The 72089-nt window shown below is 44.0% G+C and overlaps 1 pseudogene; it reads left to right on the top strand.

Annotated features, from left to right (window-relative positions):
• Positions 1 to 30876: 30876 nt before the first annotated feature.
• Positions 30877 to 41888, top strand: LOC123116395 (L-type lectin-domain containing receptor kinase IX.1-like; annotated as a pseudogene).
• The last annotated feature ends 30201 nt before the right edge of the window (positions 41889 to 72089 follow it).

Below are 72089 nucleotides of genomic sequence, written 5' to 3'. Positions count from 1 at the left end.
ATGGCCTCTAGCCATTTTGCGGAATCTGGGCTCATCATCGCTTCCTCATAGTTCGTAGGTTCATCATGGTCAAGTAACATGACTTCCAGAATAGGATTACCGTACCACTCTGGTGCGGATCTTACTCTGGTAGACCTACGAGGTTCAGTAGAAACTTGATCTGAAGTTTCATGATCAATATCATTAGCTTCCTCACTAGTTGGTGTAGTTGTCACAGGAACCGGTTCTTGTGATGAACTACTTTCCAACAAGGGAGTAGATACAGATACAGTTATCTCATCAAGTTCTACTTTCCTCCCACTCACTTCTTTCGAGAGAAACTCCTTCTCTAGAAAGGATCCGATTTTAGCAACGAAAATCTTGCCCTCAGATATGTGATAGAAGGTGTACCCAATAGTCTCTTTTGGGTATCCTATGAAGACACATTTCTCCGATTTGGGTTCGAGCTTATCTGGTTGAAGTTTCTTCACATAAGCATCGCAGCCCCAAACTTTAAGAAACGACAACTTTGGTTTCTTGCCAAACCACAGTTCATAAGGCGTCGTCTCAACGGATTTTGATGGTGCCCTATTTAACGTGAATGCGGCCGTCTCTAAAGCATAACCCCAAAACGATAGCGGTAAATCAGTAAGAGACATCATGGATCGTACCATATCTAGTAAAGTACGATTACAACATTCAGACACACCATTTCGTTGTGGTGTTCCGGGTGGCGTGAGTTGCGAAACTATTCCGCATTGTTTCAAGTGTAGACCAAACTCGTAACTCAAATATTCTCCTCCACGATCAGATCGTAGAAACTTTATTTTCTTGTTACGATGATTTTCCACTTCACTCTGAAATTCTTTGAACTTTTCAAATGTTTCAGACTTGTGTTTCATTAAGTAGATATACCCATATCTGCTCAAATCATCTGTGAAGGTGAGAAAATAACGATACCCGCCGCGAGCCTCAACATTCATTGGACCACAAACATCAGTATGTATGATCTCCAACAAATCAGTTGCTCGCTCCATAGTTCCGGAGAACGGCGTTTTAGTCATCTTGCCCATGAGGCACGGTTCGCAAGTACCAAGTGATTCATAATCAAGTGATTCCAAAAGCCCATCAGTATGGAGTTTCTTCATGCGCTTTACACCGATATGACCTAAACGACAGTGCCACAAATAAGTTGCACTATCGTTATCAACTCTGCATCTTTTGGTTTCAACACTATGAATATGTGTATCACTACTATCGAGATTCAATAAAAATAGACCACTCTTCAAGGGTGCATGACCATAAAAGATATTACTCATATAAATAGAACAACCATTATTCTCTGATTTAAATGAATAACCGTCTCGCATTAAACAAGATCCAGATATAATGTTCATGCTCAACGCTGGCACCAAATAACAATTATTTAGGTCTAAAACTAATCCCGATGGTAGATGTAGAGGTAGCGTGCCGACCGCGATCACATCGACTTTGGAACCATTTCCCACGCGCATCGTCACCTCGTCCTTAGCCAATCTTCGCTTAATTCGTAGTCCCTGTTTCGAGTTGCAAATATTAGCAACAGAACCAGTATCAAATACCCAGGTGCTACTGCGAGCATTAGTAAGGTACACATCAATAACATGTATATCACATATACCTTTGTTCACTTTGCCATCCTTCTTATCCGCCAAATACTTGGGGCAGTTCCGCTTCCAGTGTCCAGTCTGCTTGCAGTAGAAGCACTCAGTTTCAGGCTTAGGTCCAGACTTGGGTTTCTTCTCTTGAGCAGCAACTTGCTTGCCGTTCTTTTTAAAGTTCCCCTTCTTCTTCCCTTTGCCCTTTTTCTTGAAACTGGTGGTCTTGTTAACCATCAACACTTGATGCTCCTTTTTGATTTCTACCTCCGCAGCCTTTAGCATTGCGAAGAGCTCGGGAATAGTCTTGTTCATCCCTTGCATATTATAGTTCATCACAAAGCTCTTGTAGCTTGGTGGCAGTGATTGGAGAATTCTGTCAATGACACTATCATCAGGAAGATTAACTCCCAGTTGAATCAAGTGATTATTATACCCAGACATTTTGAGTATGTGTTCACTGACAGAACTATTCTCCTCCATCTTGCAGCTATAGAACTTATTGGAGACTTCATATCTCTCAATCCGGGCATTTGCTTGAAATATTAACTTCAACTCCTGAAACATCTCATATGCTCCATGACGTTCAAAACGTCGTTGAAGACCCGGTTCTAAGCCGTAAAGCATGGCACACTGAACTATCGAGTAGTCATCAGCTTTGCTCTGCCAGACGTTCTTAACGTCGTCAGTTGCATCAGCAGCAGGCCTGGCACCCAGCGGTGCTTCCAGGACGTAACTTTTCTGTGCAGCAATGAGGATAATCCTCAGGTTACGGACCCAGTCCGTGTAATTGCTACCATCATCTTTCAACTTTGCTTTCTCAAGGAACGCATTAAAATTTAACGGAACAACAGCACGAGCCATCTATCTACAAACAAACATAGACAAGCAAAATACTATCAGGTACTAAGTTCATGATAAATTTAAGTTCAATTAATCATATTACTTAAGAACTCCCACTTAGACAGACATCTCTCTAGTCATCTAAGTGATCACGTGATCCAAATCAACTAAACCATGTCCGATCATCACGTGAGATGGAGTAGTTTCAATGGTGAACATCACTATGTTGATCATATCTACTATATGATTCACGTTCGACCTTTCGGTCTCCGTGTTCCGAGGCCATATCTGTATCTGCTAGGCTCGTCAAGTATGACCTGAGTATTCCGCGTGTGCAACTGTTTTGCACCCGTTGTATTTGAACGTAGAGCCTATCACACCCGATCATCACGTGGTGTCTCAGCACGAAGAACTTTCACAACGGTGCATACTCAGGGAGAACACTTCTTGATTATTAAGTGAGAGATCATCTTAAAATGCTACCGTCAATCAAAGCAAGATAAGATGCATAAAGGATAAACATCACATGCAATCAATATAAGTGATATGATATGGCCATCATCATCTTGTGCTTGTGATCTCCATCTTCGAAGCACCGTCGTGATCACCATCGTCACCGGCGCGACACCTTGATCTCCATCGTAGCATCGTTGTCGTTATGCCATCTATTGCTTCTACGACTATCGCTACCTCTTAGTGATAAAGTAAAGCAATTACAGGGCGTTTGCATTTCATACAATAAAGCGACAACCATATGGCTCCTGCCAGTTGCTGATAACTTCGGGTACAAAACACGATCATCTCATACAATAAAATATAGCATCACGTCTTGACCATATCACATCACAACATGCCCTGCAAAAACAAGTTAGACGTCCTCTACTTTGTTGTTGCAAATTTTACGTGGCTGCTACGGGCTTAGCAAGAACCGTTCTTACCTACACATCAAAACCACAACGATAGTTTGTCAAGTTGGTGCTGTTTTAACCTTCGCAAGGACCGGGCGTAGCCACACTCGGTTCAACTAAAGTGAGAGAGACAGACACCCGCAGGTCACCTTTAAGCAATGAGTGCTCGTAGCGGTGAAAGCAGTCTCGCGTAAGCGTACGCGTAATGTCGGTCCGGGCCGCTTCATCTCACAATGCCGCTGAACCAAAGTATGACATACTGGTAAGCAGTATGACTTATATCGCCCACAACTCACTTGTGTTCTACTCGTGCATATAACATCAACGCATAAAACCTAGGCTCGGATGCCACTGTTGGGGAACGTAGTAATTACAAAAAATTTCCTACGTACACGCAAGATCATGGTGATGGCATAGCAACGAGAGGGGAGAGTGTTGTCCACGTACCCTCGTAGACGTAAGCGGAAGCGTTATGACAACGCGGTTGATGTAGTCGTACGTCTTCACGATCCGACCGATCCAAGCACCGAACGTACGGCACCTCCGAGTTCAGCACACGTTCAGCTCGATGACGATCCCCGGGCTCCGATCCAGCAAAGCTTCGGGGATGAGTTCCGTCAGCACGACGGCGTGGTGACGATGATGATGCTCTACCGGCGCAGGGCTTCGCCTAAACTCCGCGACGATATGACCGAGGTGGAATATGGTGGAGGGGGGCACCGCACACGGCTAAGGAACGATCCGTAGATCAACTTGTGTGTCTATGGGGTGCCCCCTGCCCCCGTATATAAAGGAGGGAGGGGGGAGGCCGGCCGGCCCTTGTTGGGCGCGCCAGGAGGAGGAGTCCTCCTCCTAGTAGGAGTAGGACTCCTCCTTTCCTACTCCTACTAGGAGGGGAAGGAAGGGGGAGAGGAGGGGAAGGAAAGAGGGGGCGCCCCCCCCTCCTAGTCCAATTCGGACCAGAGGGAGAGGGGGCGCGCGGCCCTTCCTGGCCGCCCCTCTCTCTTCCCACCAAGGCCCATGTGGCCCATTAACTCTCCGGGGGGGGGGGTTCCGGTAACCCTCCGGCACTCCGGTTTTCTCCGAAATCACCCGGAACACTTCCGGTGTCCGAATATAGTCGTCCAATATATCAATCTTTATGTCTCGACTATTTCGAGACTCCTCGTCATGTCCGTGATCACATCCGGGACTCCGAACAAACTTCGGTACATCAAAACTTATAAACTCATAATAAAACTGTCATCGTAACGTTAAGCGTGCGGACCCTACGGGTTCGAGAACTATGTAGACATGACCTAGAACCATTCTCGGTCAATAACCAATAGCGGGACCTGGATGCCCATACTGGTTCCTACATATTCTACGAAGATCTTTATCGGTCAAACCGCATAACAACATACGTTGTTCCCTTTGTCATCGGTATGTTACTTGCCCGAGATTTGATCGTCGGTATCCAATACCCAGTTCAATCTCGTTACCGGCAAGTCTCTTTACTCGTTCCGTAATGCATCATCCCGTAACCAACTCATTTCGTCACATTGCTTGCAAGGCTTATAATGATGTGCATTACCGAGAGGGCCCAGAGATACCTCTCCGACAATCGGAGTGACAAAACCTAATCTCGAAATACGCCAACTCAACATGTACCTTTGGAGACACCTGTAGTACTCCTTTATAATCACCCAGTTACGTTGTGACGTTTGGTAGTACCCAAAGTGTTCCTCCGGTAAACGGGAGTTGCATATTTCTCATAGTTACAGGAACATGTATAAGTCATGAAGAAAGCAATAGCAGCATACTAAACGATCAAGTGCTAGGCTAACGAAATGGGTCATGTCAATCACATCATTCTTCTAATGATGTGATCCCATTAATCAAATGACAACACATGTCTATGGTTAGGAAACATAACCATCTTTGATTAATGAGCTAGTCAAGTAGAGGCATACTAGTGACTATATGTTTGTCTATGTATTCACACATGTATCATGTTTCCGGTTAATACAATTCTAGCATGAATAATAAACATTTATCATGATATGAGGAAATAAATAATAACTTTATTATTGCCTCTAGGGCATATTTCCTTCACTACCGTGGCTGACCATAGTACTACCGCGACAGCAACACAGGCCGGAACTAGCCTGATAAGGGGGCAGTACTACCGCTCGCGCGGTACTACCGCACACACCTGCGGTACTACCGCACGGCAGGAAAGTCACGGCCTGGGAAGGGCGCGGATGAAATAAATTATGTCCGTGCCTACTTCCGCTGAACCGGAGGAGGTGCAAAAATCCGATGCGGTACTACCGCCGGCGAGGCGCGGTACTACCGTGCGGGCGCGGATGTAAAAAATTACATCCGCACCTACTACCACGACACTGCGGCACTAGGTAGGAGGACCAAGGTACTACGACTCCTAGGGAGCAGTACTACCGTGGGCCTCCATGGTACTACCGCGCTGGACGAGCGGTACTAACGTGGAGGGCGTGGATGTAAAAAATTACATCCGCCCCTACTACCGCACCGGAGCGGCACAAGGCCAGGGAGCCGCGGTACTACCGCTCCAGAAGGGTGGTACTACCGTGACACCCAGCGGTACTACCGCGTGTGCTTGCGGTACTACCGCAAGCACAACAGTAGTCGTCAGATTTCTGTACAACCAAGATAACGAAGGGAAGCTCCAAAGTGCAGGGAAAGGAGGAACAAGTGTATGTGTTGATTCCACCCAAACCTTTCCGACGCGGACCCCCTCTTAATAGTACGGCTCTCCTACGACTCAAATCCACCGAAGAGAAACGTAGAACGACGCCGACTTCAATAGTCTCCGAGGGGCACCGAATCGTCTCATGCCTAGATATGAATAACCTGAGAAACTCAAGGCACACGATTAGTCCGCAAAAGCATTGTCATCAATCACCAAAACACCTGAGGGAAGAATATGCCCTTACAGGGTTTACTAGAGTCAATAATCTAGTTCACATCGCTTATGTGATTAACACCCAAAGAGTACTAAGGTGTGATGCTGTTTTGCTCGTGAGAGAAGCTTAGTCAACGGGTCTGTCAACATTCAGAGCCGTATGTATTTTGCAAATATTCTGTGTCTACAATGCTCTGTACGGAGCTACCCTGGCTAATTGCTCCCACTTTCAATATGTATCCAGATTGAGACTTAGAGTCATCTGGATCGGTGTAAAAGCTTGCACTGATGTAACTCTTTACGATGGGTTCTTTTATCACCTCCATAATTGAGAAATATTTCCTTAGTCCTCACTAAGGATATTCTTGACCAATGTTCAGTGATCTACTCCTAGATCACTATTGTACCCCCTTGCCAAATTCAGAGCAAGGTATACAATAGGTCTGGTACATAGCATAACATACTTTATAGAACCTATGACTGAGCATAGGGAATGCCTTTCATTAACTTTTCTATTTTCTGCGTGGTCGGGACTTGAGTCTTACTCAATTTCACACCTTTGCAACACAGGCAAGAACTCTTTCTTTGACTGTTCCATTTTGAACTACTTCAAAAACTTGACAAGGTGTGTACTTATTGAAAAACTTATCAAGCGTCTTGATCTATCTCAATAGATCTTGATGCTCAATATGTAAGTAGCTTTACTGAGATCTTTCTTTTAAAAAACTCCTTTCAAATACTCCTTTATGCTTTCCAGAAAAATTCTACATCATTTCTGATCAACAATATGTTACTCACATATATTTATCAGAAAGGCGGTAGTGCTCCCACTCACTTTATTGTAAATACAGGCTTCACCGCAAGTCTGTATAAAACTATATGCTTTGATCAACTTATCAAAGCGTATATTCCAACTCTGAGATGCTTGCACCAGTCCATAGATGGATTGCTGGAGCTTGCACATTTTGTTAGCACCTTTAGGATTGACAAAACCTTCTGGTTGCATCATATACAACTCTTCTTTAAGAAAACCATTAAGGAATGCAGTTTTGACATCCATTTGCCAGATTTCATAAAATGTGGCAATTGCTAACATGATTCGGACAGATTTAAGCATCGCTATAGTTGAGAAAATCTCATTGTAGTCAACACCTTGAACTTGTCGAAAACCTTTTTGCGACAAGTCGAGCGTTGTAGATAGTAACACCACTATCATCGTATGTCTTCCTCTTGAAGATCCATTTATACAATATGGCTTGCCGATCATTGGGCAACTCCACCAAAGTCCACACTTTGTTCTCATACATGGATCCCATCTCAGATTTCATGGCCTCAAGCCATTTCACAGAATCTGGGCTCATCATCGCTTCCTCATAGTTCGTAGGCTCATCATGGTCTAGTAATATGACTTCCAGAATAGGATCACCATACCACTCTGGTGCGGACTGTACTTTGGAAGACCTACGAGGTTTTGTAGTAACTTAATCTGAAGTTTCATGATCATCATTAGCTTCCTCACTAATTGGTGTAGGAATCACTGGAACTGATTTCTGTGATGAACTACTTTCCAATTCGGGAGAAGGTACAAATTACCTTATCAAGCTCTACTTTCCTCCCACTCACTTCTTTCGAGAGAAACTCCTTCTCTAGAAAGGATCCATTCTTAGCAACGAATGTTTTGCCTTCGGATCTGTGATAGAAGGTGTACCCTACAGTTTCCTTTGGGTATTCTATGAAGACGCACTTCTCCGATTTGGGTTCGAGCTTATCAGGTTGAAATCTTTTTCACATAAGCATCGCAACTCCAAACTTTAAGAAACAACAGCTTAGGTTTACTGCTAAACCATAGTTCATACGGTGTCGTCTCAACGGATTTAGATGGTGCCCTATTTAAAGTGAATGTAGCTATCTCTAATGCATAACCCCAAAACGATAGTGGTAAATCGGTAAGATATATCATAGATCGCACCATATCCAATAAAGTGCGGTTACGACGTTCGGACACACCATTACACTGTGGTGTTCCATGTGGCGTGAGCTGTGAAACTATTCCACATTGTTTAAAATGAAGGCCAAACTCGTAGCTCAAATATTCATCTCCACTTCACTCTGAAATTCTTTGAACTTTTAAACTATTTCAGACTTATATTTCATCAAGTAGATATACGCATATCTGCTCAAATCATCTGTGAAGGTCAGAAAATAACGATACCCGCCACAAGTATCAACACTCATTGGACCGCATACATCGGTATGTATTATTTCCAACAAGTTAGTAGCTCGTTCCATTGTTTCGGAGAATGGAGTTTTAGTCATCTTGCCCAAAAGGCACGGTTCGCAAGCATCAAATGATTCATAACCAAGTGATTCCGAAAATCCATCTTTATGGAGTTTCTTCATGCGTTTTACACCAATATTACCCAAATAGCAGTGCCACAAATAAGTTGCACTATCATTATTAACTTTGCATCTTTTGGCATCAACATTATGAATATGTGTATCACTATGATCAAGATTCAATAAACCATCACCATTGGGTGTACGACCATAGAAGGTTTTATTCATGTAAACAGAATAACAATTTATTCTCTATCTTAGATGAATAATCGTATCGCAATAAACATGATCTTATCATATTTATGCTCAACGCAAACACCAAATAACATTTATTTAGGTTTAACACTAATCTCAAAAATATAGGGAGTGTGTGATGATGATCATATCAATCTTGGAACTACTTCCAACACTCAGCGTCACTTCCCCTTCAACTAGTCTCTGTTTATTCTGTAACTCCTGTTTCGAGTTACTAATCTTAGCAACCGAACAAGTATCAAATACTTAGGGGCTACTATAAACACTAGTAAGGCACACATCAATAACCTGTATATCAAATATACCCTTGTTCAATTTGCCATCCTTCTTATCCACCAAATATTCAGGGCATTTCCGCTTCCAGTGACCATTTTCTTTGCAGTGTAAGCACTCAGTTTCAAGCTTTGGTCTAGCTTTGGGCTTCTTCGCAGGAGTGACAACTTGCTTGTCATTATACTTGAAGTTCCCTTTCTTTCCCTTTGCCCTTCTCTTGAAACTAGTGGTCTTGTCAATTATCAGCACTTGATGCTCTTTCTTGATTTCTACCTTCGTCGATTTCAACATCACGAAGAGCTCGAGAATCGTTTTCGTCATCCCTTGCATACTATAGTTCATCACGAAGTTCTAGTAACTTGGTGATGGTGACGAGAGAACTCTGTCAATCACTATCTTATCTGGAAGATTAACTCCCACTTGATTCAAGCGATTGTAGTACCCAGACAATCTGAGCACATGCTCACTAGTTGAGCGATTCTCCTCCATCTTTTAGCCATAGAACTTGTTGGAGACTTCATATCTCTCAACTCGGGTATTTGCTTGAAGTATTAACTTCAACTCCTGGAACATTTCATATGGTCCATGACGTTCAAAAACGTCTTTGAAGTCCCGATTCTAAGCCATTAAGCATGGTGCACTAAACTATCAAGTAGTCATCATATTGAGCTAGCCAAACGTTCATAACATCTGCATCTGCTCCTGCAATAGGTCTGTCACCTAGCGGTGCATTAAGGACATAATTCTTCTGTGCAGCAATGAGGATAAACCTCAGATCACGGATCCAATCCGCATCATTGCTACTAACATCTTTCAACACAATTTTCTCTAGGAACATATCAAAATAAATATATGAAAGCAACAACGCGAGCTATTGATCTACAACATAATTTGCAAAATACTACTAGGACTAAGTTCATGATAAATTTAAGTTCAATTAATCATATTACTTAAGAACTCCCACTTAGACAGACATCTCTCTAGTCGTCTAAGTGATCACGTGATCCAAATCAACTAAACCATGTCCGATCATCACGTGAGATGGAGTAGTTTTCAATGGTGAACGTCACTATGTTGATCATATCTACTATATGATTCACGCTCGACCTTTCGGTCTCCGTGTTTCGAGGCCATATCTGTATATGCTAGGCTCATCAAGTTTAACCTGAGTATTCCGCGTGTGCAACTATTTTGCACCCGTTGTATTTGAACGTAGAGCCTATCACACCCGATCATCACGTGGTGTCTCAGCACGAAGAACTTTCACAACGGTGCATACTCAGGGGGAACACTTGATAATTAGTGAGAGATCATCTTATAATGCTATCGTCATTCAAAGCAAAATAAGATGCATAAAGGATAAACATCACATGCAATCAATATAAGTGATATGATATGGCCATCATCATCTCGTGCTTGTGATCTCCATCTCCGAAGCACCGTCGTGATCACCATCGTCACCGGCGCGACACCTTGATCTCCATCGTAGCGTCGTTGTCGTTTACGCCATCTATTGTTTCTACGACTATCGCTACCGCTTAGTGATAAAGTAAAGCAATTATAGGGCGTTTGCATTTCATACAATAAAGCGACAACCATATGGCTCCTGCCAGTTGCCGATAACTTCGGTTACAAAATATGATCATCTCATACAATAAAATATAGCATCACGTCTTGACCATATCACATCACAACATGCCCTGCAAAAACAAGTTAGATGTCCTCTACTTTGTTGTTGCAAATTTTACGTGGCTGCTATAGGCTGAGCAAGAACCATTCTTACCTACGCATCAAAACCACAACGATAGTTCGTCAAGTTAGTGTTGTTTTAACCTTCGCAAGGACCGGGCGTAGCCACACTTGGTTCAACTAAAGTTGGAGAAACAGACACCCGCCAGCCACCTGTGTGCAAAGCACGTCGATAGAACCAGTCTCGCATAAGCGTACGCGTAATGTCGGTCCGGGCCGCTTCATCCAACAATACCGCTGAACCAAAGTATGACATGCTGGTAAGCAGTATGACTTGTATCGCCCACAACTCACTTGTGTTCTACTCGTGCATATGCCATCTACGCATAAAACCTGGCTCGGATGCCACTATTGGGGAACGTAGTAATTTCAAAAAAATTCCTACCCACACGCAAGATCATGGTGATGCATAGCAACGAGAGGGGAGAGTGTTGTCCACATACCCTCATAGACCGAAAGCGGAAGCGTTATAACAACGTGGTTGATGTAGTTGTACGTGAAAGGATCGACAAGAGGTGTCTAGAGGGGGGGGGGTGATTAGACACTAAGTACCAAAAGTTGTAGTTTTTAACTTCTTCAAGTTGGAGTGAGTTTAGGCACAAGTTTAACACTCACAATACATACCAAGCAAGCATGCAAAGAGTATATGAGCAGCGGAAAGTAAAGCATGCAACTTGCAAGAATGTAAAGGGAAGGGATTGGAGGATTCGAACGCAATTGGAGACACAGATGTTTTTGTCGTGGTTTCGATAGGTGGTGCTATCATACATCCACGTTGATGGAGACTTCAACCCACAAAGGGTAACGGTTGCGCAAGTCCACGGAGGGCTCCACCCATGAAGGGTCCACGAAGAAGCAACCTTGTCTATCCCACCATGGTCGTCGCCCACGAAGGACTTGCCTTACTAGCGGTAGATCTTCACGAAGTAGGCGATCTCCTTGCCCTTAAAAACTCCTTGGTTCAACTCCACAATCTTGTTGGAGGCTCCCAAGTGACACCTAGCCAATCTAGGAGACACCACTCTCCAAGAAGTAACAAATGGTGTGTTGATGATGAACTCCTTGCTCATGTGCTTCAAATGATAGTCTCCCCAACACTCAACTCTCTCTCTCACATGATTTGGATTTGGTGGAAAGAAGATTTGAGTGGAAAGCAACTTGGGGAAGGCTAGAGATCAAGATTCATATGGTAGGAATGGAATATCTTGGCCTCAACACATGAGTAGGTGGTTCTCTCTCAGAAACAACAAGTTGGAAGTGTAGGTTTGTTCTGATGGCTCTCTCCACGAATGAAGAGGAGGTGGAGGGGTATATATAGCCTCCACACAAAATCTAACCGTTACACACAACTTGCCAACTCGGTGGGACCAAATTGAGAAACTCGGTCGGACCGATTCAGCAAATCTAGTGACCGTTAGGATTTTCAGTGGGACCGACATGCAACTCGGTAGGACCGATATGATTAGGGTTAGGGCATAATGTAATCTCAGTGAGACCGATTACACAAACTCGGTGGGACCGATTTTGGTAATAAGCTAACCAGAGAGTTGGTCAGGCAAACTCGGTGAGACCGATTACACAAACTCGGTAGGACCGATTTTGGTAATAAGTTAACCAGAAAGTTTGCATTGTAATCTCGATAGTACCGATTACTCAAATTCGGTGAGACCGATTTTGGTAATGGACATACACAGAGAGATTACAATCCCATCACGGTGAGACCGAGATCCCTATCGGTGAGACCGATTTGCCTAGGGTTTGTGGCAGTGGCTAAGACATCTGAACTCGGTGGCGTCGGATAGAAAGAATCGGTAGGGCCGAGTTAGACTTTTGGTTTAGGACATATGTGGATGTGAGAAAGTAGTTGAGGGCTTTGGAGCATATCACTAAGCACTTTGAGCAAGCAAGCCATTAAGCAACACCTCATCCCTCTTGATAGTATTGGCTTTTCCTATAGACTCAATGTGATCTTGGATCACTAAAATAGAATATGTAGAGTCTTGATCTTGGAGCTTGAGCCAATCCTTTATCCTTAGCATCTTGAAGGGGTTCCACATCCTTTAGTCCATGCCACTCCATTGTTGAACTTGTCTGAAATATACTAGGTTAAAGTGTTAGTCCAACAAGAGATATGTTGACATTAATTACCAAAACCACCCAGGGAGCACTTTTGCTTTCAATCTCCCCCTTTTTGGTAATTGATGACAACATACATCAAAGTCTTAGATAAAGATATAAAGTATAACAAGTAAAGCTTTGGAAAGACATGTAACATGCATAGGCTCCCCCTATATGTATGCAATCATGTAAGTATGGAATGTAGAAGCATGTGAATGCATAGACATGACAGAGTAAGCAATGTGTTACATGTATCTTGGCTATATGCATCAGAGCAAATGATGTGAATATGGGAAATATACCTTCATGCTCATGAGTCCTTATTGCAAACAGTATGTACATCAGCAAGAATTCCTCATACACATGACTGTGATGCATATACTTACCTTGTGGTCTTGAGTTGGCTTGGATGGAATGAACCTGTGAAAATAAAGTTAGATAACACAGATACACTTACTGGCCAGAGCAAACAAAAGAAACCACAAGAGTACCAAGACTGAGATGACATGTAGAGAGTGAGTACTAAGTACCACATTTGATTTAGACATGTCCCCAAAGGTAAAGATGTGCAATGAATTTAAAGAATTTCTTTCCCTTAGATGTCTTGCTCCCCCTGAATCTAGCATGGGATACCAAGAGAAGATAGGGAACAGAAAATCAGAGCAAAATGCAAAATCAGAGATAATGCAAATAGGCACATATGAACATGTCTTTCCCCTCAAGAAGACATGTGGCATCTCTCCTCTTGAACACCAAGCATCTGGGATCCTTGAAGATTACTCTCTCCTTGAGTATTCTCCCCCCTAGAGATATCTCTAACCCTTTGTTGAAGTGATAAGCTTTGATGTGTTCTCTCTCTCCCCTTTGACATAAATTTCCAAGAAGGGTCTTCTGGAATTTGTCATGAATGGGTTTGGTCCTTGAGCCACAGCACAAAGCACTAAGGAAAATGTGATGCTTGTAGAGGACAAGATTCATTGAGTGGAGCTGGATCAAGAGTAATGCAGGAATAAATGGCAAAATGTTTTTCCTGTTGTGAAATCGGTGGCACCGAGTTGGATGCTTCGGTTGCACCGAATGATTTCGGTTAGACCGAAAACAAGAAACCAGTGGGACCGAGTTCATCACAGAGAAAACACTTGTCACCTCAGCTCACTAGACAAGTAAGACCTCACAAGGATTTTCAAGGAATTAACAGAAAGATTTGCAATGAATTGGATGCAGGGAATGCAGAACAAATAGAAAAGAAAGAAATCTAGATGAAGTTTTTTTTGAAAGGGGAAATAAATATGCATGAAACAAATGCAAGAGCACAGAAAAGAACATAAGAGAACTTCATCTAGAATTGGTTGGTGACAAAGTCACCTATGTTAGAGTATATTGACATAGGAGTCAAGTGAGATCACTTGATCATAGGTCATACTCATCGTTTAAGCTCAAAATGGGGTTACCATTTTTCGTTTAAGCATCTTGATGTATTCTCATCTTGTCGAGTTGCTTTGACTCATGACTTGGAGTAAAGCTTCTCTAAGATGGAATAACATACCTTGGGTGGTGGTGTTGATCATGTAGTTGAACTTGTGTGGGTTGCTCAAGGTTGATGTAGCTCATCAAAAGTTGGGAGCACCACTTGGAATTTGAGTTCATCTTCCTACATGGGTTAGTTTTTGCAAGGAAGAGCACTTGTGTATCCAAAATGACAATCATGAAGTTTAACATAGAATTTGTCGAAGGATATGTTTGAATGGTTTCGTGCTTCCTTGTCTTCGACCACCATTGTGTAGAGACTTGGTGATGTAGAGATTGCTCAAGATGTGAGTGAGTTGCAATCTCATAGATTTAGATTCATCCAAGTACCTACATGGGTTAGATAACATGCAAGATGCAAATATATCCAAGACATAAGATTATCAATCATAAGAGAAATATCAAGGATTAGTCATAATCTCATGTCTTGCATCTATCCAATGGAGTTCCCACTCCAAGTTTGAAGCATCAATGATGTTCAATTCACCTCTTAGCCTGCAAAACACTTTCTGATCAAGTGGTTTAGTGAATATATCCGCTAATTGCTTTTCGGTGCGAACATGCTTAAGATTAATGTCACCCTTAGCAACATGATCTCGAATGAAATGATGACGAACTTCAATATGCTTAGTTCGAGAGTGTTGCACGGGATTGTGAGCAATCTTGATAGCACTTTCATTGTCACAAAGTAATGGAACATGTTTCACATATATCCCATAATCTTTAAGAGTTTGGGTCATCCAAAGTAATTGAGCACAACATGAACCAGCGGCAATGTATTCCGCTTCGGCGGTGGATAAGGATACCGAGTTTTGTTTCTTGGAAGACCAAGACACAAGAGATCTACCAAGAAATTGACAAGTACCCGAAGTGGACTTTCTATCAACCTTGTCACCGGCATAGTCCGAGTCGGAGTAGCCAACAAGATCGAAAGAGGCCCTCTTAGGATACCAAATGCCAAAATTTGGTGTATGGATTAAGTATCTCACTATCCTTTTCACGGCCTTAAGATGACATTCTTTAGGAGCAGCTTGATATCGTGCACACATGCACACACTTAGCATGATATCGGGACGTGAAGCACATAGATATAACAATGAACCAATCATAGAGCGATAAACCTTTTGATCGACCGGTTCACCATCTTTGGTCAAATCAAGATGTCCACTAGTAGGCATGGGTGTAGTCATACCTTTGCATTCTTGCATATTGAACTTCTTGAATAAGTCCTTGGTGTACTTCGTTTGAGAGACAAAGGTACCTTCCTTAGTTTGCTTGATTTGCAAACCAAGAAAGAATTTGAGTTCACTCATCATAGACATCTCAAACTTCTCCGACATTAGCTTCCCAAACTTTTCACTAAAATGAGGGTTAGTAGAACCAAATATAATATCATCAACATAGATTTGGCATACAAATAGTTCTCCATTGACCCTTTTAGTAAAAAGAGTAGAATCTATTTTTCCAATTTCAAAGCCTTTTTCAATAAGGAACTTGGTCAAGCATTTATACCACGCTCTAGGAGCTTGTTTAAGACCATAAAGAGCTTTGTGAAGTTTGTAAACATGATTAGGTTTCTTAGGATTAACAAAGCCGGGAGGTTGTTTAACATAAACTTCCTCCTCTATTTCACCATTTAGAAAAGCACTTTTAATGTCCATTTGGTACAAGGTGATATCATGGTGATTAGCATAGGCAAGTAAGATGCGAATGGACTCAAGTCTAGCAACGGGAGCATAAGTCTCACCATAGTCCATACCTTCGACTTGTGTGTAGCCTTGGGCGACGAGACGTGCTTTGTTGCGAACTACTTGTCCATCTTCATCTTGCTTGTTGCGAAACACCCATTTGGTACCGATGATGTTGTGGTTGTTGTCGGGCTTCTCAACCAATGTCCAAACTTGATTTCTCTCAAAGTTGTGTAGCTCTTCATGCATGGCATTTATCCAATCCGGATCTTCCAATGCTTCTTCAACCTTCATAGGTTCAATGCTAGAGATGAATGAATAGTGTTCACAAAAGTTAGCTAAACGAGTTTTAGAGCGAGTGATTCTCCCGGTTTGGATATCATTGTAGATTTGCTCGACGGGATGGTCTTTAGCAATTCTTGCTCGAACTCGTGAAAGCTTTTGCTTGGGTCTTGGTTGAACATCTTCTTCATCTTGTTCTTCTTCTTGGCCTTCTTCATTGTTGGCGTTGTCGTTCTCTTGTCGTGGTGGAGAAGGAGGTTGTTGACGTTCGTCTTGGTGCACTTCCTCGTTTTCTTCATCTTGGTGTGTCCCACTTGTGGATGCTTCCATATCAACTCTTGGTTCACCTTGTCGTGAGGTAGAAGCTTCCACTTGGACGGACGAGGTACTCTCCTTCACCTCCGTTGGACGAATCTTGCCAATAGACAAGTCTTGGATTGCTTCCGAGGGATCTTTGTCTCCTACATCAATTGGCAATTGCTCTACCTGCGAGCCGTTAGGTTCATCAAACTTCACATCTACCATTTATTCAACCTTTCGGGTGAAATTGTTGTAGACACGGTATGTGTGAGAGTTTGAGCCATAACCAAGTAGGAAACCTTCATGAGACTTAGGAGCAAATTTAGAACGACGATGCTTATCAAGAATGTAGCACTTTGAGCCGAATACTCGAAAGTATCCAACTTGGGGTTTGTTACCGGTGAGGAGCTCGTATGTTGTCTTGCCGAGTAGCTTGTGAAGATACAAGCGATTTGTTGCATGACAAGCTGTCTCAGCCGCTTCTGCCCAAAAGTGCTTCGGCGTCTTGTACTCATCAAGCATCGTTCTCGCCATTTTGATGAGCGTCCGGTTCTTCCTCTCAGCAACTCCATTTTGTTGAGGTGTGTACGTAGCCGAGAACTCGTGTGAAATCCCTTCTTCATCAAGAAAGGTGTCCACATTTACGTTCTTGTACTCTGTTCCATTGTCGTTGTGAACCTTCTTGATCTTCACTTCAAATTGATTTTGGGCCTTCCTAGCGAAGTTTTTGAAGATCTTTTGAACCTGCGATTTATCATCGAGAAAGAGCACCCATGTAAATCTTGAAAAATCATCAACTATAACTAGACCAAAAGAATTTCCACCGAGACTTTTGTAGGCGTTGGGACCAAAAAGATCCATGTGAAGTAGCTCGAGTGGCCTCCTTGTGGTCATGATGTTCTTCATGGGATGCCTTCCTCCAACCTGTTTACCTGCTTGACAAGCGCTGCAGAGTATATCCTTATCAAATATGACATCGTTAACTCCAAGGATATGATTTCCTTTAATAAGCTTGTCAAGGTTTCGCATACCAACATGACCTAATCGTCTATGCCATAACCAACCTTTAGAGGATTTAGCAATAAAGCAAGTTCTAGGTTGAGCCTTTTTAGTGAAATCAACAATGTATAGATCACCTCTACGTACACCGGTAAAGACCATTTTATGATTATCTCTACGAAACACTTGGCAATCTACTTCAGTAAATAGGACATTGAAACCGAAATCAGCAAGTCTAGATACTGAAAGTAAGTTGTAGCCAAGAGATTCAACGAGCATGACATTTTGTATGGAGCTATCATGTGATATGGCCACCTTACCGAGGCCAACCACCTTACCCTTTGAGTTGTCACCGAAAGTGACATACTTTCGAGGACCATCGTTTTCAGCAAGCTCACGAAACATGTCTTTATCTCCGGTCATGTGATCGGTACATCCACTATCAAGAACCCATTCCTTTCCTCCTGCCATATATCCCCGAAGATTTGCCATAAGACCAAAGTGTCTCATTGCATCATCAAGATCAAAGTCACTATCATCATCCTCATCATAGTATCCATGTTCAACATCGTCATGTGGTGGATCAAATCCTAGAGAGGGTGATTCGTTAGAGTGAGTTTGACAATGATCTTGTTTATGAATTTTATAGCTTCGGAAATAATATCACTAATAATTCCAACATCTCCTTTGGCACGCATAAGGTTTGTAAGCTCAAATAGACAATCACCAAACATAGGATCACTAGAATTCATCTTACTCAAGGCAATAGACTTATGGAGAATTTCATCTAGATTTTTCAAGGAATAATTTGGAAAGCGTTCCTCAAGAAATTTCCATATGGTGTAGGCACACTTAAGAGTAGGCAAACATCCAATCAAGTTTCTAGGCAAGCCTCTAGTGATAAGTTCAACAGTTCTAAGATTGCGAATCATGTCAATTGACTCATCAAGGGTAGGATGCATAGGATCAACATGAGGTGCACAAGGGCTAGCAATGTACTTGTTCAAATGATATTGATTGAAAATCACAAGCATCTCATTTTTCCACTCATGAAAGTACTCTCCATCAAGTATAGGCACTCTATGTCTAAGACTCCCAATAGTAGACTCATCCATCTTCCTCCAATGGTGTTTAAACCAAAGCAATGGAGACCAAAGCTCTGATACCAATTGAAAGGATCGAGAAGAGGTGTCTAGAGGGGGGGTGATTAGACACTAAGTACCAAAAGTTGCAGTTTTTAACTTCTTTAAGTTGAAGTGGAGTTTAGGCACAAGTTTAACACTCACAATACATATCAAGCAAGCATGCAAAGAGTATATGAGCAGCGGAAAGTAAAGCATGCAACTTGCAAGAATGTAAAGGGAAGGGATTGGAGGATTCAAACGCAATTGGAGACACGGATGTTTTTGTCGTGGTTCCGATAGGTGGTGCTATCGTACATCCACGTTGATGGAGACTTCAACCCACGAAGGGTAACGGTTGCGCGAGTCCACGGAGGGCTCCACCCACGAAGGGTCCACGAAGAAGCAACCTTGTCTATCCCACCATGGCCGTCGCCCACGAAGGACTTGCCTCACTAGCGGTAGATCTTCACGAAGTAGGCGATCTCCTTGCCCTTACAAACTCCTTGGTTCAACTCCACAATCTTGTCGGAGGCTCCCAAGTGACACCTAGCCAATCTAGGAGACACCACTCTCCAAGAAGTAACAAATGGTGTGTTGATGATGAACTCCTTGCTCTTGTGCTTCAAATGATAGTCTCCCCAACACTCAACTCTCTCTCACAGGATTTGGATTTGGTGGAAAGAAGATTTGAGTGGAAAGCAACTTGGGGAAGGCTAGAGATCAAGATTCATATGGTAGGAATGGAATATCTTGGCCTCAACACATGAGTAGGTGGTTCTCTCTCAGAAAATGATGCTGGAAGTGTAGGTTCGTTCTGATGGCTCTCTCCACGAATGAAGAGGAGGTGGAGGGGTATATATATCCTCCACACAAAATCTAACCGTTACACACAACTTGCCAAACTCGGTGGGACCAAATTGAGAAACTCGGTCGGACCGATTCAGCAAATCTAGTGACCGTTAGGATTTTCGGTGGGACCGACATGCAACTCGGTAGGACCGATATGATTAGGGTTAGGGCATAACGTAATCTCGGTGAGACCAATTACACAAACTCGGTGGGACCGATTTCGGTAATAAGCTAACCAGAGAGTTGGTCAGGCAAACTCGGTGAGACCGATTACACAAACTCGGTAGGACCGATTTTGGTAATAAGTTAACCAGAAAGTTTGCATTGTAATCTCGGTAGTACCGATTACTCAAACTCGGTGAGACCGATTTTGGTAATGGACATACACAGAGAGATTACAATCCCATCTCGGTGAGACCGAGATCCCTATCGGTGAGACCGATTTGCCTAGGGTTTGTGGTAGTGGCTAAGACATCTGAACTCGGTGGCGCCGGATAGAAAGAATCGGTAGGGCCGAGTTAGACTTTTGGTTTAGGACATATGTAGATGTGAGAAAGTAATTGAGGGCTTTGGAGCATATCGCTAAGCACTATGGAGCAAGAAACTCATTAAGCAACACCTCATCCCTCCTTGATAGTATTGGCTTTTCCTATAGACTCAATGTGATCTTGGATCACTAAAATAGAATATGTAGAGTCTTGATCTTGGAGCTTGAGCCAATCCTTTGTCCTTAGCATCTTGAAGGGGTTCCACATCCTTTAGTCCATGCCACTCCATTGTTGAACTTGTCTGGAACATACTAGGTAAAAGTGTTAGTCCAACAAGAGATATGTTGACACTAATTACCAAAACCACCCAGGGAGCACTTGTGCTTTCAGTACGTCTTCACGGCCCGACCGATCAAGCACCGAAACTAGGGCACCTCCGAGTTCTAGCACACGTTTAGCTCGATGACGTTCCTTGTACTCTAATCGAGCAGAATGTCGGGGGAGAGTTTCGTCAGCACGACGGCGTGGTGACGATCTTGATGTTCTACCGTCGCAGGGCTTCGCCTAAGCACCGCAACAATATTATCGAGGACTATGGTGGAGGGGGGCACCGCACACGGCTAAGATACCAAGAGATCAATTGTTGTGTCTTTGGGGTGACCCCTCCCCCGTATATAAAGGAGTGGAGGAGGGGGGCGGCCAAGGGGGGTGGCGCACCCTAGGGGGGGAGTCCAACCCCAACCGGGAGTAGGACTTCCCCCTTTCCTATTAGGAGAGGGAGAGGGAAGGAAGAGGGGGGAGGGAAGAAGGAAAGGGGGCCCGGCCCCCTTCCCAATTCGGATTGGGCTTGGGAGGGGGCTCCTTTGCTTCTTCTCCCTTCTTTCCACTAAGGCCCAATAAGGCCCATATACCTCTCGAGGGGTTCCGATAACCTCCCGGAGCTCCGGTATTGTCCCAATCTCATCCGGAACCTTTTCGGTGTCCAAATATAGTCGTCCAATATATCGATCTTTATGTCTCGACCATTTCGAGACTCCTCGTCAAGTCCGTAATCACATCCGGAACTCCGAACAACCTTCGGTACATCAAAACTCATAAACTCATAATAAAACTGTCAACGAAACCTTAAGCGTGCGGACCCTACGGGTTCGAGGACTATGTAGACATGACCGAGACTTGTTTCCGGTCAATAACCAATAGCGGAACCTGGATGCTCATATTGGCTCCTACATATTCTACGAAGATCTTTATCGGTCAAACCGCATAATAACATACGTTGTTCCCTTTGTCATCGGTATGTTACTTACCCGAGATTCAATCGTCGGTATCCAATACCTAGTTCAATCTCGTTACCGGCAAGTCTCTTTACTCGTTACGTAATGCATCATTCCATAACTAACTCATTAGCTACATTGCTTGCAAGGCTTGTAGTGATGTGCATTACCGAGAGGGCCCAGAGATACCTCTCCGACAATCGGAGTGACAAAACCTAATCTCGAAATACGCCAACTCAACATGTACCTTTGGAGACACCTGTAGAGCTTCTTTATAATCACCCAGTTACGTTGTGACGTTTGGTAGCACACAAAGTGTTCCTCCGGTAAACGGGAGTTGCATAATCTCATAGTTGTTGGAACGTGTATAAGTCATGAAGAAAGCAATAGCAACATACTAAACGATCAAGTGCTAAGCTAACAGAATGGGTCAAGTCAATCACATCATTCTTCTAATGATGTGACCCCGTTAATAAAATGACAACTCATGCCTATGTCTAGGAAACACAACCATCTTTGATCAATAAGCTAGTCAAGTAGAGGCATACTAGTGACACTATGTTTGTCTATGTATTCACACATGTATTATGTTTCCGATTAATACAATTCTAGTATGAATAATAAACATTTATCATGAAATAAGGAAATAAATAATAACTTTATTATTGCCTCTAGGGCACATTTCCTTCACTATTCACATAGTGGAACAAATGTGCCTGAATTTTTAAAAATCTTCGTGAATTAGGGAAAAATAAGAAGAAAAAGGGACCAAAATAAAACTAAACAAGAAAAATAAATATGAAGAAAATAGGACATGAGAAAATTAAAGAAACCGGGTAGAGCAAAACACAAAAAAGAAAAGAAAAACCCAAGCAGAGCCTTCCCTTTCTTTTGAGTTGAGAGCAGAGCCTTCCCTATTGGAAGAAACACTCGGATATACCGGCCCAGTAGAGTGCGTGGGGTGTGCATTTGATTGATCGTCCCCCAACACGAGTTCAATAGGAAATGCAATCCGTGTATGTGCATTACTACCACATAATATAAGCGTCGAGAAATACAGAATGACTAACTAACGGGGGCACACAATTTTGTTGGGTGTGGGAGTGCTCGAGCGCTCGACGTGGAGCACCCCAGTGCCGCCACGTATTGCATGCGGGGCACTTCTCGCATTAGAACTGCTTTTCCTGGGGGGTTTTTTCCTTGTTTCTGTTTTTTTGGGCTTTTTAGTTTGATTACTCTTTTTTCCCTGCTTTTTGATCAACCCCTTGTGAAGCATAGGTTCTTTCGGAAAGCACAGGTGTGTTCATATCTACTTTCTCGTGGGAGCACAAGTTAGATCACACATAGTGAGGCACATGTTTGTATTCGTTGGGAGCAGATGTTGGAAACATGCATGTTAGTGCTAGTTGGAAGCACAAGTTATGAAGTATAAATTAGTACTAGCCGGGAGCACAAATGTGCCGAAAAAAGTTATTTGAAACATGAGATCAAGTTTCAAAGATCTCAATATAGCGAATGCAACTACGAAAATGTTTCATAGTTTATACGCACAATTCAGGAGATATTTCATTTTGAAAAAGAAAAACCAAAAAAATACAAACAAAACCAATGAAAATCTTTGTTTTATTCTCTATATATACTCAACCTACATTTCATAGGTTATAATAAGTCGCAAATAATACCACATCTTATGAGTCCCAAGCAAATCAACATTCAACAGGTGTCCCCATGCCAAGGGGATGATAGATTAGTATCTTGATAGTATCAAATAGTGTTGTATCTTTTTCCTGAGCAAATCATTCTTATCAACCACGAGTACGATGCAGAATATCGTGTCGAATGTTCCGGTCAATCTCCACCTGGAGCAATAAGATGACAGGGAAAGGTGTCAATAATAAAGGCATTGCTCGGGATGTTCTGCGACTTGCTACTCATCATGCAATTGGTTATGGGTTCATGTCGGTGAAGGTGAGCTACAACGCCCAAACGACCATGCTCTCGGCCACTCTGCGGTTCAACGACTCGCCACGGCAGATCACATACGCGGTCAATGCAAACTAGATCTGCGCAAAGCCGGTCTGCCGCAGGACGCGGCGGTTGGGTTCTCGGTGTCCATCGCAGACTTGATCGAGCAGCATCAGATTCTTTCATGGTCGTTGACACCACCATGTCTGGTAGGTGACTTCGTCCTCTGTTTAGCTATGCTCAACTTTTATTCAAAAAAGGCAGTATCTTCAACTTCTTAACCGACTTGTTCATGTTCATGCTCGGGTACACAACGTCTAATAACACCATCTAATCCTTCTTTATAAAGGTGTGGGTCATCCCAGAAGTAATGTCTTAAATCATAGAAAAACTTTTTCTTTTGCTGGTATGTGAAACTAGGTGCTATGAATTTAGCAACAATGTAATTAGCATAATCGGCATACCAAGGAGCAGTACGAGAAGCATTTATGACAGCTAATTGTTCATCAGGAAAGATATCATTAATAGGTAGTGGGTCATCAAGAACATTTTCTAACCTAGACAAGTTGTCTGCAACGGGGTTCTCAGCTCCCTTTATATCAATAATATGCAAATCAAATTCTTGTAGTAGGAGAGCCCATCTAATAAGTCTAGGTTTAGCATCTTTCTTTTCCATAAGATATTTAATAGCAGCATGATCAGTGTGAACAGTTACTTTAGAATCAACAATATAAGGTCTGAACTTATCACAAGCGAATAGAACTGCTAAGAATTCTTTTCCAGTAGTAGCATAATTTCTCTGGGCAGTGTCTAGAGTTTTACTAGCATATTGAATAACATTTAGTTTCTTATCAACTCTTTGTCCTAGAACAGTACCTACAGCATAATCACTAGCATCACACATAATTTCAAAGGGTAAATTCCAATCAGGTGGTTGAACAATAGGTGCAGAAATCAAAGCTTTCTTAAGTATTTCAAACGCTTCTACACAATCATCATCAAAGACAAAAGGAATATCTTTTTGCAGTAGATTAGTAAGAGCCCTAGAAATTTTAGAAAAGTCCTTAATGAACCTCCTATAAAAACTGGCATGACCAAGGAAACTTCTTATACCTTTAAGCTTGGGACACGACATATTTTCAATAGCATCAACTTTAGCCTTATCAACTTCAATACCTCTTTCATAAATTTTATGCCCCAAGATAATGCCTTCATTAACCATAAAGTGGCACTTTTTCCAATTCAAGACGAGACTAGTATCTTCACATCTCTGCAAAACTCGATCAAAGTTGCTCAAGCAATCATCAAAAGAGGATCCATAAACAGAGAAATCATCCATGAATACCTCACAAATCTTTTCACAAAAGTCAAAGAATATAGCCATCATGCATCTTTGAAAGGTAGAAGGTGCATTACATAAACCAAAAGGCATACATCTATAAGCAAAAGTACCGAAAGGGCAAGTAAAAGTGGTCTTTTCTTGATCCTCTGCTGACACAGGTATTTGAGAGAAACCAGAGTAACCATCTAGAAAGAAAAAATGTGTATGTTTGTATAATCTTTCTAGCATTTGATCAATAAAAGATAAAGGGTAATGGTCTTTTTTAGTAGCTTTATTTAATTTGCGGAAATCAATTACCATCCTATAACCTGTAATAATTATTTGCGGGAACAATTCATCTTTATCATTAGGAACGACAGTAATACCTCCCTTCTTAGGGACACAATGGACATGACTTACCCACTGACTATCAGCAACGGGATAAATTATACCTGCCTCAAGGAGGTTTAGTATTTCCTTTCTTACCACTTCTTTCATCTTAGGATTTAATCGCCGTTGGTGATCAATAACTGGTTTGGCATCTTCTTCCAATTTTATTTTGTGTTGGCATAGAGTGGGACTAATGCCCTTAAGATCATCAAGAGTATATCCAATAGCAGCACGGTGCTTCTTCAGAGTTTTCAATAATCTTTTCTCTTCCTGCTCTGAAAGGCTAGCACTAATAATAATAGGATATATTTTCTTTTCATCAAGGTAAGCATATTTAAGAGTATCAGGTAATGGTTTAAGCTCAAACACGGGATCGCCCTTGGGTGGAGGGGGATCCCCTAGGATTTCAACATGCAAGTTGTGTTTCAATATAGGTCCCTGCTTAAAGAATACTTCATCTATTTCCCTTCTTTCATTCATAAACATATCATTTTCATGGTCTAGCAAATATTGTTCTAAAGGATCATTAGGAGGCACAACAATAGAAGCAAGACCAATAATTTCATCCTTACTAGGCAATTCTTTATCATGGGGTTGTCTACGAAATTTTGCAAAATTAAACTCATGAGACATATCCCCTAAACCAATAGTAACAACATCCTTTTCGCAATCTATCTTAGCATTGACAGTGTTCAAGAAGGGTCTACCAAATATGATGGAACAAAAATCATCTTGTGTGGAACCAAGAACAAGAAAATCAGCAGGATATTTAACTTTTCCACACAAGACTTCAACATCTCTAACAATCCCAATTGGTTAAATAGTATTTCTATTGGCAAGCTTAGTTGTAACATCAATTTCTTCTACCTCAGCAGGTGCAATATCATGCATAATTTCTTCATATAAGGAATAAGGTATTGCACTGGCACTAGCACCCATATCACATAAGCCATGATAACAATGATCTCCTATTTTAACAGAAACAACAGGCATGCCTACAACGGGTCTATGTTTCTTAGCATCGGGTCTAGCAATTCTAGCAGCTTCATCACAGAAATAAATAACATGCCCATCAATATTATCAGTCAAGAGATCGTTAATCATATCAATACTAGGTTCAACTTTAATTTGCTCAAGAGGTGTATATGTTCTAGTATTACTCTTACGAACCATAGTTGAAGCTTTAGCATGATCCTTTATCCTAACAGGGAAAGGTGGTTTCTCAATATAAGTGGAAGGAACAATAGGATCATTATAAGTGATAATCTTTTCTTCAACTGTAATAGGTGCAACTACTTTTACTTCAGCGGGAGGATTATGTTTAAACCACTTCTCCTTAGGGAGATCAACATGAGTAGCGAATGATTCACAGAAAGACGCTACTATCTCAGAGTCAAGTCCATATTTAGTGCTAAGTCCACGAAAAGCATCGGTATCCATAAAAGATTTAACACAATCAAACTTAGGTGTCATACCTGACTCCTTACCATCGTCAGAATCCCAATCTTCAGAGTTGCTTAATTCTTTCCAATAAATCCCATTTGAATTCAATAGCCTTCATCATAAAAGACCCAACACAAGAAGTATCAAGCATGGTGCGATTGTTGAGAGAAAGCCGAGCATAAAAGTTTTGAATAATCATTTCTCTTGAGAGCTCATGATTGGGGCATGAATATAACATTGACTTAAGCCTCCCCCAAGCTTGAGCGATGCTTTCTCCTTCGCGAGGCCAAAAATTATATATATAATTACGATCACAATGAACAAGATGCATAGGATAAAACTTCTGGTAAAATTCCAATTTCAATTGTTTATAGTCCCAGGATCCCATATCATCACATAACCTATACCATGTCAATGCATCTCCCTTCAAAGATAAAGGGAAGACCTTCTTCTTAATAACATCATCGGGCATACCTACAAGCTTAAATAATCCACAAACTTCATCCACATAGTTTAGGTGTAAATCGGGATGCAATGTTCCATCTCCTGCAAAGGGATTAGCTAGCAGTTTCTCTACCATACCCAAAGGAATTTCAAAGTAAACATTTTCAGTAGGTTCAGTAGGTTGAGGAGCAACTCTTTGCTCTACTGGTCGGGGTGAAGATACCCGGAACAAGCCCCTCAAAGGATTATGTTCCATTGTAACAAGTGACAGTAAATTTCAGCACACTATATAAATGTTTCCTTACCAAGTTCCACTTACCAAAGGCGCTTCACTCCCTAGCAACGGTGCCAGAAAAGAGTCTTGATGACCCACAAGTGTAGGGGATCTATCGCAGTCCTTTCGATAAGTAAGAGTGTAGAACCCAACGAGGAGCAGAAGGAAATGACAAGCGGTTTTCAGTAAGGTATTCTCTGCAAGCACTGAAATTATCGGTAACAAATAGTTTTGTGATAAGGTAATTCGTAACGGGTAACAAGTAATGAAAGTAAATAAAGTGCAGCAAGGTGGCCCAATCCTTTTTTTTAGAAAAGGACAAGCCTGAACAAATTCTTATATGAAGGGAAAACGCTTCCGAGGACACATGGGAATTATCGTCAAGCTAGTTTTCATCACGTTCATATGATTCGCGTTCGTTACTTTGATAATTTGATATGTGGGTGGACCAATGCTTGGGTACTGCCCTTTCTTGGACAAGCATCCCACTTATGGTTAACCCCTATTGCAAGCATCCGCAACTACAAAAGAATTATTAAGGTAAACCTAAGCATAGCATGAAACATGTGGATCCAAATCAGCCCCTTAGGAAGCAACTTATAAACTAGGGTTTAAGCTTCTGTCACTCTAGCAACCCATCATCTACTTATTACTTCCCAATGCCTTCCTCTAGGCCCAAATAATGGTGAAGTGTCATGTAGTCGACGTTCACATAACATCACTAGAGGAGAGACAACATACATCTCATCAAAATATCGAACGAATACCAAATTCACATGACTACTAATAGCAAGACTTCACCCATGTCCTCAGGAACAAACGTAACTACTCACAAAGCATATTCATGTTCATAATCAGAGGGGTATTAATATGCATTAAAGATCTGAACATATTATCTTCCACCAAATAAACCAACTAGCATCAACTACAAGGAGTAATCAACACTACTAGCAACCCGCAGGTACCAATCTGAGGTTTTGGTACAAAGATTGGATACAAGAGATCAACTATAGTTTGAGAGGAGATGGTGCTGATGAAGATGTTGATGGAGATTGAACCCCTCCCGATGAGAGGATCGTTGGTGATGATGATGGTGATGATTTCCGCCTCCCGGAGGGAAGTTTCCCTGGCAGAACAGCTCCGCCGGAGCCCTAGATTGGTTCCGCCATGTGTCGGCGGAGTTTCGTCCCGAAAGCTTGCTTATGATTTCTTTCAGGGTAAAAGACTTCATATAGCAGAAGATGGGCACCAGAGGGCTGCCAGGTGGCCCACGAGGCAGGGGGCGTGCCCAGGTGGATAGGGCGAGCCCCCCACCCTCGTGGATGGTGGGCGGCCCCCCTCAGGTATTTCTTCCACTCAATAGTTTTCATTAATTCCAAAAATGACTTTCGCGGAGTTTCAGGATTTTTGGAGCTGTGCAGAATAGGTCTCTAATATTTGCTCCTTTTCCAGCCCAGAATCCCAGCTGCCGGCATTCTCCCTCTTTATGTAAACCTTGTAAAATAAGAGAGAATAGCCGTAAGTATTGTGACATAACGTGTAATAACAGTCCATAATGCAATAAATATTGATATACAGGCATGATGCAAAATGGACGTATCATTCATCATTGCATATATTTTCACATCATATAAATTTGTTATTGTAAATATTCATATTGTTTTCTTCAAACTTGGACAAACTTTATAAAGTTTGACTTCAGTCAAAACTAATATGTGGAGTAAATAAAAATGGGCGGAGTACACATGAGTCATATGCACAAAATGGTATAGAATCAGCACTTCATGTGAGATCATGCGATCTAACCAGAAGGACAGTTGGATAATGGTATGATTTTGCACAAAAACTCCCCTTTTCATATCACAATGCAACACTCACTGCATTCTCAAAGTAAAAAAGGAATCTATTTTACTTCATAGTTTGATCATTCAGATTCACCTTAAGGAGAGGGGGGAGGGGGGAGGGTGATTGAAGTGCCGAATGAAACTAGGCCAAACCATCGGCACGTCGGACATCCCAAGAGTCCACTGTTGTGCCACCACCATAGTCGTTGGTCGTCAAAGCCCATCATTGTCATCAGATTATGATCCCTTGCCCGAGTCGCCACCATGGGATCCAACTGTCTCGAGCTCCACTATTGCCAGTTTACATGGCCGAAAGAAATGGCCTCTGTGTTCGATCACCATGAGGCAATCTTGTGCACTTTCACATCCTATCCATTTTGTGTATATGATTTCCAGTGTCTTCTATGTACTCCCTATGTAAATTAATATAAAAGCGTTTAGATCACTATCTTAGTGATCTAAACGCTCTTATATTAATTTATGGAGGGAGTACATGTTTTTTGGATTTATGAACACTTTCTTGCATATTTGTTCCAATGAGATCTTTGTACATGTTTTTTGTCGAATCTGTATTGGATATTGTATTTGAGGCTGAAAACAATATGTGCCGTGCAGTACAGTCTTATTAGTTTTGCAAAAAGGAAATAAATATACAAGTTGTTGTTCATTTTAGGGATCTCTTCATTTTCCTAGGACATTAAACTTAAAATATCCATGCAAAATTTGTTAACGCTTAAAAATAGGTTAGTTCTGAAATCAGTAATGGTGGACATACGAATAAAAAAGTTCAATAGTTTTCAAAAGCAGTATGTTTAGAACATGTTCTACTTTGTAGCCACACGAGGGAATGATGTCAGTACTTGATTGACAAAGCTTAGAGGTTGTAATGCAAAAAAAAAAAAAGAATCCTTCTAATATGAAGTTGACGAGAGAGTAGTAGTAGGTAGTCCTATTTCTTGGCCTCCAGTGCAAGATTTTCCTTCCGAGAAAGGGATCAATCTGGGGCGACGCGTGGAATTCAATATCAGCTACGTGTACGGGTATATAATACTTCCTCTATTTTTATATACAAGGCCACAAACTCATATTACAAGTATCAAGGTAGAAATTAATGCTTACTTAAGCCAATGTTGCAAGCTTATCTTTTCTCCTCGCTCGACGTGTTAATTAATGTGTATTTTTCCCTTCAACGCACAACAAGACAACCCTCTCACTCCTTATTGGTTGATTAATGTGGTACATGAAAACCAAGCTTCTCACCCCTACATGCATGCAAGGGGTATTAATGTCCTCGGTTGCTAATACGAGGCAAACCTCATCAATTTTACCTCGATTGATGTTAGTGACCTTATATAGTTGTAAATTGTAATTTTGATAGTGGTCTTGTATATAAAAATGGAGGCGCATAGCAAAGGCCAGCTTGATGTAGACATTCAGGCCGGCCTTTGAGTCTTTGACGGTCTGATCGAGGAAAAGAATGTCCCTATGATCGACCAATTAAAACCTTTACCTGAACTATCAATAACGATGAGAGGAGGACTAACGGACTAGCGCAGCAGGTTGGTAGACCTTCGTGCAAATATAGTTAACGAGCAAGAGCTTGCACATAACATACTGTACGTTCATACGTATTTCATAGGCCATGGTGATGAAGAGAGCCAAGTGCTTTCTTTTCCCCGGCTTCCCATACTTGCGCCTACTCATCATGGCTAGCTGTCTTCCTCATGTCACCTCCCTTAGCTTCAGCTACAACTTCTCCGGTGCCGGCGTCCTGGCCGGCGCCGACCTCAAGTACATGAACGACTCCGCCCCCGCCCCCACCCTCAACCGGATCGACCTGACCAACCACTCGAGGAAGTGGAGCACCGGCCGCGTAGCCCACGGGCAGGCGGTGCGTCTCTGGGACGACAGCGCTGGCAAGGTCGCCAGCTTCACCACCAACTTCGCCTTCGCCATCAAGCCCGCCAACGATAACAGCGCGGCAAGTAGAATTACTTTCCCATGACATGCATGGCGTTCGTACGCTTATCAGTCGCCGCTTGCGCTGCAGAGAGGTGATGGCATGGCGTTCTTCGTGGGGCCTTACCCGCCGAGCATGCCCAAGGACGCGACGGGCGGGTACCTCGCGCTGTTCAACAACCGCGACAACCCGGCCAACACCGACTTCCCGCCGATCGTCGGCGTGGAGTTCGACACGTACAGGAACCTCGGCTGGGACCCCACCGACACCAACTGCCACATCGGCGTCAACGTCAACAGCATCAGGTCCATGGAGTACACGGCGCTGCCGGACGGCATCTATAACGGGATCATGTCGGCGAAGGTGAGCTACGACGCCCAAACGGCCACGCTCTCGGCCACTCTGCGGTTCGACGACCCGCCAGGGTAGAGCGCATACACGGTCAGCGCAAACGTAGATCTGCGGAAAGCCGGTCTGCCGCAGGACGCGGCGGTTGGGTTCTCGGCGTCCATCGCGGACTTCATCGAGCAGCATCAGATTCTTTCATGGTCGTTCGACTCCACCATGTCTGGTAGGTGGCTTCGTCCTCTGTTTAGCTATGCTCAATTTTTATTCAAAAAAGGCAGTATCTTCAACTTCTTAACCGACTATAAGTGTCGAAAATATGCACTCTCTCCGTCCAAAATAATAAGTGTCGTGGTTTAAGTTCAAGAACAGTTGATTGGAGCAACTCTCCTAACCTCTCCTCCGGCTTATAAAAAAAGTGCCAAAATAATGAAGAGTGAACAAAAACGGACATGGACTTTTCACTTTTGGAATGCACGCCCTATATAGCAACTTAATTTAAAAAAATGTTATTTTTTTCACATAAGACCATTGAAGTCATTTCTTCACTAAACCTTACGCGAGAGTATAACACTAGACCATATGCGTTAAAAAAAGTTTCAAAATTGTTCGACTTTTTAACATTTACAAAAGTCCAATTAGGGTGCGCCTAGACCATGGTTCATTCGGCAATTTTCGAAAAAAACAGACTATAAAAAATTCCTTACAGTCCCTTCCATTGCCATTTTTTAAAGGCATTCTAAACAATCCTCTAATCTTTTTTTAGAGAATATGCAAGGCTCTCTATACACTTTTTGGTGCCCGGGAGATTTCGTTCCTACGTGCGCACTCGCACTCGCAACTGTCTGTACCGCCCCCGCCGCTCTCACATGGCCGCACTCTCATCCCCGCATCCCTTGTTCAATCCACTGTTCCCCACGCCTCGTTGTAATTCTCTAGGCTCCATAGTCGCTCCCACAACACCCCACCATCGTTCCTCGCCTCCTCACGTTTGCACGGCAACCGTGCCCCTCCGTCAATCCACACAGATCGCGGGTAGAGCGGTTATGTTGCACGCCGATACTTCTCAACGCTAAAGGGGACCTCCTCGCCGGCTCCCTCCCCGGGCGCCCCGTCCAGCAGTCGCAACCTCCGCCTTGTGCGACACTAGTGGGGTGTTTAAAAATATGTCGAACACCATTAACTCCAAAGACTCAATTAATTGGGACAATATCAGGGACCAGAGGACTAGGATATTGTTGAGACCCAAGTGGACAACATGATCTAGGCATCCATAGAAACCTCCGATCATCTACGCCACCATAGTGGGCATAGTTGAAGTGCAGAGCATGCTCTAGGATGCCATGGACACCACCGAGGGTGGCTACGCGGACGTAGTAGAGAGGAGAGGATTCTCAAGGCGGTCATGGATTCTTCCGCCACTAGGGATTAGCGGGAGGCCCGAAGAAGGGGTGTTAAGGCCTCCTTTGTTGTCGTTATGGACATATCTTTGGACTCCTCCTCCTCCAATAACCATGATAATGACCATCAGCCTTGCTATGTCGTTAAGAGGGCCGAGAGAACAGTCCCTCGCGTCCCTCGCGTCGCCCCCGCCCTGGGCGACTCGGGGGCCTCCAACCCTAGGCACAGCCGCCGCCCCCTCCTTCTCCCCTCCTCGCGCCGCCGCCGGGTGACGCCGCCGGGTGAAACCCGTGTGGCAGACGGCGGCGGCGGGGGGATTCCCTCTCCCGACTCCGCTTCTTCCGCGGGTGGCGGATCTAGGCGGCAGGCGGCGGTGTCCTGCTGCGGCAGGCCTCGGCGAGCGGAGGCGGGGCGCGGGGCACGCGACGACGAGCCTCGGCAGGCGGTGGCGGCTGCGCGCGGGGCAGACTCCGGGGCGGCGGCGCGGGCTTGGATCCATCGCGGATCTGATCCTGTGGGCGTGGCCTCGGCCTCCCCTGCTCGGCCGACGGGTCTCGGTGGTGGGGGGGGGCGGCTTCTCTGTGCTAAGATCTGGCAGGCGGGATCATCCAGATCCCGGCAAGGACGGCGGCGACCCGTGCACGAGAGATGGAGGTCTTCGACCAAATCTGGGTGAAAACCTGCTATTGGCTATTGCCAAAGGCCGACGATGGCGACGCTGTCTGCGTCGTTCCCTTCCTGAAAGCATCGCCGTAGATTCAAGGCCACTCTCTGCGACCTCCGGGGGAAACCCTAGATCAGTAGATCGGATGACGGCGGCTCTCTGGTGTCGTTTCTCCCCTGGGGGCGTCATTCTTGGAGGAGCACACGGACTCGAGGGACTAGAGGACGGCGACTTTGGTGGAGCGGTGCTTCATCTTACACATTGATGGTGGCGGATCTCGACGGCATGGTGCTGTGGAGACTCGGTGCCTGATGCGCGGAGATGGACTCGTGCAGGAGGAGGATGTTGTCTGGCGTCATGGGGGCGTCGATGGCTGAGTGGCCTGACAAGGTAGAAGTCTCAATGTGATCTGAAGCTAGACCTGTGGAAGATGGCGGCGATGACACACGAGTGCGTCTGACCGGATTGTGCCCCAGACCCGGTATGTGGCTCGGCTGGGGCTTCCGAATATGTTTCGGCTTCCGGCTTTTGATGTTAGGCTTAGGTGAGTGGTTTGGGTAGTGGCCCAGCTAGCACCCCTTCATCATTTTGGATAGGAGTAGCGGCATGTGTTGCCAAGACGGTGGATTCAGGCACTTTGTTGTAATATTTTGTAAGGTCCTCGAGAATAATCAATAAAGTGGCCGTATGCATCTCCCAGATGCAGAAGCCGGGGGTCATCCTCCTTTTCTAAAAAAAATGTCGTTAGACTGCACCATTTTTAGATTATAATATATCTTTATGTCGCATCTGAACTTACCTATATTTAGTTACATGTTTATGAATCATTTGGACCCTATCTGTGTTTAGTTTTATGTAGCATCATGCATTTGGACCTTACTTATGTTCTGTTTGAATTTGCATTTGGAAGTTTGAAAATTATGCATTTGAAATGCCGTTGAATTGTGTGATGTGGAAGCACAAAAGTTTGAAACATATTTGTGTGAAATTAATGCTGCAATAAAGTTCACATACACAAATATTATGAGAAATAGAACGAAAAATGTATTATAAAGGCAACTGCTTTGAGGGATCTAGAATAACACAACTCTTTGAAACCTTAGAAAAAGGCTCTAGCCTTAATGTCATTTTCAAGGCTCGTTATTTAGGGAATCTGTTAGAGTTGTTTTTTTCCACGTCGCGGCATTGGCTCTGGTCGAAAGCTCGGTACTTTCGTCTTGCTTTTGGCATTCAAGCCAAGGTATTAAAAGTCCATTTAGCTCTTTTTCACGTTATTGTAGCACAAAATTGCCAATTACATAAATTGATAAGTCCAATCTCACAATAAAAGTGCAATAGCAAAAAAATAAAAGGTGTAATTGCAGCACAAAACATAGATGTAATTGCGTAAAATGTGTAACTACAAAAACAAAACAAAAATGCAGGAAAAGTGAGTGATATGCCTGACAATCAAATGTAACTCCAAACTAATAAACTATATACATAACGACAACAAACAACCAAAAACCTGCAAATAACAAATACCAAACATAAAATTGTATAACATGTAACAAAAATGAATAATCAACCCCTTGCAAATACGAATAGAAAATCGTATTTTTTATAGGTAACAGAGCGAAATTATCAAAATACTTTCAAACATAAACGAACAAACTAAACTTATATTTCTCGGTCAATTGAGATTTACATTCTTTTTCGTGTTTGAGCTATGAAATTTTTGTTTTTTTTCCAGTTCATGTTCAACTCCAAAAAATGCTTTTCAAAAGTACAACCAAAATTTGTTTTTTCTTGGAACGCGACCATTAGCATATGACTCATATGAAAGCACGCATAAAAAAAGAGTGATTTTTTTACCATGTGTGCAGGTGCAGCCCTTATTTGGACCATCAAGTTTCTCTTTAAGATTCGTGCTTTTTTGGTATAGAATTTTTTCTCTCTCATTTATCCCAAATAAGAGAACATTTTACCTTCAAAGTATATAGGTCAACGATCACACAAGTAGTACAATGTGCATGGGCGAATGCTCCCGCTTGCGAATTGGGTTTTTGGGCGATGAGGCTCAAAGAAAATTAGTGCTGAGAACTTTGATTGAGATGGTAGTACAATCAGCTGGTGTTTGTATGTTAATTCCCCTAACGAGCTGACGTCGCTGCCACCAACTGTACCACGTCGCCGCCGCTCAATTCTGTCTTTCGAAGCTCAACTGCTATCCCTTGTATCCTACTCAAAATCTCTGTGTTTACTGATCCCCAGCGGTCTTCCACCACAGCTCGACAAATATCATGCTTTAACCCAAGCTTTGACCAAATTTCCATTGCACGACGACACACAAAGAGACAATGTTGGATATCTTCCATATTTATCCAATTGTGTGGGCATTAAGAACTTACTCGAATGTGGCGGCCAGCTAGAGTTCCAAAGCAAGGCGAGACTCCTTTCAAACTTTTCCAAATGAAGTTCTTCACTTTCCCACATAAAGCGAGGCTCCATGTGGTCTTCCAAATATTATTCAGCTGTGAACTACCTTGGCCATCATCCCAGTTCCAATGGTGGCCTAATTGCTGTTCAAATTCTACATGATAAGCTGATCTGACCGAACATGTCCCAGAACGAGTGGCATTCCAAGCTATGAAATCATCAAGCACCTCAACCTGAAGGGATATTTGGAGTATTCTTTGGACGTCCATAGCTGAAAAATCCATGCGAATAAGTTCTTCATCCCACATACCCGAATGTGGATCAATTACCTCCAACACCTTACTCAACAAAGTCCCTCCTCAGGGTGTTATCACTTTCCTAGATACAGTAGAAGGTATCCAAGGATCTTTCCAAATATCAATTCTTGAACCAGTTCCAACACACCATATGCAGCCCCTTTTAAATGTTTGTATTCCCACAACTATACTCTACCATGTATAGGGTGATCCCTTCTTGGGACCAGCACTAACACTAGTAAAAAAACAACTTTTAGTACCGGTTCGTAAGGACCTTTAGTACCAGTTCTGGAACCGGTACTAAAGAGTGGGGACTAAAGCCCCCCCCCCCCTTTAGTCCCGGTTCAACACGAACCGGGACCAAAGGCCCACCACGTGGCACGAGGACCTTTAGTCCCGGTTGGTAAGGATTTTTTTTTAATTTTTGAAATAAAGCAAAAACAGCCCGCCTACTGGGCCGGCACGGCCTGCATACGACTAGAAACCCAATCTCTAGTTGGGCCAGGATGCAGGCCCGTACGGCCCAGTAGGCCCCACAGGGCAGAAGACTTGCAATAGGCCCACAAAGGCCTGCTTAGAGAGGAGCTCGACACGGTAGCCGTGGCGGGGCTTATAAACCGGTGCGAGCTCCTCTCAACTAGCGAGGTGGGACTAAATATTGTGCACTGTGGGTGGCAGCGCACCACCTTTAGTACCGGTTGGTGGCTCCAACCGGTACTAAAGGGGGGGGGGTCTTTAGTACTGGTTGGAGCCACCAACCCGTATTAAAGGCCACCACCTTTAGTACCGGTTGGTGGCTCCAACCGGTACCAAAGATCCCCCCCCTTTAGTACCGGTTGGAGCCACCAACCCGTACTAAAGGACACCACCTCTTTAGTATCGGTTCGTGGCACGAACCGGTATTAAAGGTTCGCCACGAACCGGTACTAATGAGCGCCGCCCGTCTGGCCGTTGGAACCGGCACTAATGTGACCATTAGTGCCGGTTCAATTGCAAACCGGGATTAATGAGTTTCACATTAGACCCTTTTTCTACTAGTGTAAGTATATCATCGTCTGGATAGTATTTACCCTTAGAACACGTGCACACAAAGATTCTGGGTTCTCAAGTAGTCGCTGACACTGTTTTGCTAATAAAGCAAGGTTGAAACTATGAAGGTCCCCAAACCCCATGCCCACTTTCCTCTTCAGGGTGCACATCTTCCACCATGCATACCAAAGCATTTTGTTCTTCTCCTCATTGTATCCTCGCCAAAACCCCGCAATATCATCTCTAATAGATTCACAAATACCTTTTGGGAGTTTAAACACATACATAGCATAATAAGGACTTGCATGTGCTACTAATTTTAGTAAGATCTCTTTCCCTTGGACAGACATAACTTTTCCTTCCACCCTTTCAATCTCTGAAAAATTCTATCAAGATGTGGAAAGCAATCACTATGGTCCACACCAACCATAGTAGGCAAGCCTAGATACTTGTCACAAAGAGCCTCTGTCAAAATGTCCAGGTCCGTGCAAATATCTTCTCTGACACAAACATTAGTGTTTGGACTAAAAACACTGGATTTAGCTATGCTAACCTACTGACTAGAGCTAGTGCAATATGTATCAAGTACTCACTTCAAAGTGTGCGCATTATGGACATTAGCCCTAATAAATATCGGTGAGTCATTGCAAATAGGAGATGGGAAATAGAAGGTGAATTTCTGTAGATGAGGATACCTTCAATTCCAGCAATCTCCTCCTCTTGAGCTAAGATACAAGACAAGCCTTCAGAGCATAGCAAAAGGAGGTACAATGATAGAGGTTCCCCCTGTCTCAGTCCCCTGGTAGGCATAAATTCTTCATCCTCTGTGTCATTAAATCTCACTCTATAGCTTACTGTGGACATACATTTCATGATCAATTCCACCCACTGGGAGTAAATCTAACTTTAGCATCATTTGTTTCAAGAATTCCCATTCTACTCGGTCATAAGCATTCAACCTATCAATTTTCACCACACGAAACCCATTAGCACCATGAGAATTTTTCTTAATCGCATGAAAATACTCATATGCAACCAACACATTCTCCGTAATCAGCCTGCCCGGGGCAAAGACACTTAGTGTTTGTGAGATAACCTCGGGTAGGATTTTATTCAACCTATTTGCCAACATTTTTAGATGATTTTATAGACCATATTACAGAAGCTAATAGGCCTATATTGAGTGATTACCTCTGGGTTCTTAACCTTTGGAATCAGGACGATGTTGGTCTAGTTCCAACCACTGGAATTCTATTTTTGTTGACCACATCAAACACCTTATTGGTTAGTTCATCTCTGGGTATATGTCATAAACTCTTAAAGAATATACCATGCAGGTCGTCCGGGCCAAGGGCCTTCATGTCACCAATTTGAAACAATGCCTTTCGCACCTTCTCCCTTGAGAATGATTCCATTAAGAGATGGTTCATCTCGGTCGTGATCCGGGGTTTATTTGCCTGTAGGACCTCCTGCTCAATCACACCCATTACCAAAATACTCAAGAATAAGGGGCTGAGATTCTCATTCCCCTCAACCCATCCTTTATTATTTCTCAATTTTTGATCAAGTTTTTGCGTCTCCTAGAGGATGCAAACTAGTTAAAATACTTGGCGTTGCGATCACCACGCCGAAGCCAATTCACACAACCCCACTACACCCAATATATTTCATCTTGATCAAGTAAATTCTCAATAAGGACTGAGAGACCTTTTTTACTTCATCTTTAGTTCTTCATTAAATGTTGCTCTCGTGAAAGCTTCAAGGTCTCTGTGAGCTTTTTTCAACCGAGCTCTATGGCCCTTCAAAAATTGCTGATCCCAAACATGCATGTCCTTGTGGACAGATTCCAATTTCTGTTTCACCTTGCAACACAAGCCTTGAGTGACTGCTTTCAGCCAAGCCGATTTGACAATCTCTTCAACAATTTCTTCCGCCAGCCATGTTGCTTTGAATTTACGTTCAAATGTCAGTCTACTAGAAGCTACCTAAAGAGGTAATCAATATCCAAACAGATTGGTAGAGGGTCTGACTTCCCTATATCTAGATTACTCAGACCCACCAAAGGATGCATAGTCATCCATTCAGAGTTGGAAATGGCCCAATCAAGAGGCTCTTTTAGTCCACCGCGGAACTAGGTGAACCTGTCACCTGTATATCCCATATCCTCGACAAAGGAGTATGATAGTGCGTCTTGGAATGCTTGTAGGAGAGGATGCTGCCGAGGAGTTCCACCCTCCTTCTCCGAGGAGAAAAAAATCTCGTTGAGGTCCCCAATAACCGCCCAAGGAATGTTAGACTGGTCGTGTAGATCTCGTAGGAGGCGATATGTACGGTCTTTATAATCCCAACTGGGCTCTCCATAGATGCCAGTTAGTCTCCATGTGTCCCCGTTCTGTTCTTGTACCGAAACATCAATGAAGTCCAGAGGGGAAGCCCGGGAGTAGATCCTAACCTCCTTCTTCCAGGCTAACAGTAGTCCACCTTTTCTTCCGTCGGGACTTGGTGCAACAATCATCTCATCCATCCCTAGCTTTCTCCTCATTTTCTTGTGTGGAACTCCGTAGTTTCATATTTCCGATCTAAAGTGCAAATTAGGCAATCTTTTTATGTGGCTTAAAGTTTTATGATAGTATGAGACTAGGTTTGTGTTTGAGATCATACCTAAACAACAAATCCTTATGAGATAATACTCGCAGTTGTGGTAGGTGGATGGAATACAATAAATGTGGTACTGTAGATGTTGACATTTTATTTTATAATCTTCGCGAAACATAAATATGTTTGACTTCCACAGAAATTGATGCACCTTATATTTTCGAACAGAGAGAGTTGAATTTAAAGCTACAAATATAAGCATAACACAATGTTTTATTGTTGAGTTGTTGTTGTAAGTTCACAATGCGCCACATCAAAATTATTAACTCTATATGTTTATTGATAGATTCAAAGACAATAAACATAGGTCTAATTGTCGGGATAGTATCCGCTGGTATCTTTGTGCTGGTCGTTATAGCCGCATGGCTTGGCTACCACAACTGTCTAAAAGGGAAGGGTATAGCATCCGGAGGTGCAAAGACCCCTTTCGACCAAGACATGGACATTGAGTTTGAAAAGGGGGTAGGGCCACGGAGATTCAGGTACAACGAGATATCGCGGGCCACTCGGGGATTCTCTGACGAGGAGAAGCTCGGCGAGGGCGGCTTCGGGGCAGTATACCGAGGGTTCTTGCAAGACCAGGGGCTCCATGTGGCCATCAAGAGAGTTTCCAAGACATCGAGTCAAGGGAGAAGGGAATACATCGCAGAAGTGACCATCATCGGCCGACTAAGGCATCACAACCTTGTCCAGCTTGTCGGGTGGTGCCATAAAGACGACGAGCTCCTGCTCGTCTACGAGCTTATGACGAACGGCAGCCTCGATGCCCATCTCTACAATTCCACGGAAGTCCTAACATGGGCAACCAGGTAACATGAATTTGAGTGTATTTTTCAATTGCTTCTAAGTCTCACCTAATGGTTTATGATGCAACATGAAGTTTAGAGATGTGGAATTGAGCAGTTGTGTAGATGTCGACCTAAAGTTACAAAAAAGGTTTTATTTACCATCTGCTTTAGACATATTAAATAAATCGAGATGAATTCTCGGTGAACAGATATTATTTACACTTCAAGGTCACAGAGTATATTTTTGATATTTGTCTTGTGATTATTTTAAAAAAAGGAGGTTCAAACTCTCATTTGTCTGGTGACATGTACAGGTACCAGATCATACTTGGCATGGGATCTGCTCGGACATACCTGCACCAGGAGTGGGAGCAGTGCGTGGTGCACAGCGACATCAAGCCAAGCAACGTGATGCTTGACTCATCGTTCAACGCCAAGCTGGGGGACTTCGGGCTCGCGCGCCTCGTCAACCACAGCAGCGGCGCTCACACCACGACGACGTTGGCCGGCACCAAGGGCTACATGGACCCGGCGTACGCGGTGACCATCCGGGCTAGCGCGCAGACCAACGTGTACAGCTTTGGGGTCGTCCTCCTCGAGATCGCCTGTGGCCGTCGACCCGCAGGAGGAGGAGGAGAGCAAGGTCCTGCTCGTCGAGTGGGTCTGGGAGCTGTACGGGAGAGATGCGCTCCTCGACGCGGCGGACGGCGACATGGACGCGCGCGAGATGGAGTGCGCGCTGGTCACGGGCCTCTGGTGCGTCCACCCGGACTACGGCTTCCGGCCGTCCATCCGACAAGCCATGAGCGTGCTCCAGTTCGAGGCGCCGCTTCCGGAACTCCCCCCGGAGACAGTGTGCCCGGAGAGGCCGGTGGTAGTGTAGGCGCCGCCTCACGGAGGGTACAGATCGAGCTACACGTCGTCGGCTGGTAGTTCTGGCGCCGGCGGACGCTCGTCCACAAGTGACCGGACGGCGGCGAACAGCCGTTCATTTGCCATTGCGCCCACGACGAGTCAGACCACAAGGCCGACCGCCGCGTCCACGCCGGACCAAACTCACGCCCTGGGCATGTTCAGTCCACGAACTACTCTTCCTAGCACAATACTGTCAAGGTGCGACTGTTTTACTAGGAGTTTGTAGCAGTGATGAATTACCATTTAGCTATATATGTAAACGGTTTTGCTATCTTTTTGCGAATTGAGGGGCGCACCCCCGATTCCATTTCATTGATGAAAAGAAACGGATAATTCCATAATAAAACAATAATACAAAGTTAAAACAAGGGACGCGTCTAGCGAGCGCGCATAGGCTCGCTAGCGATCTCGAGCGGCCGGCGAACAAAGGAAACCCCTGGCTCCCACGTCCCGAAAAGGAAACCGTCAGCCCGCGCCCGCTGCATGCCATCCCACCACCCAGGCGGTGCCCCAGCCGCTGCATGCCATCCCACCAACCAGGCGGTCCCCCAGCGCAGGCAGGAGCGGTGGGAGATCACGTGAACCTTCCCCCAAGTCCCGCACCACCTCCAACCCCTGGATCCTTTTTCGCATACCTCCATCCCAACTACCCAGGCACATCTTTCCCACAAAAGCTCTCCCTGCAGGAAGAACCCTCAGATCGCCATGACAGCTAAAACAAGCTGAGATTCCAGGCCGAAAAACCCGGAAATCACGCCAGAAACCTATGAGTTCCTCCCCAGATCCTCCCTCCTTCACTCTCCATCCAGATCCCCCCCTTCTTCTATTTCCCTTACCTTCTCTCCAGATTTTCTTCCCATAAAAAAGCTTCTTCATTGTTGTAGATAGCAGATACGCAATACAGGAAAAACATTGATCAAAAAACCTATTGTCTGTGCAATTTTGGGGGATTTTTTGTGCAATTTCACCATGGCCCAAACCAACTTCACCAACTGTTGTGTGCAACGAACAAACTTATAAGTGATAACACATATGTAGGGGGCAACATGTGTAGCAACAAACACACAGAAAAAACACACGTATGTAGTAAAAAGCAGCATATGTATGGATTTGATTCACAGAAAAATGCAGTAGAAAAACTAACTAGAAACTATGTCTATGTAGAAAAATATAACAAAACTAAAGTCTGTCCAGGGTGCTATAAGCACAACTTCCAGTTGTAGTCACTAAAATCTTTCTGGGCTGTTTTTCCTTTGATATTTCCACACAGCAGTATATTCTAGCTTGTATTAGGGCATTATGTGCAAAATGACAGCAGCACTTCCACCTATAACCTGCGAAATGGGGCAAAAAAAAATTCTGAGAAAAATAAACCAACCCTAGGTTGTATTTGTACAACATAAGCACCACAGCTGTTGAACTGGTATCATCCCTATGTGCAAAAAAGGTGCATCACTTAAAAATGTGCTTGCACGAAATTCAACCAACCATGGGTAAGACCTGTGCAACTAAAGAACAAGAACTGTGCAACTGGCATCACTTCTATGTGCAAATAAAGAACATCACTTGAAAATGTGGTTGCACGAAATTCAACCAACCCCGGGTTAAATTTGTGCAACTAAAGAGCAAGAACTGTGCAACTGGCATCACATCTATGTGCAAAAAAGAGTGTCACTTAAAAATGTGCTTGCACGAAATTCAACCAACCCTGGGTTAAATCTATGCAACTAAAGAGCAAGAACTGTGCAACTGGCATCACATCTATGTGCAAAAAAGGAGCGTCACTTAGAAATGTGCTTGCACGAAATTAAACCAACCCTGGGTTAGATCTGTGCAACTAAAGAGCAAGAACTATGCAACTGGCATCACATCTATGTGCAAAAAAAAGAGCATCACTTAGAAATGTGCTTGCACGAAATTCAACCAACCTTGGGTTAGATCTGTGCAACTAAAGAGCAAGAACTGTGCAACTGGCATCACTTCTATGTGCAAATAAAAAGCGTCACTTAAAAATGTGCTTGCCCAAAAATCAACCAACCCTGGCTTGAATCTGTTCAACTAAAATAAACAGTCGATGTGCAACTTTTTTCTCTATATGTGGGCACCCCCTCCCCAACTACCCCTACCAGTAGGACGTGCAACTCTGACAGCTGCCCTGACCAACTGACTGGTTGTCGATGTGCAGCTATGAAAGCATGGTTGTGCGACTTTGCGTGGCTTCCTAACGACCGTAGCACTCCAGCTCCATCACCGAGAAAAAAGGGATTCGAGGAGGTAGTGGCGGTGCTACTCCGGCTCCACGACCAGGGACTCCCCTGGCAACCTACTAACCCCAGCCACAATGGATCTGGTAGTAAGACCTTGACCACCACTGTAGGCGAGCTATGGACACCCACTCATCAACTACCCATAGACACCCGCTGTTATGGTGCCCTAGAAGGAGGGCACGGGAGGGCCGGCCGGGGGCCTTTTTGCCCACGGCCGTGCAAGAGGAAAGGGATTTCCTTCTTAATTCTTGCTTGATTAGATTGATACATCCCCTCTCTTTGTATAGAGGTTTACTTGAATCCCAAGCAAGGCTTACTTGACCCATAAGCAAGTGACCTTTATCTCTAATTAACCCTAAGATTGACGGGCTATACCGCCAGCCCAGGCCATTAGGCCCATTACGTACTCTAACACTACACCCCACCTGGACATGCAGCTTGACCTCGAGCTGGAGCCTAACCAACTTATAACCATGACTCGATGCAACACAAACCTAACACCTAAAAACAAGCCTTTTACATCTCGGCTTGTTTTATTACTCTCAACCTGAAATGGACTGGGACGATTTATGTTGGACCCCTTAACAAAAAGTGGACACCATCCGCACGTCGGACGTGCATGTGTATAGCCACCTAGATCCCATGGACACCATCTGGACAAAAGGAGTGCATGTGTATGGCCACCTGGAAGTGGTCGCAAGAGTGACCAACAGAGACGCCCTCGCGGCGGCCGGCAGAATGCAGTGGTGCTACGCGGTGCGCTCCTGTTGGTGACACCCTGCCTTCTCCCCGCCGGACGGCTGTTGGTCTGCACCGCACAAAGAGGAGTGGAGGGCTTGCGATGGAGAATGACAAGGAGGGGTGCGCCGCCCTAGCCGCCAATGTCGCAGACTTTGAGGTCGCTGCCGTCGGGGAAGACAACATGCCCAAGATCCCCGACGCAGCGGACGAAATCGAGGTCCTTTGCACAGTGAAGCGCAGCTGGGAGGAGCGTCAGCTGCAGACCACTCATCCCCCGCACATGACGACGCGCTAGGAGGCCGTGCGTAGCAGCCTGTAGCCTCACCGCCGCCGACACGTGGCGGGTAGCGATCCAAGCCGGAAGCGGTGACGGCGATGGCGGGAACTTGATCTGCTGGATGGGGACGCCCTAGGGAAGCGGTAATGGCGACAGCGGGAACTTGATCTGGTGGGTCAGGACTCCCGCCGGCGCGGTCGATGCGGGGCCGGAGCTGACCGGCGGTGGCTGCTGCAGCGGAGCGCCGGGCGCGGCGGAGGCCGCCCGGGGTGGTGGCTGCTGGAGCGGAGTGACGGGCGCGGCGGAGGCCGCCCAGGGTGGCGGCTGCCACTGTAGCCAGGATAGGGCATTGGTGGCGGTGGATGGCAGCTGCAGGGGCCCGGCAGGCACGCCCTGGGGCAGCGGCAACGGCTGCTGCGGCGGAGCGCCGGGCGCGGCGGAGGTCGCCAGGAGCGGCGGCTGCCACTGCAGCCAGGGCGGGCGGTGGATGGCATCTGCAGTGGCCCAGCGAGCGCGGCGGAGGCCGCTTGGTGCAGCGGCTGCCACGACAGCCACAGCGGCATGATGGCGATAGGCGGCGCAGCCGGGTGCAGTCCGTAGGACCCGGCCAAGAACAAGCGGATCTCCTGGACCGCCTGGGTTAGGTCCCGCAGCGTCCCAAACACCTCAACCGAGGTGAGAACGGCAGGGGCGGGTGCGACGGAGGATCCCGGCAGCGGAAGAGATGGGCCGGGCGGCGGTGAAGACATGATCGAACCGAAGCTAGCTGATACCAAATTGTTATGGCGCTGCTAGAAGGAGGGCACGGGAGGGCCGGTCGGGGGCCTTTTTGCCCACAGCCGTGCTAGAGGGAAGGGATTTCCTTCTTAATTCTTACTTGATTAGATTGATACATCTCCTCTGTTTATATAAAGAGGTTTACTTGACTCCCAAGCAAGGCTTACTTGACCCCTAAGCAAGTGACATTTATCTCTAATTAACCCTAAGACTAACGGGCTATACCGCCAGCCCAGGCCATTAGGCCCATTACGTACTCTAACACCCGCTCACCAACTACCCCTACCAGTACGATGTGCAACTTCGACGGCTGCCCTGACCAACTACTTGGCAATCGATGTGCAACTTCGAAAGCATGGTTGTGCAACTGTATATGCTTAGGCGCATTGTTTTTGAGTCGCGCGACTAGTCGATGAGTTGCAAAAAATGCCAACTCAACTTAGTGTCGACTCGAGTCACGACTAGTCGCAACTGCAGGCTCGACTTTTTTCGAGCCATGACTCAAAAACCATGCTTAGGTGTGCAACTATGTACGTCTTTCTGTGAAGCTTGTAATTCCTCCCTATGCAACTATATATAACTAAGTGTGCAAACTATTCTACCTACTGTAAAATTAGTAATACCTCTTTGTGCAACTAAGCATAATTGAGCTCTACTGAGTAGTAATTCCGACGAGCACTATTGTAATGACAAATGCAGTGTAAGCAAGGCATAGATGGATCAAGTTGCATGAACTACAGATCCATGGAGTTTTGAAAAGTAGGATCCTAAATTCATACCATCAGTGACAAAAAAAATCTATAGAACTTCAATTCTTTTCATTGATTCAACTAGATGTAATGAGCACCAACCAAAACCAAGAGGAACTAGTAACTATACTAACTAGTCTTCATTGATTCTTACTTACAAGAACTACAAATTTCTTTGATTCAACCCAACCAAACACATCTCATAATTCAACAAGCGCAGGAAGCCATTGGTATTCAGCGGACCAACTACTCAGGGAAAACCCTTGATCCCATCAAAGTAAACTAGCCTCGGCGTTGAAGTCATACCTGGCAGCAAGCCTCCACGGAGAATAGGTCTGGATGCATCAGCGCATACGCATAGCTCCATGAATGGGAACACAACAGCGACCACACACACGCACATGCTTCCTTCTAGTTGAATTTTTTTTCCTCGAACATCAGAGGGAAAACAAAACTCAGGACCGCATCCCACTTCAAATTACATAGCTCCATGGATGGGCTCAATTTTATTACACTAAATTCCATAGAAGCAAGACACGTACCATGAAAGGATGAAGAAGTACGGAGCACCTGCTGAGCGATGGGAGCTTGTAGATTGAGTGCTTGCTGAAATTCGTGGATATTGTTGTGGGACTATTTGAAAACTCGAGGCTGCCGACTCCCAAATGGTTATAGTGCAACTATGAAAGTTGAGGATGCCAACTCGTATGATACTATTGTGCAACTATTTGAAAAGTTGAGGATACCCAGTCCTAATTTATTTTTGTGCAACTATAAAAGTTCAGGATGCATCTATAGAAGTTGAGGATACCTGTCCTTCACTAGAAGCTGCATCTCCTTCTACAACCATTTTTGGTCTGTGAAAAAAAGAAAACAAACAAATTAGCCGAAGCAACCAAATGCATAGAAGAAAAATGGTGTAAGTGCATCTAGTGCCACTCCTAGCTGGTTTTGGAGTATTAACGACAAAGTTGGTTGAGGGACTAATGCGTTTGTGAGAATTGCAGGATAACGCAGGTAGTGTTCCTCATTGATTCAATTTACCTACCAGAGATGACCCCTAAAAATGAATGAAGACATTGACGACAATGGTGGTATGTGAAGATATTCACATTGAAGACTATGACATGAGAAGACAATGAGTGAAGACTATGGAGCGTGAAGACTGTGTTGTTTCGTTGTTTCCTTTTCTTCTTTGTTGAGTCGTAGGAACCACCGTACTGTTAAGTGGGATCCAAGTGAACAAAGTCAGAGTGACTGAAGTGATGCTCAACCCAAATCCTATGTCTTCAAACGAAGACAATGAGAGCAAATCTTATCCAGAGCTGGATGAGTCAGCTTTGCTTGTAGCCCAAGTAAAGTTGCCGTGTGTGTTTGAAATCTGACCGTTGGAACACGTGTCAGTTCCTTAGTGACCCAGGGTCATTTCGGACATATCAGGTCGGGTTGCCTTGTGGCTATAAATAGCCCACCCCCTACACCATAAATTGGTGGCTGCTCAGAGTTAGTTTACGGCTTTTGTCGTTTTGAGAGCAACCTACATCGAAGCCTTTGAGAGAGAAATCCTTGCGAGGATAAAGCCCAAACACCCAGAGCCAAAGAGTGTTAGGCATCACTGAAGTCTTTCTGTCTGTGTGACCTGAAGACTTATTACACTTGAGGACTGTGTATCCTCCAGCCGGTTAGGCGTCGCGTTCTGAGCATCCAAGAGTCATTGTGGATCACCGTGAACGTAGTCTGTGAAGGTTCGGGAGTCTACCTTGAAGACTTACCAGAGTGATTGGGCGAGGACTGTGTGTCCTTAGCTCAAGGGGAATAAGGTGAAGACACGGTCTTCTGAGTTGAATCTCAGCCTCCCTAACCAGATGTACAGTTGTCACAGCAACTGGAACTGGTCCAACAAATCCTGTGTCTTCAACAAGTGACTGGTTCTATCATCTAACTCCCGTTACCTTAAGTTTGTCTTCGTGAAGTCATTGCCTGATTGTCATACATGTTTGACTTCATTGCTTGACTGCTATTGTTGATTGGCTTCATACTATCTTCCATCCCGATCCTTACTACCAAGCTGCTATTAGTCTTTGTACTTTCACATTATTGCATAATTGACTATGGCTTGCTTGTTGTAGTATATCTTCCGCTGCATATCAATTAGGTCATTTCTATTGTTTGTCTTCGAAACTTCCACGTTTTGAAGACTTTGATAAAAATCGCCTATTCACCCCCCTCTAGTCGATAACTAGCACTTTCAATTGGTATCAGAGCAAGGTACTCCCTTGTTCTGTGTGATTCGGTTTAACCACCTGGAGTTTAGCTATGTCGACTGCAGGGATAATCAAAGTCTCCGCTGCTTGTCCTGTGTTGGATGGAACTGAATATCCCTACTGGAAGAATAAGATGTGCATGCATCTTGAAGCCATTGATGTCGACCTCTGGTATGTCATCAAGAACGGCGTTCCCAAAAATGGAGAAGGTGTCACCCCTACTGATGTCAAGAAGTTCATTCAACTGGACTCCACTGCAAAGAACATCATTTGTGGTCATCTGACCAAAGGACAGTATGGCCGTGTGAGTGCTCTGAAAACGTCAAAGCTAGTCTAGGACTGGCTATCCAAGGTCAACGAAGGCGTCTCTACACAGAGAGACCAAAGGATCAGTATTCTTCGCAACCTCTTCAACCGCTTCAAGAGAAACGAGAATAAAATGTCCAGCTCACGTTTGATCGCCTCACCGACATCACAAATGAGCTTCAGGCTCTCGGCGCCACTGATTACCAAGCATGAAATCGTCAAGACACTACTGAGATCTCTTGACAGCTCCTTTGACACCCTTGCTCTCATGATACAAGAACGCCCTGACTTCAAGACACTCGATCCGTCTGATATACTTGAGAGGCTCAACACACATGAGTTCCAGATTTCTAAGAAAAGAGATATCTATGGTCCCAGTTATGGCCAAACTCGCGCTTTGAAGGCAAAAGTGGTTTCCTCATCTGAAGAAGAATCTGACTATGGTTCTGATGATCCTAAAGACATTGGAAAGGAACTTGCCATGCTTGTGAAGAAGTTCCAGAAGTTCACCAAGAAGAAGGGCTTCAGAAAGTCTTCATGATCCAGCTCAAGAAGTGATGAAGATTCCACTCATGACAACAAGAAGAGAACATGTCACAAGTGCAAGAAACCTAGACACTATATCTCTGAGTGTCCACAGTGGGACAATGAGAAGAAGAAGAAGAAGAACAAGGAATATGATTCTGATGACAAGAAGAAGAAGAAATCTTCAAAGTCTTCTTCTAAGTCCTCATCAAAGTCTTCATCACATAAGAAGAGCTCATCTGGCAAGGCTCGTGCTTTTGTTGGCAAGGAAATGGATTCAGAGGAGGAGTCTGCTTCTGAGGAGGCGGAGGTGGAGTCTGAAGAAGAGTCCGACCCTGGCGTTGCAAGTTTGGCTCTAGCCATAGCCTATGTTGCCAACTCCATCTTCAACACTGAAGACAATGATTTTCACACCAACGCTGAAGCTGATGACATGGATGATCCGACTCCCACCTACTGCTTCATGGCACGTGGTGCCAAGGGTATGACACCTCATGCTTCAGAGTGGATTATGGACAGCGGATGCACTAATCATATGACTGGTGATCGAAGTCTTCTCATGGACTCAACCTTACGTCCATCCGACAAGAGTCACATCACATTTGCTGACACTAGTAAAAGCAAGGTATTGGGTCTAGGTAGAGTTGCAATCTCAAAGGATCAGCACATGGATAAAGTGATGCTTGTTGAATCCCTTGGTTTCAACTTAATGTCTGTCTCAATGCTTTTTGACTTGAACATGATTGTGATATTTGGAAAATATCGTTGCCTTGTTCTAATGGAATCTGACAAGTCTCTAGTCTTTGAAGGGTATCGGAAAGATGATTTCTACATGGTAGATTTCTCAGCAGGACCACATCTTGCCGTATGTCTTCTAGCAAAAGCTTCAGAGTGCTGGCTCTGGCATCGGAGGCTAGGGCATGCTAGCATGAGGAACCTGTACACTCTCGCGAAGAAGAAACACGTCGTAGGCATCGAGGGCGTCAAGTTCAAGAAAGATCATCTATGTGGTGCCTGCGAAGCTGGAAAGATGACAAGGGCCAAGCATCCCTTGAAGACAATCATGACGACATCTCAACCCTTCGAGCTGCTACACATCTGATGCTATTGCTGGGGTCCTAACACATCTTGTGGGGCCCAAGATAAAATGCCCAAATGGTCTTTCTATGTATTTTGTTTCTGAATCGCTTGCCAATCATCCTATCTGTCCTAACCTTGATCTGAGCTTTGATAATCCTCTTGTCCATCAAATGTTTATGCTTCACAATACTCTTGGTGAAGCCTATCCCCCTAACTGTACTGTAGGGTATGACACCAAAGTCTTCAGAATGGATTATGGACAGTGGATGCACTAACCACATGACTGGTTATCGAAGTCTTCTCATGGACTCAACCTTACGTCCATCTGACAAGAGTCACATCACATTTGCTGACACTGGTAAAAGCAAGGTATTGGGTCTAGGTAGAGTTGCAATCTCAAAGGATCAACACATGGATAAAGTGATGCTTGTTGAATCCCTTGGGTTCAACTTAATGTTTGTCTCAATGCTTTGTGACTTGAACATGATTGTGCTTTTCGGAAAATATCGTTGCCTTGTACTAATGGAATCTGACAAGTCTCTAGTCTTTGAAGGGTATCGTAAAGATGATCTATACATGGTAGATTTCTCAGCAGGTCCACAGCTTGCCGTATGTCTTCTTGCAAAAGCTTCAGAATGCTGGCTCTGGCATCGGAGGCTGGGGCATGCTGGCATGAGGAACTTACACACACTCATCAAGAAGAAGCATGTCATAGGCATCGAGGGTGTTAAGTTCAAGAAAGATCATTTGTGCGATGCCTGCAAAGCTGGAAAGATGACTAGGGCAAAGCACCCCTCGAAGACAATCATGACGACATCTCAACCCTTCGAGCTGTTACACATGGACTTATTTGGCCCTACTCACTACTCTACCCTCACAACAACAGCTTGTCTCTATGGCTTCGTCATTGTTGATGACTACTCAAGATATACATGGGTGCACATAATTCTCTACAAGACTGAAGTACAAGATGTCTTCAGACGCTTCGCCAATCGAGCCATGAACAATTATGGCGTCAAGATCAAGCACATCAGAAGTGATAACGGCACTGAATTCAAGAACACCGGGCTTGATCTTTATCTGGATACAATGGGAATCACTCATGAGTTTTCTGCTCCATACACACCTCAGCAAAATGGCATTGTAGAGCGCAAGAACAGAACCCTCATTGAGATGGCTCGAACAATGCTCGACGAGTACAAGACACCAAGAAAGTTCTGGCCTGAAGCTATTGATACAGCATGTCACATCATCAACCGTGTTTACATCCACAAGCTTCTGAGCAAAACATCCTATGAGCTCCTTACTGGCAAGAAGCCAAATGTCAGCTACTTCAGAGTCTTTGGTGCTAGGTGCTGGATCAAGGATCCTCATCACAAGTCAAAATTTGCACCTAAAGCTCACGAAGGCTTCATGCTCGGTTATGGAAAGGACTCGCACTCTTACAGAGTCTTAAACCTCTATCACTACAAAATCGTTGAAACTGTGGACGTGCGATTTGATGAAACCAATGGTTCACAAAGAGAGCTCCTGCCAAGTACACTTGATGAAGCTCCGTCTAGCGAATCAATCAAGCTGATGGGAACATGTGAAATCATGCCCTCTGAAGCACAACCTGAAGAGGAACTTATCATTTCTGCACCAAACCAGACCGAAGACAATGCTCAGACCGAAGACAATCGCCCAATGACAATGATCAGCAAGAGCAAGGTCTTCGTCCAGTTCATCCTCGTGTTGCTAATGAAGTACAAATTGAGAAGATAATTGATAGCATCAATGCGCCTGGTCCACTTACTCGCTCAAGAGCAACACAGTTAGCAAATTTCTGTGGGCATTTTTCATTTGTGTTAATATCAGAACCCAAGAAAGTTGCTGAAGCCTTTATGGAACCTGAATGGATTCAAGCAATGCAAGAAAAACTTCAACAGTTCAAGCTGAATAATGTTTGGGAACTTGTCAAGCGTCCTGACCCTCACAAGCATAACATTATTGGCACAAAATGGATATATCGAAACAAGCAAGATGAGCATGGTCAAGTCGTCAGAAACAAAGCACGTCTTGTGGCTCAAGGATATACTCAAGTTGAAGGAATTGACTTTGATGAAACATTTGCTCCTGTAGCTAGGCTTGAAGCTATTCGCATACTGCTAGCCTATGCTAACCATCACAACATCCTACTATATCAAATGGATGTGAAGAGTGCATTCCTCAACGGCAAGATTGAAGAAGAAGTGTACGTTGCTCAACCACCTGGCTTTGAAGATCCAAAACATCCTGATATGGTGTACAAGCTAAACAAAGCACTGTATGGCCTCAAACAAGCTCCTCGCGCTTGGTATGATACGATCAAAGACTTCCTGAAGAGCAAAGGCTTCAAACCTGGATCCCTCGATCCCACACTCTTCACGAAGACATATGATGGTGAACTGTTTGTGTGCCAAATATATGTGGATGACATTATCTTCGGCTGCACCAACCAGAAGTATAGTGATGAGTTTGGATACATGATGCAAGAGCAATATCAGATGTCCATGATGGGTGAGCTGAAGTTCTTCCTTGGTCTTCAAATTCGTCAGCAAAGGAATGGCATCTTCATATCTCAAGAAAAATATCTCAAAGACTGTCTGAAGAAGTTTGGAATGCAAGATTGCAAAGGTTACACGACGCCAATGCCAGCCAAACACCATCTTGGTCCCGACGACAATGGTAAAGAGTTCGATCAAAAGGTATACCGCTCCATGATTGGTTCCTTACTTTACCTATGTGCATCTAGGCCAGATATTATGCTTAGTGTTTGCATGTGTGCTCGATTCCAAGCGGCACCAAAGGAATCGCATCACTTAGCTGTGAAGCGAATTCTTAGATATTTGGCTTACACCCCAACACTCGGATTATGGTATCCAAAGGGCTCAAGATTTGATCTGGTTGGATTCTCGGATGCTGATTATGCTGGAGACAAGGTTGATCGCAAGTCTACATCAGGCACATGTCACTTTCTGGGACGATCACTTGTCTGTTGGTCTTCAAAGAAGCAAAACTGTGTATCACTCTCAACTGCTGAATCTGAATACATTGCTGCTGGATCTTGCTGCGCTCAGCTTCTGTGGATGAAGCAAACTCTCAAGGACTATGGCATCAATCTGAAACAAGTACCTCTTTCTGCGACAACGAAAGCGCCATCAAGATTGCCAACAATCCAGTCCAGCACTCGAAGACAAAGCACATTGAAATTCGTCATCACTTTCTCAGAGATCATGTCATGAAGAAAGATATTGACATCATTCACGTCAACACTGAAGAGCAACTGGCAGATATCTTCACAAAGCCCTTGGATGAGAAAAGGTTTTGCAAGTTACGGTGTGAGCTAAATATCTTGGAATCCTCAAATGTCCTGTGATCAGGCACACATCCTAACACTTATGCATGTTGATGACTTAGATGTGCAACACACGAAGTAAAGTATATCTTCAATCAATGAAGACTTACATTCTGAGTGTGAATACATTAACGTGGAATTTGACTTCGGAGCGCCACAATAATTGTGCACCGTGTCTGGGTCTAATACTTCCTATACGGTGGGTAACGCCACCACCAAATTTCTTGGTTTGAAGTGTTTCACTCATGGCGTTATTGTTGAATATCTTCGCATTTGGTTTGTCTTCAACTTTCAACTTATCTTCATGATTTACTTCACTATGTCGATTTGATTGCTTTCTCATATATATATATACTAGTATTCTGTCCTCTACAGCATTCACTTATAGCTATGTCTTCCTTGTTGAATCTTTTGAACTAAGTGAATGTGATCGGACCCTAATCTCTCTATGCTTACTATCTCAAAATCTATCTGTCCAAATCATATGCATTCTATTGAAACTGTCGAATGTCTTCTCTGCATCCTTGTCAGCAGAAGACACAGAGACAAACATCAAGTCTTTTTAAATGATTCATCATTATTGTTGAAATCCGGAGAAGCCGGAACAACCATCCGACAAACTTGGCGGGCGTGGGAACGTGGGACAACTCTGAGTATGTTGCATGCTTGCCACGTGTCCCTCAGATGTGAATAGGCAGGGGCACCTGCGTAATTGTGCTATACCGCACACCTTCTTATAAATACGTGTCCCCTGCGGTCAAGAAAACCTTCTTCCACCTCTCCACCTCGTCAAAACCCTAGCGCCACCGCTAGCTCGCGACGACGCCGGCGACGAAGCGCTTAGCTGCCGCGACTTCTCCGACGCCGTCCTCACGCCGGCCGCGGACATCGTCCTCTCCGCCGCCGCCGTAGGTGTCCTCCATCGCCAAGTTAGGGCACGGTGGATTGAACTGCTCGTCTCCTATTCATCCCATCTAGCAGTTCTTCGTGTGGTAAATATAACTCTATTTTTACCATCTTTTTGATCCTCAATGATTCATCCTATTTACCAAAATTGGTTTCTGCCTATACAATGTTAGATCTATTCTGTCTGCATCTCATACTGCCTAGTATATTCACTTAAGCTTCATATCTAGTTAGATTCCTCACTTGTACTTATTCACGGATTCATACAAATCTAGAACCAACTCTCAACATATAAGTGAATGTCTTCGCATCATGAGGTCAATGTCTTCAAACTGATTTATCTTCAAATCTTCTGAGAATGCATATGACCTCTTCCCCTTCCCTCGCATCTCTAATGCTGTCACAGGTACATGTCCGTGGGAGAATCCCTTGGTTCTCATAGTCTGCATTCGTTTGCAGAATTCCTACAGCAACACATTAACTCTCCTGAAGCTAGTTCCTGTTTGACCAGCAAGCGAAAGCCCTTGAAGCCTTTGAACATATTGAAGCCATTCAGTTTGAAGTACATGGCTGCAGAGAAATCAGTAAGGAAGGGTGGCAGACAGCGTCGAGGGGGAACATCAAAAGATTTGCCTGATGACCTTGAAGAAATCTACAAGACAGATCCTGAAGAGGATTATAATTAGCGCAAGACCCGAATCCAATGGATTCGACGATATTGGGCTGAACAATAGTTCAAGTACAAGTTCGTGACCCAGGAGTACGCTGAGAAGAATGCTATCAAAAGTCCTTGGGGTGATATTCTCTATCGAGGCCTTCCACCCAAGAATAGAGCTGAAACTATTGCACAAGAATTCTATCCTTGTATGGTCCGTGGACCATAGCCTGAAAATGCCGACCCATCATCATTGCTCTGGTGTCGTGACGACAATCTCTTCAAGCGCAACTTCCAGCATGCAAAGGCATCGGCAAAGGAAAACAAGAAGTCATTGGGATTAGACTTCAACCCTGGTCCCTCTGCTCCCCGTGATGACGGCTCACGTGATGCGGAACCCAATGAAATCGGCCCCTTTTCAAACCTCGATGGCCTCATCTCATACATCTTGGTTCAGGGTGTCAAAGTAGATCATTCTGATAATGATGCTGATACTGATGAAGCCCCAGCTCCTCGTCCAAGGCCGCAGAAGCCAAAGAAAACTAAGGCTTCACAATCAGCTGCACCTCCGAAAGCTTCACATGTGAAGCCACTGGCCACTGCACCTCCTGAAGACAGTGTGCAGATCGAGCGGCCAGGAGCTGGCCGCTCGTTTTCTCAAAATAGTGCATATGCACTTTTAGATTTTAGGTAAAACAAGTGTAGATAAAACAAAGTTAAAACGTGTTTGCTATTAGTCAGGCACATGAAATCTTTTTATCTTTCAAAAAGACGATTTTTCAGTTCGTATGTTCCTCAATTGGCCAGCCAGTTTTTTTTCCTACGGCAGAAATCCTTTTCAGTGGATTATTTTTGTGGGCTAGATGTTTCCCTTTATAAGCCTTGAAGGAGCTCCCAGGGTGAAGATTTCAGCCCATTTTGTTTTGTTCGTATTTTCTTTATGCGTATGTCAATTGTTTTTGTTTCTTTTTCTTGAGTTGATTCCTTTTCTAATCTAGTACATAAAGTAATGCCACGATGAAGTATTTCGGAACAAAAGGAGTAGTAGCAAAAGACAAATGGGTCATGAAAAATATGTCGCTCCACTCATTTGGGATTAGACCCATGCTTTTATAATTCTACAGTAGGCTAGTTTTTTCTTTACAATCTTGCCACCTTTTCTAATTTTATGTTTCTCTATTTTTTTTCTTTTTGTTTCTTTTTTCGTGTGTATGTGTGTGTATGTGGATATGGGGCGTGTGTGTGCTTGTATGTGTGCGCACTCATGTGGATGCACACGTGCATGTCGTGCTTGTGGGCGAATGCGCGTTGTGTGTATGCGCACGCACATGTAATATTAATATGAGATGCAATTCATCTTTGATGTATTCGTGCATATACATTCTGAGGGGATGTCATCGACATAAGTAAGATAATTAATCTCCTACATACACATGCAGGTCATATATAATATGTGTGCCAATTTCGTTGGAGTCCAAAAAAATAAACTATTATATGCATATTCTTGTATACTGTGAAAATGTGAATTTTCTGTTCAAATGTGTGCAAATTTTTCTCCTTATTTTTTTCATTAAAGCTAAGACCAATACCTTAAATTCATTCTTCCTTAAAAAACTTGAGTTCTTGATTTTGTTTTAGTTATTATCATAAAACACTGGTTTATTTTGTGACTCTAATTAAAATATTGTTTTTTAAAAGCAAAAATAATACTAAAGATTCCTAATATAATATGTTAGGATTAATTCCTTCTTATATTCCTATATTAATTTTTAAAATTACTTTGTATGTATGTATAGTGTATGGGTAGACAATGTTTTGCATGTATAGTGGACGAGATGATTTGGTGCCCAGCCTCAGCTGCACCCCAGATGAATAGAAAATACAAAAAAACTAGAGAAATTCAAAAAGTTCTGATTTTTTGCATAGTTGATAATTTGTTGCATGAGGTGCGCTCAAAATTTTAAATTATTTGGCCAACTGAGTATCTCTCGGCAAAAAAGACAAGTTTGGGGTCTGTGAAAAAGTTTACTCGTCATGTATTGTTCTGACATTCCCGCAAAAAAATGTATTGTTATGACACAATTTTTCTTTTTTGTTGAGAGCTACTCATAGGTCCAAGTGGTCTGAAATTTGGAACGCACCTCACGCACCAAATTATCTTCCATGCAAAAAACAAAACCCAGATTTTTTTTGAATTTTTAAATATTTTTTGTGAATTTTCTCTTTATCGGGTTAGATGAGTCTGGGCACTGAAAGTGCTAGTTATCGACTAGAGGGGGGTGAATAGGTGATTTTTATGATAGTCTTCAAAACATGGGGGTTTTGAAGACAAACAATAGAAATGATCCTATTGATATGCAGCGGAAGGTAGGCTACACTAGGCAAGCCATAGTCAAGTATTCAATGAAGAGAAAGCACGAAGACTATTAGCAGCTAGGCAGTATGGATCAGGATGGAAGATAGTATAAAGCTAATCAGAACAAGTAGTAACACTGTGAAGTTAAACAGATAAAGCAAACAGGCAATGACTTCACGAAGACAAACTATAAGTAAAGAGAAGGGAGAGATAGAACCAGTAGCTTGGAGAGGACAGTGATTTGTTGGACCAGTTCTAGTTGCTGTGACAACTGTACGTCTGGTTAGGGAGGCTGAGATTTAACTCAGAAGACCGCGTCTTCACCTTATTCCCCTTCAACTAAGGACACCTAGTCCCCGCCCAATCACTCTGATAAGTCTTCAAGGTAGACTTCCAAACCTTCACAGACTTCGTTCCCGGCAATCCACAATGACTCTTGAATGCTCAGAACGCGACACCTAACCGGCTGGAGGATTCACAGTCCTCAAGTATAACAAGTCTTCAGATCACGCGGACAGAAAGACTTCAGTGATGCCAAACACTCTTTGGGCTCTGGGTGTTTTGGGCTTTGTCCTCGCAAGGATCTCTTTCTCAAATGCTTCGGAGGTGGGTTGCTCTCAAACAACAAAAGCCGTGTACTAACTCTAAGCCGCCACCAATTTATGGTGTAGGGGGTGGGCTATATATAGCCACATGGCAACCCGACCTGATTTGTCCAAAATGACCCTGGGTCACTAAGGAACTGACACGTGTTCCAACGGTCAGATTTCAAACACACGCGGCAGCTTGACTTGGGCTACAAGTAAAGCTGACTCATCCAGCTCTGGATAAGATTTGCTCTCATTGTCTTTGCTTGAAGACATAGGATTTGGTTGAGCACTAGTTCAGTCACTCTGACTTTGTTCACTTGGACCCCACTTAACAGTACGGTGGTTCCTATGACTCAAGAAAGAAGAAAAGGAAACTACGAAACAGCTATGTCTTCACACTCCATAGTCTTCACGTGAATGTCTTCTCGAGTCATAATCTTCGTGTGAATATCTTCACATACCACCATTGTCTTCAATGTCTTCACACATTTTTAGGGGTCATCTCCGGTAGATAAACCGAATCAATGAGGGACTACTACCTGTGTTATCCTACAATTCTCACAAACACATTAGTCCCTCAATCAGGTTTGTCGTCAATACTCCAAAACCAACTAGGCGTGGCACTAGATGCACTTACAATCATCCCCCTTTTTGGTGATTGATGACAAACTGGTTGAAGTTTTCAACGGGGATAAAAGTATGTGAAATTGTAAAGGATTAAGATATTGTCTTCATAAGTAGCAAAAGGCTCCCCCTGAAGATGTGCATATAAGTATTTTGCTTTTGAATGCAAATGCACATGGCAGGTTGTACTTGTGGAGATCATCTTCAACTAATGAAGACAGTTCATCATGCATGAAAGGATATAATGAAGGTAATGGCATGCATAATGAAAAATGGACGTCTGCGAAATGATTTCATGCGGAATTTATCATCACATCACAGAATAGCAGAGAAAGTAGTAGACGACCATCAAGTTTAAGTGTTACAACTCAAAGAACCAGATGCATCAAAAGCGAGAGTTGTAAGCACTTGGCAAAAGTATAGCAACCACCCATATGGACCCGCTTGAAGACTATCAACTCATATGCTTCTCCCCCTTTTGTCATGAAGGGCCAAAAAGGTTTGAAGACATAGAGTTTCTACTCGTTCCCATGAGGAGTAGGTGAATCAGTAGGGTCGTCGTTGAGGTTCGGTGGTGCAGAAGAACTTGGTGCAGTGTCGATACAGGCGATGTTGTAGTTGGAGAAGTAGCATCATCTTCATCAGCGATGACTCTAGCATGAACAGTTACCGCAGAGGAGGAGTACTCAGAGTCTTCGAGTGAGGGAGTCTGATGCAAGACAACGTTTCTAGGAGGAGTTGTATCAAACTTGAATCTCTCTGTGAAGCCATCATCTTGAAGATCAGCTTCAGCACTAAGCAATGTCAGACTCTTTCACGACCTCCGACAGGTTTCATGAGTGACAAATGCATTCTTGGTGGCAAGGTTGTGAATGCGATTAACATCCACCAAGAGGCTTTGCATCTGACGCTTCAGCCAGTCGTGATGCTTATCCTGTTTTTGATGTAGGGCAACTAGAAGCTCTCGGTCATTGAGAACACGAGAATGCTTCCGAGGCCTTTGAGGAATTGTGCTTTCAGTGGCTTCAGTATGGGCACAATGGGGTGCACGTGTATTGCCAGCCAAAGGATAAACACGAGTAGCCGCAAGAATGCCTTCAATGGGTTGAGTGAAGCTTTGGTGATCGGCATTGTGAAGATAAATCGGCTCCTTGGCAGGCTCTGGGTATATGGCTTTGACAGACATATCAACCTCTGGCAGGAATATCAGATGGTTGCGCGCAGACGGCTGATAGTTAACAGCAGAGTGAAGCTTGACAAGGCGCATAACCCGTGGAGCATAAAACTTCAGACCAAAGAGATCAGAGCCAGATGCAGCCAATTGCTTGATGAAGAAGTCTTGAGCATTGAAGCTGATGCCATTGAAGATATAGAAAACCAATGTCTTCATTGATCCTTCAAGCTTCCCTGCAGGAGAATGTCCTTTGACAGGCCATAGAGTTCGCCTGATGATATGATAAATAGTGTGGGACAGATACTCTAGGTCTTCAACAAAGAATTCCCTTGGATATTCAGCGTCACGTGGCAGTGGCTTCATCATGCTCACCATTTGGCTCATGTTTGGCTCAGGCTTCTGGAAGATGCTCTCCAAAGCATTGCGGTGAAGCTGGCAACCAGGTTCATATAGTTCACCTGGAGTGGGCAAGGCAGTGAGTTCAATAATGTCAAGTTTCGAAGTGGAGCGGTGCAGGAGGAGCAGCGGCCAGAGGCTTCGCACACGAAGCGCTTGGTTCAGCAGCAAGTTTCGAAGCCTTTGGTTTGTTTTTCTTTTGAGGCTTCGGCGGAGCAGGAGCTTCATCAGAATCAGCTTCATCTCCAGACTGATCCACTATGGCCCTCTGAGCGGCGATGTAGGAGAGGAGACCATCAAAGTTGTTGAAGGGGCCGATGACATTGGGATTGGCATCACGTGTGCCATCAGCCCGAGGAGCAGAAGGTCCTGGATTGAAATTGCATCTGAGACTCTTCTTGTTCTTTACGACAGAGTCCTTGGCAAACTTGTAGTTGCGCTTGAACAAACTATCTTCACGACACCATAACAGAGACGATGGGTAGGCATCAACAGGCTGTGGTCCACGGACCATGCAAGGGTAGAAACCCTGAGCAATAGCTTCAGATTTGGTCTTGGGTTGAAGATTTTTGTAGAGAATATCTCCCCAAGGACGCTTGATGGCATTTTTTTCATCATATTCCTTGGTGAAGAATCTGTACTTGAACCATTGCTCAGCCCAATATCTTTGAATCAATTGGATTTGTGTTTTGCGCTGACCATAGCTCTCTTAAGGATCAGTTTTGTACAACTCATAAAGATCTTCAGGCAAATCCATTGAAGTGCCCCCGCGGTGCTGTCTGCCTCCCTTCCTTGCTGACTTTTCTGTGGCCATGTAGTTCAGACTGAATGGCTTCAAAACTGTCAAAGGCTTCCGTTTGCTGGTCAGACAAGAACTAGCTTCGAGAGAATTGATGTGATGCTGTAAGAATTCTGCAAATGAATGCAGACTATGAGAACCAAGGGATTCTCCCACGGACATGTACCTGTGACAACATTAGAGATGCGAGGGAAGGGGAAGAGGTCATATGCATTCTCAGAAGATTTTGAAGATAAATCAGTTTTGAAGACATTGACCTCATAGCGCGAAGACATTCACTTATTTGTTGGGAGTTGGTTCCAGATTTGTACGAATCCAAGAATAGGTACAAGTGAGGAATCAAACTATGTGTGAAGCATAAGTGAATATACTAGGCAGGATATGAGATGCAGTATAGGATAGATCCAAATTTGTAGACATAGAAACCACGTTTGGGTGGAGAAGGATGAATCCATCAGATAAAAAAGACAGTAAAAAGTGAGTTTTAATTACCACACAAAGAACTGCTAGACGGAGCGAAGTAGGAGGTCGAGCAGTTCAATCTCCCGTGCCCTAACTTGGCGATGGAAGACACCTATGGCAACGGCGGAGGAGACGAGGTCCGCGGCCGATGTGAGGACGGCATCGACGAGGTCGCGGCAGCTAAGCGCTTCGTTGCCGGCGTCATCGCGAGCTAGCGTTGGCGCTAGGGTTTGTCGAGGTGGAAAGGTGGAAGAAAGATTTTGACCGTGATGTTATGTGTATTCATAGGGAGAGGGACATCACAGGGCAATTACGCAGGTGCCCCTGGCGGTTCACATCTGAGGGACACGTGGAGAACATGCAACACACTAGAAGTTGTTCCATGTTCCCAAGCACGCCTTGACTATCAGGTGGTTGTTCCGGCTTCTCCGGGTTCCAGGCAATAAGGATTTAGCATTTAAAACAGATTCAACTTTTGTCTCTATATCTTCTGCTAACAAGGACACAGAGAAGACATTCGACAGTTTCAATAGAATGCATATGATTTGGATAGATAGAATTTGAGGTAGAAGCATAGAAGAGATTAGGGTCCAATCACATTCACTTAGTCCAAAAGATTCAAGCGAGAATACATAGCTATAAGTGAATGTTGTAGAGGATAGAACACAAAAATATGTATATATCTCAGTAAGACCAAATCAACAAGGTGAAGATAATCATGAACTCAAATCAATGTTGAAGACAAATTAAATGCGAAGACTTAGCAAATTCAACACAAAGAGAAAGCACTCCAAACAAAAGTTTGGTGGTGGCGTTACCCACTGTATAGGAAGTATTAGACCCAGACACGACGCACAATTATCGTGGCGCTCCGAAGTCAAATTCCGCATTAATGTATTCACACTTAGAGAGTAAGTCTTCATTGATTGAAGATATACAATACTTTGTGTGTTGCACATCTAAGTTATCAACATGCATAAGTGTTAGGATGTGTGCCTAATCACAGGACATTTGAGGATTCTAAGATATTTAGCTCACACCGCAACTTGCAAAACCTTTTCTCATCCAAGGGCTTTGTGAAGATATCTGCCAATTGCTCTTCAGTGTTGACGTGAATGATATCAATATCTTCCTTCATGACATGATCTCTGAGAAAGTGATGACGAATTTCAATGTGCTTTGTATTCGAGTGCTGAACTGGGTTGTTGGTAATCTTGATGGCGCTTTCATTGTCGCAGTAGAGTGGCACTTGCTTCAGATGGATACCATAGTCCTTGATAGTTTGCTTCATCCACAGAAGTTGAGCGCAGCAAGATCCAGCAGCAATGTATTCAGATTCAGCAGTGGAGAGCGATACACAGTTCCGCTTCTTTGAAGACTAACAAACAAGTGATCGACCCAGAAAGTGGCATGTGCCTGATGTAGACTTGCGATCAACATTGTCACCAGCATAATCAGCATCCGAGAATCCAACTAGATCAAACTCTGAGCCCTTTGGATACCATAATCCTAGTGTTGGGGCGTAAACCAAATGTCGAAGAATTCGCTTCACTGCTAAGTGATGCGATTCCTTTGGTGCCGCTTGGAATCGGGCACACATGCAAACACTAAGAATTATATCTGGCCTAGATGCACATAAATGGAGTAAAGAACCAATCATGGAGCGGTATACCTTTTGATCGAACTCTTTACCATTGGCGTCAGGACCCAGATCACTTTTGGTTGGCATTGGCGTCGTATAACCTTTGCAGTCTTGCATTCCAAACTTCTTCAGGCAGTCTTTGAGGTTTTTCTCTTGAGATATAAAGATGTCGTTGCTTTGCTAACGAATTTGAAGACCTAGGAAGAACTTCAGCTCACCCATCATGGAAATCTGATATTGCTCTTGCATCATGTGTCCAAACTCATCACTGTATCTCTTGTCAGTGCAGCCGAAGATAATGTCATCCACATAGATTTGGCACACGAACAGTTCACCATCATATGTCTTTGTGAAGAGTGTGGGATCCAGGGAACCAGGTTTGAAGCCTTTGCTCTTCAGGAAGTCTTTGAGTGTGTCATACCAAGCGTGAGGGGCTTGTTTGAGGCCATACATTGCCTTGTTGAGCTTGTATACCATATCAGGATGTTTTGGATCTTCAAGGCCAGGAGGTTGTGCAACATACACTTCTTCTTCAATCTTGCCGTTGAGAAAGGCACTCTTCACATCCATTTGATACAGAAGTATGTTGTGATGATTTGCATAGGCTAGCAGTATGCGAATGGCTTCAAGCCTAGCCACGGGAGCAAATGTTTCATCGAAGTCAATCCCTTCGATTTGAGTGTATCCTTGAGCAACTAGACGAGCTTTGTTTCTGACAACTTGACCATGCTCATCTTGCTTGTTGTGATAGATCCATTTTGTACCAATGATATTGTGCTTCCGAGGATCGGGACATTTGACTAATGCCCACACATTTTTCAACTTTAACTGTTGAAGCTCTTCTTGCATAGCTTGAATCCATTCAGGTTCCATGAAGGCTTCAGCAACTTTCTTGGGTTCAGATATTGAGACAAATGTAAAGTGCCCACAGAAATTTGCTAGCTGTGTTGCTCTTGAACGAGTGACTGGACCAGGTGCATTGATGCTATCAATTATCTTCTCAATTTGTACTTCATTTGCAACACGAGGGTGAACTGGACGAATATTTTGCTCTTGCTGATCATTGTCTTCACTTGGAGGATTGGCTTCAGTCTGAGTATTGTCTTCAGATTGATTAGGTGCAGAAATGATAAGTTCCTCTTCTGCCTGTGGCTCAGAAGGTATGATCTCTCCAGTTCCCATGAGATTGATGGATTCACTAGGTGTAACTTCATCTAGCACATTTGGCAGGTGCTCTCTTGCGAGCCGTTAGTCTCATCGAACCGCACATCTACAGTTTCAACCACTTTATAGTGAAAGAGGTTGAAGACTCTGTAGGAGTGCGAATCCTTTCCGTAACCAAGCATAAAACCTTCATGTGCTTTCGATGCAAACTTTGAAGTGTGATGTGGATCCTTGATCCAGCACCTAGCACCAAATAGTCTGAAGTAACTGACATTTGGCTTCTTACCATTTAGGAGTTCATAGGATGTCTTCTTCAGAAGCTTGTGAAGATAAACACGGTTGATGACATGGCATGCAGTATCAATGGCTTCGGGCCAGAAGTTTCTTGGAGTCTTGTATTCATCAAGCATCGTCCGAGCCATCTCAATGAGTGTTCTGTTCTTGCGCTCCATGATGCCATTCTGCTGCGATGTGTACGATCTGAAAACTCATGAGTGATGCCCAATGTATCCACGTAAAGGTTGAGGCCAATGTTCTTGAACGCTGTGCCGTTGTCACTTATGATATGCTTGATCTTGACGCCATAGTTGTTCATGGCACGGTTGGCGAAGCGTTTGAAGACATCTTGCACTTCAGTCCTGTAGAGGATTATGTGCACCCAAGTATATCTTGAATAATCATCAACAATGACGAAGCCTTAGAGACAAGCAGTAGTAGTGAGAGTAGAGTAGTGACTAGGGCCAAATAAGTCCGTGTGTAGCAGCTCGAAGGGTTGAGATGTCGTCATGATTGCCTTCAAGGGATGCTTGGCCCTTGTCATCTTTCCAGCTTCGCAGGCACCACATAGATGATCTTTCTTGAACTTGATGCCCTCGATGCCTACGACGTGTTTCTTCTTCACGAGAGTGTACAGGTTCCTCATGCCAGCATGCCCTAGCCTCCGATGCCAGAGCCAGCACTCTGAAGCTTTTGCTAGAAGACATACGGCAAGATGTGGTCCTGCTAAGAAATCTACCATGTACAAATCATCTTTCCGATACCCTTCAAAGACTAGAGACTTGTCAGATTCCATTAGAACAAGGCAACGATATTTTCCAAATATCACAATCATGTTCAAGTCACAAAGCATTGAGACAGACATTAATTTGAAACCAAGGGATTCAACAAGCATCACTTTATCCATGTGCTGATCCTTTGAGATTGCAACTCTACCTAGACCCAATACCTTGCTTTTACCAGTGTCAGCAAATGTGATGTGACTCTTGTCAGATGGACGTAAGGTTGAGTCCATGAGAAGACTTCGATCACCAGTCATGTGGTTAGTGCATCCACTGTCCATAATCCATTCTGAAGACTTTGGTGTCATACCCTACAGTACAGTTAGGGGGATAGGCTTCACCAAGAGTATTGTGAAGCATAAACATTTGATGGACAAGAGGATTATCAAAGCTCAGATCAAGGTTAGGACAGATAGGATGATTGGCAAGCGATTCAGAAACAAAATACATAGAAAGACCATTTGGGCATTTTATCTTGGGCCCCACAAGATGTTTTAGGTCCCCAGCAATAGCATCAGATGCCTTTGATTTCCGGCCGGAGACCTTTCCCTGCAAAAGAGAGTTAAGTCTTCTTAACCACCCACATTTTCAGGGGTGGCTTCGAAGCAATGAGTCTAAGTGCAGCATCTGAGATCTTCGGCTTTGGAGCCCTAGAAAATAGCCTTGCAGGAGGAGAATAATACTCATATGAATAAGAAGAAAAGTTCTTAGTTTTATGAACATAGCGGCTTGAAGAAACACGCTCATATTCATACATCTGAGTATGATTTCCCTGCAAAACATTGGCGTTAGGGTGACTCGGGTAAGTCCTCTGTCTGTATGAAGTGACTCGTTTTCTTTTTGAAGATCTTCATGAACTGCTCTCAATTTCTCAAGTTCTTGCTTCCTTTGAAGATAATCATAGGAAAGCTTTTCATGAGTTGTTGAGAGCATTTCATGACGACTTTCAAGTTCCTCATACTTAACATGAAGATTTTTTATGTCTTCAATTAAGGACTGAGATCGGGTCATTTCAGCGTCCAATAGGTCATCGCTTTTGTCTAACAGTTTTTGAATATGTTCCATAGCTTTCTGTTGTTCAGTTGCAATTTTAGCAAGTGTTTTGTAGCTGGGTTTGGATTCACAATCAGAGTCATCTTCACTTGATGTTTGAAAGTAAGCATCGTGTGAGTTTACCTTGGCACCGCGTGCCATGAAGCAGTAGGTGGGAGCGGAGTCGTCCTTGTCATTAGCATCAACGTTGGTGACTGAGCCATTATCTTCAGTGTTGAAGATGGACTTGGCAACATAGGCTATAGCTAGAGCCAGACTTGCAACGCCAGAGTCGGACTCCTCCTCAGAGTCCACCTCCGCCTCCTCAGAAGCATACTCCTCCTCTGAATCCATCTCCTTTCCAACAAAAGCACGAGCCTTGCTAGATGAGCTCTTCTTGTGTGATGAAGACTTGGAAGAAGACTTTAAGGATTTCTTCTTCTTCTTGTCATCAGAATCATATTCCTTGCTCTTCTTCTTGTTGTTGTTTTCATTGTCCCACTGCGGACACTCAAAGATGTAGTGACCAGGTTTCTTGCACTTGTGGCATGTTCTCTTCTTGTGGTCATGAGTAGAAGCTTCATCATTTGTTGAGCTGGACCGTGAAGATTTTCTGAAGCCTTTCTTCTTGGTGAATTTCTGGAACTTCTTCACAAGCATAGCAAGCTCCTTTCCAATGTCTTCAGGATCACCAGAACTGCAGTCAGATTCTTCTTCAAATGAGGAAACAGCCTTTGCCTTCAAAGCGCGAGTTCGGCCATAGTTGAGACCATAGATATCTCTTTTCTCAGTTAGCTGGAAATCATGTGTGTTGAGCCTCTCAAGTATGTCAGACGGATCGAGTGTCTTGAAGTCAGGGCGTTCTTGAATCATCAGGGCTAGGGTGTCAAACGAGCTGTCAAGTGATCTCAGGAGAGTCTTGACGATTTCATGCTTGGTGATCTCAGTGGCGCCGAGAGCATGAAGCTCATTTGTGATGTCAGTGAGGCGATCAAACATGAGCTGCACATTCTCATTGTCGTTTCTCTTCAAGCGGTTGAAGAGGTTGCGAAGGACACTAATCCTTTGATCTCTCTGGGTTGAGACGCCTTCGTTGACCTTGGAGAGCCAGTCCCAGACTAGCTTCGATGCTTCCAGAGCACTCACACGGCCATACTGTCCTTTGGTTAGATGACCACAGATGATGTTCCTCGCAGTAGAATCCAATTGAACGAACTTCTTGACATCAGTAGGGTTGACACCTTCACCAGTCTTGGGAACGACGTTCTTGACGACATACCACAGATCGACATCAATGGCTTCAAGATGCATGCACATCTTATTCTTCTAGTAGGGGCAATCAATGTCATCGAAGACAGGGCACGCAGCGGAGACTTTGATTATCCCTGCAGTCGACATAGCTAAAACTCCAAGTGGATAAACCGAATCACACATAATAAGGGAGTACCTTGCCCTGATACCAATTGAAAGTGCTAGTTATCGACCATAGGGGGGTGAATAGGCGATTTTTATGAAAGTCTTCAAAACATGGAGGTTTCAAAGAAAAACAATAGAAATGATCCTATTGATATGCAGCGGAAGGTAGGCTACACTAGGCAAGCCATAGTCAAGTATTCAATGAAGAGAAAGCACGAAGACTATTAGCAGCTAGGCAGTATGGATCAGGATGGAAGATAGTATGAAGCCAATCAGAACAAGTAGTAACACTGTGAAGTCAAACAGATAAAGCAAACATGCAATGACTTCACGAAGACAAACTATAAGTAAAGAGAAGAGAGAGATAGAACCAGTAGCTTGGAGAGGATAGTGATTTGTTGGACCAGTTCCAGTTGCTGTGACAACTGTACGTCTGGTTAGGGAGGCTGAGATTTAACTCAGAAGACCGCGTCTTCACCTTATTCCCCTTGAGCTACGGACACCTAGTCCCCGCCCAATCACTCTGGTAAGTCTTCAAGGTAGACTTCCAAACCTTCACAGACTTCGTTCACCAGCAATCCACAATGACTCTTGGATGCTCAGAATGTGACGCCTAACCGACTGAAGGATTCACAGTCCTCAAGTGTAACAAGTCTTCAGATCACGCGGATAGAAAGACTTCAGTGATGCGAAACACTCTTTGGGCTCTGGGTGTTTTGGGCTTTGTCCTCGCAAGGATCTCTCTCTCAAATGCTTCGGAGGTGGGTTGCTCTCAAACGACAAAAGCCGTGTACTAACTCTGAGCTGCCACCAATTTATGGTGTAGGGGGCGGGCTATATATAGCCACATGGCAACCCGACCTGATTTGTCCAAAATGACCCTGGGTCACTAAGGAACTGACACGTGTTCCAACGGTCAGATTTCAAACACACGCGGCAGCTTGACTTGTGAAGGAAATATGCCCTAGAGGCAATAATAAAGTTATTATTTATTTCCTTATTTCATGATAAATGTTTATTATTCATGCTAGAATTGTATTAACCGGAAACATAATACATGTGTGAATACATAGACAAACATAGTGTCACTAGTATGCCACTACTTGACTAGCTCGTTAATCAAAGATGGTTAAGTTTCCTAACCATAGACAAGAGTTGTATTTTGATTAACAGGATCACATCATTAGGAGAATGATGCGATTACTTGACCCATTCTGTTAGCTTAGCACTTGATCGTTTAGTATGTTGCTATTGCTTTCTTCATGACTTATACATGTTCCTACAACTATGAGACTATGCAACTACCGTTTACCGGAGGAACACTTTGTGTGCTACCAAACGTCACAACGTAACTGGGTGATTATAAAGGAGCTCTACAGGTGTCTCCGAAGGTACATGTTGGGTTGGCGTATTTCGAGATTAGGATTTGTCACTCCGATTGTCAGAGAGGTATCTCTGGGCCCTCTCGGTAATGCACATCACTATAAGCGTTGCAAGCAATGTGACTAATGTGTTAGTTGCGGGATGATGCATTATGTAACGATTAAAGAGACTTGCCGGTAACGAGATTGAACTAGGTATTGAGATACCGATGATCGAATCTCGGTCAAGTAACATACCGATGACAAAAGGAACGTCGTATGTTGTTATGCGGTTTGACCGATAAAGATCTTCGTAGAATATGTAGGAGCCAATATGAGCATTTAGGTTCCGCTATTGGTTATTGACCGGAAACGTGTCTCGGTCATGTCTACATAGTTCTCAAACCCGTAGGGTCCGCACGCTTAAGGTTTCGATGACAGTTATATTATGAGTTTATGAGTTTTGATGTACCAAAGGAGTTCGGAGTTCTGGATGAGATCGCGGACATGACGAGGAGTCTCGAAATGGTCGAGACGTAAAGACCGGTATATTTGACGACTATATTCAGACATCGGAAAGGTTCCGTGTGATTCGGGTACTTTTCGGGGTACCGGCGAGTTACGGGAATTCGTATTAGGCCTTAATGGGCCATACGGGAAAGGAGAGAAAGGCCCCAAAGGGTGGCCGCACCCCTCCCCATGGACTAGTCCGAATTGGACTAGGGAGGGGGGCGCCCCTTCCTTCCTTCTCCTTCTCCCTTTCCTTTCCTTCTCTCCTACTCCTTCTACTTGGAAGGGCTCCTAGTTCTACTAGGAAAGGGGGAATCCTACTCCCGATGGGAGTAGGACTCCCTTAGGGCGCGCCATAGAGAGAGGGCCGGCCCTCCCCCTCCTCCACTCCTTTATATACGGGGAGGGGGCACCCCTTGGAGACACAACAATTGATCTCTTGATCTCTTAGCCGTGTGCGGTGCCCCCCTCCACCAAAGTCCTCCTCGATAATATTGTAGCGGTGCTTAGGCGAAGCCCGGCGATGGTAGAACATCAAGATCGTCACCACGCCGTCATGCTGACGGAACTCTCCCTCGACACTCGGCTGGATTGGAGTTCGAGGGACGTCATCGAGCTGAACGTGTGCTAGAACTCGGAGGTGCCGTACTTTCGGTGCTTGATCAGTCGGGCCGTGAAGACGTACGACTACATCAACCACGTTGTTCTAACGCTTCCGCTTTCGGTCTACAAGGGTATGTGGACGCACTCTCCCCTCTTGTTGCTATGCATCACCATGATCTTGCGTGTGCGTAGGAATTTTTTTGAAATTACTACGTTCGCCAACAGTGGCATCCGAGCCAGGTTTATGCGTAGATGTTATATGCACGAGTAGAACACAAGTGAGTTGTGGGCAATACAAGTAAGACTACTGATAACCCACAAGTATAGGGGATCGCAACAATTTTCGAGGGTAGAGTATTGAACCCAAATTTATTGATTCGACACAAGGGGAGCCAAAGAATATTCTCAAGTATTAGCAGCTGAGTTGTCAGTTCAACCACACCTGGAAACTTAGTATCTGCAGCGAAGTGTTTAATAGCAAAGTAATATGATAGTGGTGGTAACGGTAACAAAAGTAAAGACAGCAAAAGTAATGTTTTTGGTATTTTGTAGTGATTGTAACAGTAACAACGGAAAAGTAAATAAGCGAGAACCAGTATGTGGAAAGCTCATAGGCACCAGATTAGTGATGGATAATTATGTCGGATGCGGTTCATCATGTAACAATCATAACATAGGGTGACACAGAACTAGCTCCAATTCATCAATGTAATGTAGGCATGTATTCCGAATATAGTCATACGTGCTTATGGAAAAGAACTTGCATGACATCTTTTGTCCTACCCTCCCGTGGCAGTGGGGTCCTATTGGAAACTAAGGGATATTAAGGACTCCTTTTAATAGAGAACCGGAACAAAGCATTAGCACATAGTGAATACATGAACTCCTCAAACTATGGTCATCACCGGGAGTGGTCCCGATTATTGTCACTTCGGGGTTCCCGAATCATAACACATAGTAGGTGACTATAGACTTGCAAGATAGGATCAAGAACTCAAATATATTCATGAAAACATAATAGGTTCAGATCTGAAATCATGGCACTCGGGCCCTAGTGACAAGCATTAAGCATAGCAAAGTCATAGCAACATCAATCTCAGAACATAGTGGATACTAGGGATCAAACCCTAACAAAGCAACTCGATTACATGATAAATCTCATCCAACCCATCACCGTCCAGCAAGCCTACGATGGAATTACTCACGCACGGCGGTGAGCATCATGAAATTGGTGATGGAGGATGGTTGATGATGACGACAGCGACGAATCCCCC

Source organism: Triticum aestivum, chromosome 5B (assembly GCF_018294505.1).
Source record: "Triticum aestivum cultivar Chinese Spring chromosome 5B, IWGSC CS RefSeq v2.1, whole genome shotgun sequence".
Classification (NCBI taxonomy): Eukaryota; Viridiplantae; Streptophyta; class Magnoliopsida; order Poales; family Poaceae; genus Triticum; species Triticum aestivum.
Note: the sequence above shows the minus strand (reverse complement) of the source record. Positions and strands in the feature narration are given on the sequence as shown.